Source organism: Elgaria multicarinata, chromosome 11 (assembly GCF_023053635.1).
Source record: "Elgaria multicarinata webbii isolate HBS135686 ecotype San Diego chromosome 11, rElgMul1.1.pri, whole genome shotgun sequence".
Taxonomy (NCBI): Eukaryota; Metazoa; Chordata; class Lepidosauria; order Squamata; family Anguidae; genus Elgaria; species Elgaria multicarinata.
In genome coordinates, this window is record NC_086181.1 from 20561369 (window position 1) to 20633457 (window position 72089).

Sequence of the window (72089 nt, forward strand, 5' to 3'; positions counted from 1 at the left end):
TGGCTTCCAACTCACTCCAGAATCCAATATAAACTTCTCCTGCTGACCTTCAAAGCTCTTCACGGTCTAGCTCCTGCCTATCTCTCCTCTCTCATCTCACACTATCGCCCTGCTCGGGCTCTCCGCTCCTCTGATGCCATGCTTCTCGCCTGCCCAAGGACCTCCACTTCCCTTACTCGGCTTCGTCCTTTTTCTTCTGCTGCCCCTTACGCCTGGAACGCTCTTCCAGAACACTTGAGAACTACAAACTCAATCACTGCTTTTAAAACTCAGCTAAAAACTTTTCTTTTCCCTATAGCCTTCAAATATTGAGTTTGTTCTGACTCTATACTGTTAGCTTCTCCCTACCCGGTGCCTGTTTACACTTCCCTGTGCCTGTTTGCATTCTCCTTCCCTCTTTATTGTTTACTACAACTTATTAGATTGTAAGCCTATGCGGCAGGGTCTTGCTATTTACTGTGTTATCTGTACAGCACCATGTACATTGATGGTGCTATATAAATAAATAATAATAATAATAATAATAATAATAATAAATAATCATTCAAACTGTAGTGCTATGGAAGGGCATGGATGCTTGTCATGCTACTGAGGGGAGACCTACTGATGCTAGCCACTCAACCAAAGGGGCCCATTACCTCTGAAAAGTCATCAAAGTTTCAGCTGTGAATGAGTTTTCCTTGATGAAAAATTACCGAATTCTCTTTGATTTTCATGTTGAAAGGGGAAAATATATGGCAATTTGAAAAGTTCAGAATCTCCTGAGAAATCCTGCTAGACATTAAAGGGCACAGTCTTATGGCTGGATGAGGAATGTTGGAAGTTGTAGTATTTGTTTCTAGGCATAGATAGGATTATGTATTTATTATTTATTTACCACATTCCTTAGCCGCCTTTCAGAGCAAAAGCCCTCGCAAGGTGGCTTACAACAATAAAATGCATAAAAACAGTTAAGATATTAAAAACAATAAAGTCATAAACACAATAAAATAACAATAAAAATGATAAAAGCCAGCAATGAAACCAGCGGCAACTACTATGACAATAGCAGCAAGAGCAGTAGTCATATCACAAGAAGGCTACAGTAAAATAATGTGTTTCTTAAAAGCCTGCAATGACAGAGCATGTCAGACCTTCAATGGGAGTTTCGTCCAAAGGTGTGGGGCCACTGCAGTGAAGGCTCTCTCATGTGTAATCACCCACCTAATTGCTCGTGCGGGTGGGCAAATGAGAAGACCTCTCCTTCTGATCTTGAAGTGCTGTAAAACCCTTTTGGCTTCCTGGGGAATTCCTCAGATATGTCACCTAAGGAGAAACTGCAAAGTTGCTTCAAATTTTCCTTTTATTTTAGCCTACTGCTACTTCTAATGTTCATTAAACCTTTGTAACATATTGTAATGGAAAGGAATACTTCAGCTTTAAGTTGTAGTTGCTACCACAAATGTATTTTCCATCAAGTTAGATTTGTGTGCGTTTGTGTGCATGAGGGAAGTGTTAGTGACTATGGATTGGACATTTGGATTCAAAGTTTGTGCTCCATGGATGGAAGGAGCTCCTGCTTATGGTAGAATTGGACTAACAGAAAAGTGCAAAATGTTTCCCTTTCAGCATCATTTATGAATCAATTTGTCTATGAGCTTGAGAGATTAATCACCATATCCTTGGTAATATGGCCATCTAGACATTATCTTGAATACTCCTATGCTATTTTGGTTAATTAAGCTTTTTCTATTGGCTATCACTCTTCTTCAAAGTTAATTGCCAACATTCCCTCTAGAGATGCCATCAATTGTTTTGAATGTTTAATTATCACCAATGGGAGATCACTTTTTGATAAGGAATGAGACATAAAGCTCCATTTGATAAGTGATTGTACATCCAAGATGACAAGTAAAGGAAGAATACCATTCAGCTTGCTTCCACAGGCCAAGAAATGCTTCAGTTAATTATAGAGGTATTTATCACATGGTCTTGTACATGCTTCCCTGTATGCATGCTTATAAAACAAATATACATGATTATCAGCTATGCATGCGGCATCATGTGCTGCCTCTTAAAAACTTTATGAAGGAGATTTTCATCCCTATAAATAATTACAATGTCCTTTATATGTCTAAAGATTTGATGTTATTATGTTTAGATGAGCTGGATCTAAACTTGTGTGACAACTGTGTAATACGTACACAGTTGTCACACATGAATATACTATATTGTGCAAAAGCAAAATATTGAAAACACATATTGGAAATTGGAAATCTTTGCAGTTCATCTTTGCAAAGTGAAGCACTGAAGAATTAACATACGTAATTCTTCCACAGGAATCTATTCCATCTCTCATTGCTTTACTAATGGCTAAATGCACCATGATCAGCCATATCAGTTGAAATGAACATGTTAACAGCAGGCATGGGGGTATTCTTTTCTTGGAAATGTAGTGCCCAGTGAGGGGAAATTTAACCCTTTCCTCTTCTGCCATGGCCCTGACGAAAATCATCCCCTCAAGCCTGCTATTATCTGTAAGAGGAAATTCTCCAGTGGAAAATTCCATTCTGGTGCTAATAGCAGGTGGTGGTGAAGGAAAGGGTTAAATGTCTGTAACCTGGCACACTGTGTTTCCCCCTCACCCACCCACTTGCTCATGTTGTTAGCTTTTCTTTTTCAACTGTGGTTTCGAGGGACATGTTCAGCATGATGCCTAGATCGACCCTTTCTCTGTAGTATGCAGAGTGTGTGATATATCCTTGTGCAGGCATAGTGTAGGGTGACCATATGAAAAGGAGGACAGGGATCCTGTATCTTTAACAGTTGCATAGAAAATAAATTTCAGCAGGTGTAATTTGTATGCATGCAGTACCTGGTGAAATTCCCTCTTCCTCACAACAGTTAAAACTGCAAGAGCCCTGTCCTCTTTTGTATTTGGTCACTCTAGTACAGCTCCTGCAGCTTTAACTGTTGAGAGGAAGAGGGAATTTCACCAGGTGCTGCATGCATACAAATGACACCTGCTGAAATTCCCTTTTCTATACAATTGTTAAAGATACAGGAACCCTGTCCTCCTTTCCATATGGTCACACTAGCATAGTGCCCATGCACACAGGGATTCAACAGAACTCTTTTTTCCTTACATACATGCAAGGCTTTATAGAGCTCAGGATTTCAGCAAACTGCGCTGGGTAAGAGGGAAGACTGGATGAATATACAGGTATGTATTCAAGCCTCCTGATCCCTGAAATGGCCCATCATGGTACCTATAGACATGCATCATTTGGTATTAGTTTTGTTTTTCAACCATTTTAAATAGACTCTCTCAACCTATATTGGGATTGGTTTTGCCTGCAGTTCTCTTAAACTCACAGAGCAATCTTATACATATCTATTGAGAAGTAAGCCAATTGAATTTAATGGGTCTTATTCCCAGGAAACTGTGTATAGAATTGCAGCATAAAAATGGAATCCTAGGTATAACTACTCAAAGGTAAGTTTCATTGAATTCAATTGGACTTACTCCCAGGTAAGTATGCACAGTCAGTGTAATATACATACTTAGTATACTATATATGCCTCAGTAAACTACATTGGTAGGGAAAACTGGATGGACCTACAGATATATATTCAAGCCTCCTGATCCTTGAAATGACCCTATCCTGTCCCCTGTGGACATGCATCAAAGGGAGGAAGGTGGGTAAGGACTGTATTGAACCATATGGTGATCTCTCAATGTATGGGGTTTAGAGTGTATGCTCAGATGGACACATTTCTAAATTTGTCAATCTCATTTTGAAAAATTAGCTACCCTAAAAAAACTATGGACTTTTTCCCCTTTGTATCCTGCTATCCATTGGCCATGAATCCTTGCTATTAATGTTAGGAAATGTAAGGAGATCCTGTGACCTCTTACAACCCTATTCATTGCTGTCTTATATAAACTTAACAGGCCATAAACCTCATTGATTTCATTGGGACTTCTGAGCAGGCATTTATAGGATTGCACTGCAAATTCCTAGAAATGCTTATTTCAGGCATGATCTACACTACTGCTTATAACGGTTTATAATGGTTATGACAACTGTTCAGGCCCAGGACACATTACAAATACCATTTTCATACCGTTTTTAAAGTGTTATATCCTGCTTGGTGTAGATCTCATTTCCATTTATGGGATGTGGAATTAAGGTCCATAGCAAACACGAGGGCTGATAGTTACATAATGTTTCAAGGGGCAAGGGGCATGGGTTTCCATCATAAAATGTAAGATGACAAGATTAAGCACTTTGACAAACAGAAACACATTGCAAGCCAAGTGCTTAATGTCTAGTTCTGAAAGAAAAGCTACAAGTTTGGTAAAAGTTTCCTGCTTGCATTTTTTTTTAAAAAAAGTATAACATTGTGATGGGCTCCTCTGAAATACAAGCATGTCCCAATAAATAAATAACTTCATTGTCTCATGTTCAAACATTCTTTCAGGGTCTTGTATTCTTTCACTATCTATATTTAACATAGAGAACAAAATGTGGAGAAACCAGAGTGTAGTCACAGAGTTCATTCTTCTGGGATTTGGAGAACTCCATCATCTGCAGATCTTCCTGTTCCTAATTTTTCTGGTGATATATATATTTACCATGGCTGCCAACCTCCTCACTATTCTTCTGGTAGTGGCTGATCAGCATCTTCATACCCCGATGTACTTTTTCCTAGGAAATTTGTCCTGCTTGGAGATTTTCTACAGCTCAACCATCCTCCCCAGGATTCTGGCTAGCCTCTTTACAGGAGACAAAACTATATCAGTCGAAGGATGCATCACACAACTGTATTTCTTTGCCTTCTTGGTCAGTACAGAATGTTATCTCCTCTCTGTGATGTCATATGATAGATATTTAGCGATATGCAAACCTCTACAATATGCAACTGTTATGAATGGTAGGCTCTGTATTCAGTTAGCTCTTGGTTCTTGGTTTAACAGCACTGTGTTTACTTCTATATTTTTGGGGATGGTCCTGAAAATACAATTCTGTGGCCATAATGAAATCGATCATTTCTACTGTGATTCTCTCCCGTTAGTAAAACTCTCCTGCACTCATATCAGCCTTGTGAAACATGTTACAGTAATATTGTCTTTCATATTCACTTTCCCACCTTTTCTTTTGACTCTGACCTCTTATGTATATATTATTGCTGCCATCTTAAAAATCCAATCAATCACTGGGAGACAAAAGGCATTTTCTACCTGTTCTTCTCACCTGAGTGTGGTTTCTATTTTCTATGGGGCATTAATCATTGTATATCTGTTGCCCAAAACTGAATCAATGAGAGACCTCAATAAAATCTTTTCAGTCCTGTACACAATCCTTCCTCCCATGGCCAACCCAGTCATATATAGCCTGCGGAACAAGGATGTCAAAGAAGCACTGAAAAAGGTAGCTTCAAAGGTTTTGGAAAGACAATGTGTGAATCAGACATTCAAGTCTAGGAGGTCTCTTTCATTTTACAAATAAACTTGCAAAAAACGAATGGGTGGATTGTCCACTGTATATTTCATTCTAGTATTTGTTGAGATATATAGGGAACTGTAATTGCAATATCAATAGTGATGGGTAAATCCATTAAGCTGAAGCACATCAAGCTTCTCATTTTTCCATCACCAAGTTCATTCTGTCCCTGTCCTGTATGAGCTTTTTTGCCCTTCTAACAGGAATGTTGTGTATTTCTGTGCACAAATTTCAAATATACACATTTTTGTACACAAGCACCCATTGACTGAAGTGTGTTTGTGTGCATTTTAAAAATGTATACGAAAACCTTTGCACATTTTACAAAGCTTGCACATGTTTTGTTTGTTTATTTCATGAATGGCATCACAAGCTTAGAAATGTACAAACGTCTGACCACAAATTGCACTGAGGTCAGCATTCAATTCTGAGAGGTACAAATGGGTTTAATAATAATAATAAACCAACCCATGGCAGAGGGAACTTCTCACTTATTCCTACACTTGATGGTACATGATTAAGCTAAAATCAAGGGTGTTGTATAGAAGTTTGAAAGGGGTAAGATCAGGATTTATTCCACTGCTAAGCCCCCTTGCATCATTTCATGTATGTGAATTATTGTCAGTGGACTTGGAGATACACATTCAAATATGGTAGCCAGCACCCCATCCCCTTGGCCACAGTAGCGGACAATAAAGAAAGACTTTGTAGGCATTCCGCAACTGAAGACTCGATTATTATGTTCTTAATTGTTTTAATTTTTGTGAACCACCCACAGAGCTTTGGCTATTGGGTGTTATAAAAATGTAATAAATAAATAAATAAATAAATAAAATTATTTATGCCAGAACTATAGGGGTTATGAAAGCAGCCCTAGCTAATTGGAGTAACTCAGGCTTCTTATACCGGATATGCCAGATTCCAAACCGGAATGTGACCTCCTCCCCACCTGAAAGTGTGTGCTCCTCTCTTTCGGTTCTAATGAGACTATCACTGGCCTGATATGCAAAAGTTACGTCAGAGCCTTGTTTGTGCACTTCTTTCTAGTGGGTCCTGAATTCACGTTTCCTGCTACCCAACCCAGTGCACAGTAAGCTATCTATCAAAGACTACTGCAGTATAAGTGCGGTAGTGTCTTCCTTGTTGTGTGGCCTTGCCCCTCCCTTCCTTGGCAGAAGATTCTTTCCCCTCCCTCTATGAATGTGCAAGTCTCCAACCAACTGAGCTATCTTGTTGTAGCTCTATGCTACTTCCTTCACTTGCATTGTGTTGTGCAGGTGAAAGAGCACTTTGAATAGATTTATGCAGGACTTCCCTAAGATTTCCAATGGGTGGGTTGTTGCTGCCTGTGACTCCCAATTTCTGCAGTAGAGGGTACCACTGCTTTTCAACTTGTTCATAAATACAGTGTCGTATAGTGGTTAGAGTGTTGGACTGAGACCTGGGAGAATAGGTTCTAGTCCCCACTCAGCCATGAATCTCACTCAGTGACTTTGGACCACTCACTGACTCTGAGCCTAACCTACCTTGCATGGTTGCTATGAGGATAAATTGGGGGAGGATGCTCATGGTCATGATTCCAATCCCACTTGCCGATATGTGAGGCAATAAAGAAGTCTGCTGTGTAATTCACAAAGCTAAGGGTCCAGCTCTCACTTCCTCTCAAATCTGCCTGCTTGACCCTGTGGTGAACTCTGGGATCTGTCAATCTGAAGTCCTCTCCCCCTCTGACAGAGACTGAGTTCCCAGGAGTGGGAGGAGGATGGACTCTGATTCTTCAGCATCCTGACTGATAAGCTCCTGGGAAGATTCATCCTTTACTCTTGAAGAGTCTTGGAAAATCTCCTGCCCTGCTTCTGGTTTTGGCTGGTATACTTCTGGTCCTGTTCCTTCTTCTCTTTCAGATTCCGAATCCAATTCAGGCCTTGAAACCCCTTTCCCCACACTAGGGAGAATAGGCCTGATCCTGACACCATGTAAGCTGCCTTGGATTCCTTGCAAGAGGAAGATGTGCAGGATAGCATTGTAATAATAACAAATGTAATGATAATAATAGTAATAATAGTAATGATGATAATAAATGACCTTTAACTAGGACTAAGCAATGAGGTGGTCATGTTTGCTGGCAAAAACAAATTATTTAGGGTGATTAAAACAAATGGACTGCAAAGAGCTACAAAAGGATCGCTCCATAGTGGAAGAATGGACATCAAAATGGCAAATGCAGTTCTATGTAAGCAAGGGTAAAATTATGGGGCAAAAAAATCCCAACTTCACTTATATGCTTGTAACTGACCAAGATGCTATTCATAGAAGCACATCTTGATAGTTCCTGTAAAAAAAGCTGGGAAAATGCCAAAACAAAGAGAGGACATCTAAGTCATGTACATTTACCCACATTAACAAACATAGTAGAATAGTTGAAGCACTGAAAATCAGGTCTATTAAAAAAAAAAGAGAGCAAAAGCATAAAGAAATCTAAATACATGTGCATATTAATCAAGATGAAATAAATGGGGTGAAAGGAATGTAGACAACAATAGTATAACTGTGACAGTTTATTGAGTGTTGCTGGCAAACAAAATATGATTTTATTAGTTCAAAAGCAAAACAACCCCTCTCCAAAAGGCCCATCAAAGTATCAAATGTGCTCAGTGGTAGGCAGTATGTAAGTATAAATATTCCTCAGGCGAGAGAAGGAAAATAATTATATGATGTTGACACCATGGGGAAAATCATTGTTCTTTTACTAGACAATCCAGCAGGCCATACTTCTGAGGAAAGATACATAGGATTACACTGTGAATGTTTTAACTGGTGAAATTCTTCTTTCACAGCATTTCTTACTAAAATAGCACCATTTCCTTTATGTCTCATACAGCCAATATGTCAAGTGTGCTTTCACATGCAGTATATTATTTTTGAATAAACAGACTGGTGTATCATAATATAATAAAGTGATATTCAGGCAAACTGTCTGTGCCAGCCCAATCAGCATTTATTTATTTTGTTTGTTTTTATTTTTGTTTATTATTTTTTAATTGTCTGTTCAAAGAGTAATGTCGGATTTAATAAGAAAAAAAGCCTGGTGAAAAATAAATCAGCACATTGTCGATGGATCCCCACTAGTAAAAGCCAATATGCTAATATAAACAAAACTAAAATGTGTTTCTGACAATGGAAGGAAAAATGTTACATTGAAACAGACAACGGAACCAATTAACTAGGGAGGTGATGGGTTTTCCCTTGCTGGTGATCATCAAGCAGAGGATGGACAGCCATCTGTTAGGGATGCTCTAGTTCTGGACTTTTGCATGGAACAGTGGTTTGGAACAGATGGCTTACACGACCCAGTTCTGCTGTATGGGTTCAATCCAGATTTAAGCTGGGTCAACTGCACTGGTGGAATTCACATCCATTGCAGCCCCCTGAAAATGCAACAGGGAGAGTCAAGAGGCCCTGTTATATATGATGTATGGCACAGGTAGTCAGTAGGTAAATCTCCAGATGTTGTGAACTTCAACACCCAGCATTTCTGACATTGGCCATGCTAGCAGGGATTTCTGAGAGTGATAGTCCAAAACACCCAGATATTTACTTACTGTCTATGCCTGGTGTAGTGTAGTGGGAGGGGAGATTCTCAAAATTAAGCAGAGAATCCTTTGATGAGTAGAGTCTTTCCTCTCAAGGAAGGCAGATCCTGGATCTAACCATGTAGTTTTCTAACTCTATGATTCTAGATAAAAAATTACTTCAAAGCAAAGATGTATTATCTTTGGATTCTTATTTATTTATTTATTTATTTATTTATTTATTGCATATCTATACTGCCCAATAGCTGAAGCACTCTGGGCGGTTCACTAGATTAAGACCATTCAAAGTATAAAACAACAGGATACCATATCTCTGGGTGGGCTTGATTACATAACCAAATAATCCTGCCATTTCTTCTAAACATGCATTTGAATTTATTTCTAAGGTAAAGGATAGTATCAGGATTTTGATCTCTGGTTCACAAATTGACCTTCCAAAACCTTCCCAGCAGCCTTCCTCATAGCATCTTTGACATCCTTGTTTCTCAGGCTATAGATGAGGGGGTTGAGTAAGGGGGGCAGAACTGTGTACAACAGAGAAAAGATTTTATTGAAATCTCTCACTGATTCTGTTTTTGGTATCAGGTATACGATAATTATGGCCCCATAGAAAACAGAGACGACAATCAGATGAGAAGAGCAGGTGGAAAAAGCCTTTTGCCTCCCAGTGGTGGATGGGATTCTCAGGATGGCAGCAATAATGTATATATAAGAGACCAAGGTTGATATAAAAGGAGGGAAAGTAATTACAAAAGCCACCGCGAACGTGACCAGCTTCACCAGAAATGTGTCACTGCACGAGAGTTTTACTAATGGCAGAGCTTCACAAAAAAAATGATCTATTTCATTGTGCCCACAGTACCGCAGCTGTAACATCAAGGCCAGGTATACAGAGATGACTGCAATGCTATTGATCCAGGAGCCCCCTGCTAACTGCATACAGACCTTAGCATTCATAAGAGTCGCATAATGTAGGGGCTTGCATATGGCTAAGAACCTATCATAAGACATTACGGAAAGGAGATAACATTCTGTACAAACCAGGAAAGAGCCAAAATAAAACTGTGTGATGCACCCTTTCACAGAGATGGATTTGTCCCCTGTCATGAGAGCAGCTAACATCCTAGGTAGGATAGTTGAACTGTACATCATTTCCAGGCAGGACAAATTCCCCAGGAAGAAGTACATGGGTGTGTGCAAGTGTTCATCACTCAATATCAAAAGGATGGTGAGGAAATTGGTCGCCATGGTCAAAATGTAGATCACCAAAAACAGCAGGAACAGGAATATCTGCAAATGATGGAGGTCTCCAAATCCAAGAAGGATAAACTCAGTGATTTCAGTCTTGTTTCTTTGCACTGTATTCATTATGACACATATGCATAGTCCTGAAATAATATCTGAAGATGAGATACAAAGTGCTGTTATAGTGGCATGGATTTCAGGAGCATTCATTGCACAAATTTCCCAGAAAGAAGTATATGATTAGTGTGTGCAGGTGCTGATCTGTCACTAGCAGGAAAGAGGTGAAGATGTTTACTGTCAGGATCAAAATGTAGATCAGGAGAAATGCTAGGAACAGGAAGACCTGCAGATGATGGAGCTCCTCAAATCCCAAAAAGATATGTTCTCTGGTTACAGTCTGGTTACTCTGCATTGTCTTTCTCATAATATGCACATTGTGAAGATATCCTGAGTCATGGAAGAAAAGTTTGATGATGAGATAGATAAATACTGCTATGGAAGTATAATATCTCAAATGGTACTTCTTTTTCTTTTGCTTAAATCCTCTTATTCCCCCTCCACATGTTTAATTGTTATAATTTAATTGATATATATATATATATATATATATATATATATTTCTTCTCTTGTAAGACACCACCAATTGTAAGATGCACACTAATTACAGTACCACCAACAGAAAAAAAAATCCTAAGATACACCCGCAATTCTAAGACGCACTCCATTTTTAGAGATGTTTATATGGGGAAAAAAGTGTGTCTTAGAATAGAAGAAATAGGGTATATGATATTTTACACAAAGGCCTTAGCTAGACCTAACGTTTATCCCGGGATCATCCCGAGGTCGTCCCTGCCTGCTCCCGGGATCCCCTGTGTGTCCTTTACATGAACAGGGATGACCCTGGGACGATCCCGTGATAAATCTTAGGTCTAGCTAAGGCCATACAAAAAGAACAAGAAACACTCCAGAAGGCAATATATGGTGGAATACCCTGATATCTGTTATTTTAGAACGTTAGATGCCACCCTCTCCCAAATAAACCGTGAGTGTCATCAGATGACTGTTCTATGGCACACTTGTGACTAGCCACACACAGATCTTCGCAAGACATTTTGAAGAAGTTGTGATTTTCCTGAGTGTCTCCTGCGCCTTCTGTCATTTCCCCCTCTTCAAAAAACCACCTGAAAAATCCGATTCTTCTGGCTGTGATGCTAATAGGTGCTGTTTCCTGCCATGTGCAGGAGAGGTTACACCATAAAAATGCCCACTGAATGAGCCATGTGGTCATTGCTTGCTTCCTCTTTCTTCCCCATGTGAAGAAAGAGGAAGCTGCTCATCCCTATTGAGGGACAGAAGCAGAAGGCAAAGCAGCAGTAGGGAAATGAGATTCCCTCTACCCACATCTGATGATCCCCTTTAGCAACTTTTTGTTAAACTGGTTCAGAATAGTTGTTGAATGGTAAAATAAATAAATAAATAAATAAATAAATCATTTTAATTAATGAAATCCTTCCCAATGATGAAATTTGTATTAATACTGAAAAGTTCAGATCATTTCCCACTTCCTCAAATAGTTTATCATAGTTGGACTGTACAGATGATGATGATTTTTTAATTCTTCATTTAAGCATACAAAGTTGGGGGGGGGTTGTATACAGTAATATTTTCTTTGTACATGTCAACATGTCTAAAATACCACCACTACTACTACTACTACTACTGATATACAAGTAGTAAATTTGTCATAGAACACATTGTTTTCAAAATGAAAATAGCAGACTATAAGGAACTGAATATATCCATTTTCATTATAATTGCACTGGATTTTAAATTTGTTTGTTTCACAAAATGACACACTCAGCTACCCCGTGACTATAGTAAATAGCATGTACCTTTGTCAAATTGCTTTAGCAGCAAACAATTGTATATTCTAAGATAAATAAATAAACATTCACACACTCCCCACTGATTTAAAAGAGTTGAAGTACTTACAAATTTACATATGTGCCAGAAGCATGGGGATTACAATTTCAGATTTTATTCTTATTCACTTATTAGATTTCTATAATGCCCTATGGCAGAAGCTCCCTGGGTGGTTCACAACAATTACACCTGGCCTTAACTTCCACACCAGGAAAGCCATAAACACATTCTGTTTTCTCATATTATGTTCATCTACAATTTAGACCCCATGCACTCACATTTCCTCTTGGTCTTTCAGCCCCAATCATCTTTCTCCACAAACTGCAGGAACACTGAAGCTTGTCTTGTGATCCCATTTTGTCAAATTTTAATTAATTATATATCTTTCAATTCTCAATCCTGATAACCAACTTCTTCCACAAGTGATCTTACCCTGCAGAGTGCAATCTTCTTGTACTATGTTTGACTAGTTGTAAAATCAGCAATGAGATTACTCACACTTTCCAAAACATAGAATGTACATATTTTAAAGATTAAGGGTGAAATCCTATCCATGATTAGACAGAAAAAAGTCCTGCAACTGCCAGCATGATCCAGCCAGCCAGCTGTAGGACTGTTTTCTGTCTAAACATGCATAGAATTGCACCTTTAATTTATTTATTTCATGCAGACTTAGCCTGTTGCAAAGGCACATTCTATGAATGTTTACTCATAAATGAAGGACCTACCTCCTTTTCCTTGCTATCTCGTGTTGTATCTCTGTATCCTCCATCTATTAACTGACGTGTCTCCTCTCCATACAGCCTTCTGTTACTAATATATACTATTCTCTCTAACCCAAATAAAAGTGTACAGTCCATGGCCATCAGAGCATTGCCGTCTTCTTGGTGGTGACTGCCCTCATAGTGTCCTGAGCCTTCTCCAACCTGCAGAGGAAGAGGATTGAAGTGGAAGGACCAAATGAAAGTGTGGCTGCATAGAGGCTAAGTAATAAGTGAGCACAATAGGTGAAATAGTAGACAGAATGTACTGTTTATATGGGATAGAAGTTAAGCCCAACTCCCCTAACTTAACATCCCCATGCTTGTTTGCTGCTTGCTTGCTTTTGGCACATGAGAGAATTTCTAAGTACCTTAAGTCTATTCTTATATTTTCAAGCCAAAATGTGCAGTTCCTAAAAGGTGTGTGACCAAGATAAGGTGGCAAATACCTCTATTACGAGTGAACAAGGAACTGATATTAGCAGTCGGTCTGTGCATCTCTCTAGGTACTGGAACCACATTGTATAACATGCTTCCTTGACCAATCCACATGGGACCAGTCACGTAATCCATCAAAGTCCCAGATTGCCCATAATATTTTATCTGGGTTTTTTTCTGTCCTAATTGGCTTGTTTAAGAACACACATTTTACCAAACAACCCTCCCTTTGTTTCTTATTTCCCAACCACAAAAGAAGGTTAATGTCTCAAGAGATTCTGACTAATTTCTAAAGAGGGAATATTGAGCATTACTTATGAATCACTGTGAAAGTTTATGTTAACATCTAAACTAAATCTTATCTATATCTATATCTATATCAAAGCTTTTGTTTGTATGTCCTGATTGACTTGATAACTGTACATCTGATTGTGGGGGATGTGGAGTGTGGGAAATAACGAGGCAGACACAAGACTGGGAATTAAACGAGGCCACATTTATTAATAGATCTGCAGAAAGGGAAAGCGTAAGTGGAGGTCTTCTCTAATCTGGCCTCATGCCATTGTTTTGTCAGGTGAGACATGGCCTGAGAGTGGCGCCTCAATGTTCACCATCTCTCAGGCTTCCCCTTTTAGGGTAGGGAGGCCTTCTGTGTCCCCACCTCTCATGCCATAAAGCTCCAAGTCGGCGAGGAAGGTTGGCCTCAAAGGTAACCCTTATCCCTGCCAGCAGGGCCATAAAACTCGCAGCTGGGGAACCTCAACGGTTCCTAGATTATGCAGCACATCAGCTACTTTTAAGACATTCAAATGGATGCAGAAGTGTGGGGAGGGGAGAAATTGGGACCACACTGGCAGGCTCCAACCCAACCATTTTAATAAGGTTGGGAAAGAACCCCGGAACAAAACAAAAAGAAAACCCTGTTCTTGGACCCCCACTTTTAATGAGGGGAATGGAGTGAGGCTCTAAATATTGCAGCTACTCCACATTTATTTCATGTTCGAGGAGCAATTAATTGATCTGTGAACCACGGACTCTTCAGATGTTTGACCACAAAATTTGAATTATGGATTTCTTGAAGCATCGGATGATCAGGGTGACTGTTTTAGCTTTGGTGCCAGAGTGTCACTCAGTACCAGTTGCTCAGGAGCAACAGTCAGAAAGAGAGAGATTGCTGAAATGTCCTAATTTACAATGATGGGGAGTAGGATGCTAGGCAAGATGGGATTTGGCCTGATCTATCAGAACTCTTCTTATAGGGCTCGTCTACACCAAGCAGGATATTCCACTATGAAAGTGGTATATAAAAGGCAGGAGCCACACTACTGCTTTATGGAAGTATTGAAGTACACTGCAAGATCTACACTACTGCTTGATAGTGGTACTGAAGTGCACTGACAATTGTTGGGGCCCATGAAACATCTCCCCCTTGCAGGATATAACACTATGAAAGTGGTATGAAAGTGGTACATGGTATGTGTGGCTCCTGCCTTTTATGTACTGCTTTCATACCACTTTCATAGTGGAATATCTGCTTGGTGTAGATGAGCCCCTGGTTTTGATTCCTTCCTTGCTTGCTTGCTTCTACTTACCTTTAACATTAGCAAAATTAACTAGCACATTTTGAAATATTCTGAAAATGACTATCCTGTTTTTCAACTTTCTCAAAGCCTCCTTTACCTCCTTGTTTCTCAGGCTATATATGAGGGGATTAACAAGAGGTGGAAGGATTGTGTACAAAAGAGAAACAACTTTGTTCATTGAGGACGATGGTGGCAAGAGATACACAGTCATTAAAGACCCATAGTAAGTAGAAACAACAATGAGATGGGAAGAGCATGTGGAAAAGGCCTTTTGTCTTCCAGCAGTGGATGGGATTCTTAGGATGGCCCTTATAATATATATATATAGGATGTTAGGGTAAGTAGAAATGGAGGCATGGTGTAAATAAATATCAATACGAAATTAACCTGTTCCACCACATCTGTGTCACTGCAGGAAAGTTTTTTAAGTGGAACAGAATCACAGAAGTAGTGGTCAATTTCATTAGGACCACAGTATGTTAACTGCAGCATTGCAACCATTATTATGGAAATGCCTATGAACCCGTTTGTCCAGGACACTGCTGCTAACTGGATACACTGCCTCATGCTCATAATTGTTGCATAACGCAATGGCTTACATATTGCTAAATATCTGTCATAGGACATCACAGACAGCAAATAACATTCTGCACCTACACAGTAGCCAAAGAAAAATAATTGCAAGAAGCAGCCACTGAATGAGATGATCTTTCCATCCATCAAAAGAGTAGACAACAATATGGGCAAAAGGGTTGAGCTGTAGCAGATTTCCAAGCAAGACAGATTACCAAGGAAGAAGTACATGGGGGTGTGAAGATGGTAATCGGTTACCACAACCACAACAAGAAGAATATTTCCTGCCATCGTTACAATATAGATAACAAGGAATCCAAGAAAAAGAAGGATCTGCAGATTCTTTAGATTTCGGAATCCTAGGAGGATAAACTCAGTGACATGAGTTTGATTTTCTCTTTCTTGCTCTTCCATTCATTTGGTTTCCTCTTTCTCATAACTTCATTAATAAAGATGATCATAGAGCTACGGTAGCATAAAACAAAACAAAAATAGTGCTAGGAAAACAAATACAATTAGAATCAAATTGATTTGTTGCACGTTCTCATAGCATATCCATTACAAATCACTTATTCTACTGATGATTGCTTGGGGGGCTGGGGGAGGCTACACAGACATCAGCACTTTGATGACTACAATTCAGCAGTTGTATGTTTCCATGGCATCCAAATAAACATGAACACATGCTCATGTCATCACATGAAGCTGCTAAAAAAGGCATCACTATGTTCCACGATTAAAAAGTTGATGGCCCTAGCCATGGCTTAAATGAAGTTAAGTTATCAATTCATCTAAATTACATCACTGCTCCTACTTGGTTGCTTGATAGACAAAGGGCTCTTCTACACCAAGCAGGATATAACACTATGAAAGTAGTATATGTCAATGGGTCCCAACAGTTTTCAGTGCACTTCAATAAAGCAGTAGTGTGGCTCCTGACTTTTTTGCCCCCTCCACGTATCCCAACGGCAGAGATATCTGGAAAAGATCTTATTAAATTGTCAAGGATCTACGGGGGCAGACACTCTACAGACCCTATTATCTGCAGGGTGGGTGAGTGGGAGGAATGCTTGAAAATGTTTCACTATTTGTCCATTATGTAATGACCTATCAAAGACCGGGAGCTACGCCCAGAGGCATGGTGGAATAGTCAGCAGGGAGATTAGCACTGTCTACTATACTAGCTGGCTGAATTGCACAATGTAAGAGTACTAGTTTGTCTGGAGGATGTCATGATGTTTCGTATGGTTTGTGGTTGTTTTATGCCAATAAAGGTACATTGAATCGAATTGAATTCCTGCCTTTCATACAGCTTTCATAGTGGGATATCCTGCTTGGTGTAGATGAGCCCAAAGAGCCAGTGAGAAATTAGGCAGTGACATCTAGTGCTCCTTCTCCCACCACTGTTGCCTCAGCCAGATGCAAAATCTGGGATTATAATTCAGATGTCTGGGGGGTGTGTGTGTGGAATCAGTCTCAAGTTATTGTTTTGAATAATTTGTGAATGTGTCCCTGCCCATTCAATTAATGGCTTCAATAAGAGATGTTCTTCTCCATGATCAGGTTGAATGACAACCAGGGATTAACAAGCTTCCTCTTTCTTGCTATTTTCTGCTATCATTCACTGCTGACATCAAGGGTAGGTATGGCTGAGCTCCTTCAGAGGGCTGATGACAAGAGTCCTCTGGAGATGCTACCTCTCTTGACCGTTGCTAATGGCTTATTCACCTGTCTAGGGCAGACAATGCTGGTTGTGAGGAGAGTAGATGCCACTGCCTACTTGTTCACTGGCCCTCTGTGAAGAAATCATGTGGTACCAATGATGATAAAGAGGATGAGGAGCAACAGCAGGAGATGACAATGGTGTTGAGAAGGTAGACTTATTATGGAAGGGGGGGCATTGAGGGTGCCTTGTCCAAGGCCCCCCAACAACCTGGAGCTAGCAGTGGTGCCATTGTATATGTGATTAGTGGCATCAGCTCTGAAAGCATGAAGGCATTGTTAAAGAAGCATAAAATAAGAACCTGAACACAACACCCAAAATCAGGTGATCAGCTTTGGGGTAATAGCACTGATAGGTAATTTGTTTGGCAATCAGGTGCACCCAAGTGATAGATGAGTGGGCTATTCCTAAACAGAAACCATATGCTTGATAGAAATTATTGACACAGATAACATTCATTCTGCCTACAGACAGTGCAACCCTCCTGTTTATATAACCTTAGCAGAGATTTAGGGATGCTCAAGACATGGAGAGGGATAGAGCAAGATAACCTGCACTAATTCACTCGTGTTTGACACAAATGCCCCATGCTTTGGTCCTGTAAAGTAACAGTTTATTTCTAAGAGTACAACCTAGGAAGCCCGTATACATTCTATGTCACTGAAGAGCACATAAAACATGTTTTAACTGAACAGTGAGACAATGAATAAAGATTATGATTGTGATCTGTGTCAGGAAATTCTTTTTTCTATTATGGAGGGGGGTTTCCTTAAATTAAGAGGTGATTGAGCAGGAGTCGATTTGCAGCATTTTCTGAAGCAGAAGTAGGGATGAGAGAGAATAACAACTTACAGATTTGCTCTTCCTAAATCAATATACAGATTGGTACACAGTTATCCTTGGGTTTTCACACTTTAGTGATGCAGTTCTCTGAATAAAAAACAGGTACCAAAACATGTATGTTAGGCAAAAGTGTGCACAAAAACACATATATTCATGAAAAAGAAATGCAATATGTTATATCAATGGAAATGACTGCAAAAATGAATATATTGGGCAAAACTGTCCAAAAGTGTGCATATTGTTTATTATATTTGTTTCATGTATCACATTTTTATTATTATTATTTATTTATTTATTTATTTTATTTTATTTATTACATTTCTATACCGCCCAATAGCCGGAGCTCTCTGGGCTTCTTCCACAGGGGAACTCAAAGTGGGTACATGTGGTTTCCAAGTGGTCTCCACTCCAAGCACTGATTAGACCTAGACCGGTTAGCTTCAGCAACCTCCGGCTGCCTCATATGCCTTCAGACCATTCCCTGATAAATGTGCATGTAAATGCATGCATTTGATTTGTTTTAAATGAAGTCACACACATGGATACAGAAATAGCAGAAGTGAACTTAAGATTGGAACAATGAGAAATTGAGAGAAACTTAAATTCATAGATGCTTCCATCCATCAGAAAAAGATCCTGTTTGAATAAATCTGATGCTGTTTTGTACCTTTATGGGATGAGCAGATCCAAGGCCCCTATTGACTCTGATTAATGATGGTCCAGAATGCAAATTCCTTTTTTTTAAAAAATCAAATCTTTATCTCTCTCATGAATTCTGCATTTTCCATAAGATGACTTAGCCGTCTCTCTTCTTGAGCTTTCTGTATAATGTATGAAGTATCTCATAGATACCGTTCATTATTTATCCTGCAAAGAATCAAGAAACACATCCCCAGATAATACTAGATGCTAGATTTGTAGATGTTTAATAGGATGTCTCAGGAGAAAACCTCCAGCAAATGTTAGAATATTGATAGGAACTTTTCTCTCTACATGACCTTAGGGCTGATTGCTTTGGACCAAAAAATAAAATAAAAATAAATAAATAAAAAATGAGAATGAAATCAAGGCATTGAGATCAGTCCATGTAAATTCCTGGTCTAAAATTTTGATGTGTAAAATCCTCTACCTTTTTTTCTTTTCCTTTAAGAATATTTTTATAGTATGTGCTATAGCCAGTGGTTTCTCTTTCAAGAAATTTATCAAGTCCACACTTGCTTCTGAGGGCCCGCTCTGAAACTTCATTTGAATGTCCTCACTAGGAGACATTAGGCTACTAGAAACAGGCTTTTTCTGTGCTTGTGCCTCAACTATGGAATTCTATCCCAACAAATGCTATTCTGTCATGCCCGGCACAGCCTGGGTGCGGGGAGGCCAATTGTAGGTGGGGCGGAACAAGGCAGCGTCAAAGCCAGCGATTGGCTGGCAGAATCACTCCAGAGGAGAAGGGAGGGGACTCAGAGCCTATTTAAGGGCTCATGCCCCTCCTCTCCCCCTCTCTAAGAGAAGAAGCTCCCTCCTTCCCTCCCTGTAGGCAGTACGGGCTTGCTGGTTGCCTATTCAGGGAGCCAAATAGGATTTTTTGGATCATAATCTGAATTGGTTATGAGGTTTTTTGCCTACTTCATACTGCAAGACAGCCCAGGGAGTATTAAATAGGTTAATTGGAATAATTCGGTCACATTTATTGGTGGGTAGGCGGGCATCTGCAGTTGGATAGGGTTGGTGAGCACTCCAAGGCACCAAAATGGTAAAGGGTCATTGCCTGAGGCTCAGCAGCTCCAAGCCCTGCAGCCCAGCTGCTGAAATAAGGGTTACCCTTGAGGCCAACCTTTCCCACCCGCTCAGAGCCTAATGGCAGCAGGAGGGGTGACACGGGAAGGCCTACCACTCCAAACGGAGGAGCCAAGAGGTGTTGATGGTTAGGCTCCACCCTCGTGGCTCAGAATGTCTTGCCCTGATTAACAACGGCTTACACTGTGCAAGATTGATGCCCGCTTAGGTTTCCCCTATGCAGATCCATCAAATCAATGTTGGCCCTTGTTTAAACTCAACTATCTTGTGTCGTCTCTTTATTTCCGCACTACACCTTCCTGCAATGATCTGCATAGTGTTTTCTTTACTATATTTGACTTGCCAGTGTCATATGTACTGTTTGGGGGGAGTAGATTTAATGTATATGAGAAGGCCCTCCTCCTAGTAGCCACTTGTCTCACTTCCTTTGGCAGAACTCACAGAAAAGGACCCCTGAAGATGACCTTAGGGTCTGAGTAGGTACATATGGGATGAGGCGTTCCTTCAAATGGCATAGCCCCAACCTGTTTAGGGCTTTATACGTTAATACCAGCACTTTGAATAGGGCCTGGACCTGGACTGGCAGCCAATGAAGCTGAAAAAGGACTGGCATGACATGGTCTCATTGGCCAGTCCCTGTTAGTAAACATACTGTCCTGTTTTATACCAGTTGAAGTTTCAAGACCATTTCAAAGGCAGCCCCATGTATAACACATTGCAGTAATCCAGACAAGAGGTTATGAGAGCATGGAAAACTATAGCTAGGCTGTCTCTGTCCAGATAAGGGCACAGTTGGTATATCAGCCTAAGCTGATAAAAGGTGCTCTTTGCCACTGAGTTCACCTATGCCTCAAGTGACAGTTCTGAATCCAAGTTTTACACAGTTGGTATTATTTATTCAATTCTCCAAAAAAAACCAAAAAAACAACAACGACAACAACCCAACAACCCAATGGGAATAAGAAAAGATCAGTATTTAAACTAATGGAGTCCATAGTGTTGTTGTTGTTTTACAAATGATGGGCACAAAAGATTGCCAACACATGTTTTCAGGAACTCTTTTGCATGTCTGTGGGTTCCGCCCCTCTCAGTTGGCTCCAATAAACTGCCATTTAAATTCTTTTATTTTTATGAAATGGCAGGCTCTTTATTGAGTGACATTTATGGCGGAATGGAAGCATAAACATTAACCCTTTCAGGGAGTATTTTATTTCAAAAGTATTATGTTAGATCTAGACTTAATCACCCTTAACCACCAAAACAGCTTCATCTACTGGGTGGTATAGAACCGTAATAAATAAATAAATAAATAAATAAATAAATAAAATTGATGGAATTCATCTTAGTCCTATTTATTTTAGTCCCTACAAATTTAAGTAAGTTCTTATCAGGAAATATACTGAACAAAATTCTCACCTCTTCTTTGGGATGCTGAAGATATTTGAGACTGAATGAAATAAGTTTAGATTTCTAAGATTCCAACCTGCAGAATTTGTGGTGTACAGCCTCCCAGACCGCATGGAGTCTGCAGACTTCTGTAGATACTTTCCCAAAATTTACCATAATTTATTCACAGGAAAATATGCAAGTTTCTCCTGTCACATACAAAATGCTCAAGAATATACATGGGGAAAAGTTGAATGGAATGGGGGGCAATACACAAAATGTTAAGTACTAACATAAATTATGCAAATACTTGTGAACTTCCTTAAAGAAAGATTTATGTATTTTTCCACATAATGGGGGATATTGCCCCATCTAGCCATGCTCTCTGTGTGTGTGTGTGTGTGTGTGTGTGTGTGTGTGTGTGTGTGTTGTAGATTATTCTCTTAGGGAGGTTCTATAATTTCTGATGACTTCTTTAGTATAGATCTATGCCTGTGGTGCATGAGGGATGACTACTGTCATCATCCTGCTCAGTTAACTTTCACAAAGCCTCAAATCCCCACTGGCAACTTCTGATTTGTATATAGAGATTGAGAATCCAAAAGCAACACTATTATGAGAATCCAATTATTGTGTAAGATTTAGACAGATATTATTTGTTTAATTTGATTTTAGCTGTGTATATTTATTGTTTTATACTGTATGCTTTTATCTGTACGCTGCCCTGAGATCTTAATGATACAGGGAGGATACGAATGTTTTAAATAAATAAATAAATAATATTTCCCTGATGGCTGAGCAATCAGCTCTCTCTGCCTCTTAAAACCAGCAACCTTGGGGAATTCCCTTTTGGCATCATAGGATATAGTCCTTTGAGGACTGTGTTATTCAAAGTTTATAACCTCTAAAATGTTATACAAAATCTGTTGTGCTGGTTATTAGAAGGGTGGGGAAGTAAATGTTGATTCCCTTTGCTTAAATACATCAGAAAAGACATTGCCATCTTAATAAATAAATTACATAAGATGTGCTAGGTAGGACATCAAAACCTGGACATATTCTTAGACTTGCATAAATTTTGAGTGATATTGAATTACTTGAGGATGAATACATAATATGTTTTCTTCTCACTCAAAAAAGTATAGAATTCATGGACCTCCCTGCAAAATAGCATTTTGTCATCTCTTCAGAACGGTAAATGTGTAATACCCTCTTAACATTCTTCCTATATTTCACTGTCTGTTTTGTCATTTCCTTCTCTTCGTAGAAACAATTTTTTTCAAAAAATGGGACTAGCCTTAAAACATAGGCACTGGGAAATTATTAGAACTTCTTTGAATGGTGTTTGGCATCTTGAAGTTCATTCCTTTATTTGCTCACATTTATAGAAACAGAAGACGCTGTCCTAATTTTGCAAGGTATCAACTGAATCTAACTTACTTATGTTTGAGAAATCTGCTCTGTTGGATTTTTCTTTCTTTTCTCCCCCCCCCTTTTTTTTTGGGGGGGGAAAGAAATATTTTCCCAATCTTCACCACCTAGAAATTAGCCTGGACCCAGCTGTGTTCAAAAAGCTGTGCATTTCAGGATTTGCAATGCATTCTGTGGAACAGGAAAAATGTCCATTGAAATGCACACATTTGAAAAGTGTACTACAAAGTGCGCATTTCAAAAATGTATACAAACACACTTTAGGCGATGTGTGGATGCATACCACAATGCATACATTTTGAAAAAAATGGCCATGTTTTTAAAATACAACAACTCCATGTTTGTTTGTTTGTTTTTTCTATTTATTTATTTTTAAATGGCATGGAACTGGCATGAAATAGGAGGTGGAGAAAAGATGAACTCTGTGGAGTTGGAACTAAAAGATTCTTCAGTCCTACTTATTATTTATACACCAATGCACAGGCTTCACATGGTAGTTTAGTTAATTAAATAATATATTAAATTAAATAATTAAAATCAAGATCAAAATTATTTGACAGCAGCAACACATAACTAAACCATAGAGCAATTTTTTAAAAAAAACCAAGCAAAGCAGCAATATAGTAACTATTAACCATTCTGATTTGCAGTATTAATAGTATTGAAAATTGGTTAAATGTGTTTATGGAAGATTTCAAAATTAAATGAGAGTGAAATGAGGATGCCAGCATGCAGATAGATCTCTATGCTTCTCGGAGGCTGGCATAGTATCCAACTGATATATGAAAATCCCTTTCCATGTCAGATATGTGTCGACTTATTATTTTGTGTAGAGACTGACCACTTTGTCCTATGCAGAATTCAGAAGGGCATTGATGACAAACAATGACACATATCACATTTGAAGATAAGCAAATGAATTAACCCTTTTCTGACTGCAGAATGTTCAAAACTGACCAGAAAGCAAGCATGACGAGTTCCCCCATGACCACAATCAAAGAAGCATTATGCAACTCTTCTTCTACATTACCCCCCCCCAAAAAAAAATTAGGGATGTGTGAATCAGCAAAACTTGAGCTTACTGAATTTCTCAGAATTTCATCTTGGAGCTCATTCCAACTCGATTCCATATTAAATTTTGAGTCAATAGTATTATTACATAAAAATGCCTGTATACACCACCCAAATGCATGTATCAATTGTGTGCATATATTTTTCTCCCACTGTATTTTTCAAAAGTATGCATTTTCTCATGCTTATTTTTCAAAAACGTACATGCTGTCAGAAACATTTTCTTCAGTCCACAAATCACATTGAAATCAGAAATGTTCAGATTTCAACTGTAGATTAAGACCATGTCCATGTTTGGTCTGGAAGGTGAAAACTGGATAAATCCTGATCAAAGGTTGTATGAATTTCTACGCAAAATATGTTAGAAACAGAGATCAAGATTGATGAAATAAGTAAATCACAGAACTGATGCAGGGAGTGTCTTCTAGTTGTCTTGTCTCCCCATCCATGTCCACCATGATGTTCTGAGTCTACATTACCAGAATATGGAAATGTACTGAGGAAGTACTCAGACTAAATCAAATTCCTTGGACCAATGGTTTCTCCAGTACAAATTAATTCAATGGTTTTTAGTCACTTGAAAAAAATAATCATCATGACTATGACAATATCTCTAATGTTCGTATATCTTCTTTTTTTTCAATAGCTCTTAATTATTCTCACTTACACGATGTTGGGAAACCAAACGACTACAACATTCATCCTCCTGGGATTTGGAGAGTTCTATAAATTGCAGATGCTTCTCTTCCTGACATTTCTAGCAATCTACATTGTGACCATCTCTGGAAACATTCTAATTGTTGCACTAGTTGTCTTGAATAAGCATCTTCACACCCCCATGTACTTCTTCCTAGGAAACCTCTCTTTCTTGGAGGCTTGCTACAGCTCCAATATATTTCCAAGGATGCTCTCAGCTCTTATGACTGGGGACAGAACAATTTCATTCAGTAGTTGCTTCACACAATGGTATCTCTTTGGTTCCCTGGAAGCCGCGGAATGTTGTTTGCTCTGTGTGATGTCGTATGACAGGTATCTAGCCATTTGTAAACCATTGCACTATACAATAACGATGAAAACCACGACGTGCATCCAATTAGCAGCTGCATCTTGGATCAATGGATTTATAGTTTTTTTGATATTACTTAATTTGATGTTACAGTTAACATTTTGTGGTCCCAGTGAAATGGATCATTACTTTTGTGACTACTTCCCACTTCTTAAACTCTCTTGCAGTGACACTAGCATGGTGGAAATTATGAGTTTTGTTGTGGCTGCTATATTCACCCTTCCCCCTTTTCTCCTAACTCTTGTATCTTATGTATATATCATTGCTGCCATTGTGAAAATCCCTTCCACCACTGGGAGACAGAAGGCCTTTTCCACCTGCTCATCTCACTTGGTTGTAGTTTCCATTTTTTATGGGTCTCTAATGATAGTATATATGTTACCAAAGACTGAAGTCAAGAAGGAGATGCAAAAAATTTCCTCTCTTTTATACACAACTTTGCCACCTCTAGCCAACCCCTTTATATACAGCCTGAGAAACAAGGAGGTCAAAGAGGCCCTGAGAAATAATATTGGTAGGCTCATACCACACAAATCAAGTCCTAAAAAGATAGTTAATGTGGTTAATTTGTAATAAAATTGATGTGTGTTGTTATTTTTCATAATATTTTCATTTGAGAACCAGGTTATAAAAGACTCTGATAACATGCCAGAATACTGAATTAATTCCTTATTTTTAATGTTTTGTTGAAAACTTTTTTTGTGTGGTGGGGGGATGTTTAGTCCAAAAATGGTCTTAACCTACATTGCCTTGAAATTTTATTCATACTTAAATCCTATATTACCATGCCCCTTTAGTTAGGGTGAGTCACCAACAAATGTTTCCACCATTATGCACCTCAACATTCTACCTACAATAACCAGTATATTGTGCCACAGCCATAAAATTTAGATACCTGAAACTTGGCATGCATAATAAGATGATCCTAAATGTTTGCACTTCAGGGATGTGTGTGTGTGTGTGTGTGTGTGTGTGTACGTGCACAATTATTCATGTTTGAAGTCTGCTTTATCAAATTCAGTTACTAGGGGCATGTCTACACCAGGGGAGGAGGAGTTCCTCCCCCTCAGCCTTCACATGGCACAAAACGTTCCAGGAGGAAGGAGGACATTACACCTGCCATTTCTTTATTGTTATTGGAGATGAGCTCACAAGCACTCCAACGAAAAGGGTTTGTTTGTTTGTTTGTTTGTTTGTTTGTTTGTTTGTTTAAAAAAGATCCCACTCCCCACTCCCATTCCTGATGGACATGGATCTCCTGAAGAGCTCCATGCCCACTTCTCGTGTTTACTTGTGAGGAGCTGGGACAAAGAAGAGACAGCTGCCCACACACCCCACAGTCTCAGGACGATCCTGAGACTGTGGGAAAAACTGGGGTAAAAGCTGTCCTGGTTATCCTGGGGAAAGGGAGGGATCATCCCTCTCTGCCCCTGGGAACCCCTGTGCATCATGTGGATGCACAGGGATGATCCTGGGCCGATCCCCAGGATAAGGCATGGTGTAGACATGCCCTAGGTGGCAAGCTTCCACAGCACATAGCTTTGCAGATTATGTAGTTTGAAGCTAACAGTGTTATTTTATCCCTCCCCCTCCTGAGGAACAGCCTTCCCTCAGGGGCCTATAGGGACTCAATATGGCCAGAAGGCATGGCTTCACTCAGAGAGATCAAGCACAATGTGCCCAATTCTAAAAGCTGCACAAGTTTGCTTCAAGGCTTCACTGTATCACATACTCTATGCCAACCCATTCATAGGTTGATTATAAGAATGACAGACATCAATCCAATTTTGTGAAAAGTTGAATCCATGATCTATGTTGTGAGGTATGTGATTGTGCTAAGTTTTCAAATCAATCTGATAAACATTGCAACAGGCACAGCAAGAGTAAATTGGCACATTAACTGCTTTTACTAGGTACTCCTAAAGCAGGCTAGTACTGAATGGCAGAGGAACTGTTTTCACTCTGGTTTGCCTTCATCCACTGGCTCCACCCCAGCAAGATCCATCCTGTTCCAATGAGGCATAAGACAATCTAGAAGGTGACATGGCTGATCCTATCCAGCAAGGCTGCAGCAACTGTACCACTTTCCTACCTAATATTCCATTTCACCCTCCCCAGTAACCATGGAGGTCATAGCTTAGAATTCCTCAAAACAACAAGATGATTATTTTTTTTTTGCATCCTAGATAGCAGGCCATTCTGCTCTGTTTGCTTCTTATTAAGATCAAAGTCCCAGGAGAGTCTTATCTTTGTAGCCATAGTCTATTTCCTCTTGAGGATGAAAGTTCTATTAATAATATTGGATTTTATGATCTCATGTGTAACTTTGCCATTCTGGTAATTAGGGCAGGGAGGTGGCTGATGTGTGTGTGTGTGTGTGTGTGTGTGTGTGTGTGTGTGTGTGTAATTCACAACATAAGCATTGGTGATTTCTTCTGCATAAATGCAGTGCTGAATGAGGTGCTACACATTGTAAAAATATACTGTCAGAGATCATCAGACCAGTTAACCTTAGGCATAGGTAAGTCATATTATGGGGCTTCAAAATACAACTGAAGGAAATTAGGAAACAAGAAATGTCTTTGAAGTTTGTGTTCCCCCCCCCCCCCGCCCCCGATTAAAAAATACAGACAAAATAGTTATTTGTTGAGATATTTCATTAGGCTAATAATTTATTACATCTCTGTTGTTGTTGTTGTTGTTGTTGTTGTTGTTGTTGTTGTTGTTGTTGTTGTTTTAAAGGAGGGGGAGATTTATTTATTTATTTATTTTTTAAAAGAGATGTGTCTTAAACCGCAGATATTTATAAATTGTTCACCTATGATGTGGGAAGCTTGGCTGTTTAAAGTATCTTATTAGATACTTAGTACTTAGATGGAAATATATATATCTAAGGGTATGTCTACACCATAGGGTGTAGAGGGAGGGAGGGAGGGACAAGCCCAGACTTACTTTCTTCCGGGATCATCACAGGGTGTCAACATGAAAGGGCGGTGTCCCGGAAGGGAAGAGGGATGTCGCCCCCCGCCATTTTTTTTTGAACAGACAGGAGCTGGAGTGCACTTGTACGCCAGCAAAAAAGTAAGTTAAAAAAAATGCCCTGACTCCACCCCCACCCCCACCCCGATGTCCCTGGACTCACCTGGCCTGGCTCCTTCCCTCTGCTAACCCCCACTACTCATAGCCACGAAAACCACAAAAAACATGTCTGCAGATATCTCGGGGAAATGGAGGGATCATCCCTATCTGCTCCTGGGATCCCCTGTGCGGCATGTTGACACACAGGGATGATCCAGGGATGATCCCCAGGAAAAAGAGTGGTGTAGCTCTGCTGCACCTGCTCTAGAATAAAAGGATATTAAAAGGAATAAAAGGAGCTGCCAAGCACACATTTACAGTAATACCTGTTTTAGTCTTCACAAGCAACAAAGAATGTTTTAAAAAAGGTCTTGGTTCACCTTGAAATTGGGTCAGGCATCAGGGGAGGAACAAAAGTCAGTTTTGTAGGTAAAACCATACAGCATCAATGCTTCAACAGGTAGCTGCAATTATTTTAGATGAGAAAAATGATGTCCCACAACCCGGTTTAATGGGTAAACGTGTGGTGTTTTTTACCCACATGCCCTTGTCAAAGCAATATTTCAATATTGCATTCCAGGATGTTAAATAAAATGCTCACCAGCCAATGTGCAATCAGTTTTCCTCAAGTTGTATACTTAAATGTGTTGCTTCTCTTCCTTCCTCCCCCCTTACCCACTGCTTGTTAAAGACATCCTAGTACTTGATGTGTGTTTGTGTGTGATGATGATGATGACGATGATTTTGCATTGCCTTCTGTTTCCCCTTGCATCATTTCAGGAAAGCTGAGGCATGTAGGCTGGAGCCACCGCATATTAATTTGGTACTCTGGCATTCTTTTCCTTCATCCACTACAATGAGAAAAAAGGTCCTGTAGTCCCCCTGTATACATACACATGAGATTGCTGGTGGAGAAAGTGGAACTACAACAGCTTAGCATCGATGAGCTAGCAAATGAACCACTTATACACATGGCCTTAGGGCTGGCTTTGGTATATGTCTTCTCAAACCACTGTGAAGCCGTACTTTTGCATCACCGGATGTGGGGAAGTGGTTCAATGGATGGTTGTCTTATCCACATCACATTATCTCCATAGCAAATGCCTCATTTCTGGGCACAGATGGAAGTATGACCAAATATTGGCAAACTATAGTTTACATGTATTGTAATTTGAATGTAGTTCATAATATTTCATGATCAGACTATTTTCATGATCATCATGTTCAAAAACCAGACAACAGTGACAGAATTCATCCTCCTGGGATTTGGAGAGTTCTACAAAGTGCAGAAGCTTCTTTTCCTGACTTTTCTAATGGTTTATGTTGTGACCATAACTGGAAACATCCTCATTTTTTTGCTAGTTGTCTTTGAACAGCACCTTCACAGCCCCATGTACTTCTTCCTGGCGAACCTCTCCTTCTTGGAGGCTTGCTGCAGCTCCAATATATTTCCAAGGGTGCTTTCAGCTCTCTTGACTGAGGACAGAAGGATTTCTTTCCACAGCTGCTTCTTGCAGTGGTATCTCTTTGCATCCTTGGAAGCTGCAGAATGTTGTTTGCTCTGTGTAATGTCTTATGACAGGTATCTAGCAATATGTAAACCATTGTATTATGTAACACTCATGAAAACCTCAACATGTATCCACTTAGCAGCTGTTTCTTGGATCATTGGATTTGTAACTGTGATTATAATACCTGCTCTCATGTTACAATTAACATTTTGCAGCCACAATGAAATGGATCATTATTTTTGTGACTATTTTCCACTTCTAAAGCTCTCCTGCAGTGATACCCACTTGATGGAAACTGTGGCTTATTTTGTGGCCTTCGTATTCACAGCTCCTCCATTTCTTCTAACTCTTACATCCTATGCATATATTATAGCTGCAATCATGAAAATCCCTTCCACCACTGGGAGGCAAAAGGCCTTTTCCACTTGCTCTTCTCACTTGGTTGTGGTTTCCATGTTCTATGGGTCTCTAATGATTGTGTACATGATACCAAATACGATGGTCAAGAGAAACATGCAAAAGTTTTCCTCCCTCCTGTACACAGTTTTGCCTCCTCTGGCCAATCCTTTTGTATACAGTTTGAGAAACAAGGAAGTCAAGGAAGCTCTGAAAAAAAACATTGGTAGGTTTATTTTCCTTACAAAGTATATTTGATGAAGATGGCTAGTCTAGTTAATGCGTAACAACCCAAATATAACATTTGTGGATTTATAACAAACCAAAAATAATGTTTGTGGATTTACAGCATTTTATATGGATTAACTTTGTAAGTGAAGTGATACACATGACTGTCATAGTAAATGCATTTCATATTATTTATTTATTTATTACATTTCTATACTGCCCAATAACCAGAGCTCTCTGGGCGGTTCACAAGCTCTCTGGGCGGTTCAGGGAGAGCTAATAAATCCTTGGGATTTTGTAGATTAAAATGTTTTTTTATATATATAGTACAGAATTTTCATTTAACTAGCAGGGAATCTCTAATAAATTAAAATAATAATCAAGCTTTAACTATTTAACCCACCGTTGGCTATTTAACCTACCATTGGTTATCGTGTCATCCAAACCCAGTCTTAGAATACCAACTAATCAATCCTGTGAATGATCAAGTTCATATAGTTCCCTTGGCAACAATAGTTTCCTTAAAGCTTTTAAAGATCAGACCCACCTTTCCCAGGAATGAACATCCTCCAGTTTCATGTGTCTTCACTTCTTTCAAAGTAAATTCAAAATAAGTCTACCAGTTTTGAAATACTTCCATTTAAAAAAGGAGATTCCAATAGATGACTTCCACATGAGTTTGTATAAGAAATTATTTCCCAAGATGACACATCAAACCACTCTTTCTCCATTTTAATGGGGGGGGTGTGTGGAATCCACCAAAGTTGCCCCAGCTAGGGGGGAATTGGATTTGTGTTAAACTTCAAGTGTCTGGAGTGTCACTTACCCCATGTCTACAGCCTAAAGGGGAAGATGAAGGAAGGAAGGTCATAAAGACTAGTCTCTTCTGGCAGGCCTAACAATTTTAAGATTTTGTGATGGTTATTTTAATATTGCATCTGTTTGATATGCTCTTTTAACCAGTTTTATGTATTGTATTGTTGCATTTAATATTGTTCACCACCTCAATCCAAAGGGAGAGTTGGGTAAAATTATTATGATTATTATTATTATTATTATTGTTGTTGTTGTTGTTATTATTATTATTATGCTTCAAAAATCTGAGAACCTTGACAGTAAGATATTGCCAGAAAAAAACAGGATTTAGGGACTCTGTCTATTTAGGGATTAGCTAGATGTGTGTACTTGGGATATTTTCTTATCATTTTGATCTTCTGATTTTGGTGTGAGTGTTTTGCAACCATTTGGATGCTAAAACCTTTCTTGTAATTCTAATATCTTCTTAGTAAATTTCTACAATTTTGTCATTTAAAAATGTGTGGCCTCTTTTCTTCTTGGATTATCCACTCAATGCCTTAAAGCCCAACCCCACACTAAAGAAAGGAATTTACCAGAGACCCAGACACTTCACTGTTTGAAGAAGGCAGAAAGGGAAAATTAAATATTTCATCTGGTGGCAGCAGATAAGTCGTTGAAACAGAAGTCAAACAAGAGTGGACACTCTGGCCTTAGCTAGACCTAAGGTTTATCCTGGGATTGTCCCGGGGTCATCCCTGTTCATGTAAATGACACACAGGATATCCCAGGAGCAGGCAGAGATGACCCTGGGATAAACCTTAGGTCTAGCTAAGGCCTCTATTTGTCTTGGTCTCCCTTCAACTGGCAGGCCAAGGTGAAGCTGGTCCCGTGACACACTATTGGGAATCATTCTTGTTCTTTCAGGGAATTACACAATTGGGAGCTAGAAAGAACCATCATGGTTAAGTAACCTAACCAAATGTGTGGTGTAACAGATTAATTTCTCAGTGTGTTTTGGCATGTTCAGTTTCCCAGTCAAATTATAGAAAGATGGATGTGTTTAATAAATTGTCCTAGGAAGTTGAAGCTCTGTTTCTCTTGTGTAAGTAGACCTTACTGGGAACGAAAGCCAATGCATGACACTCATACCTACCAATGCTCTCAAACTGAATATCTTAGTTCTGGTTTGTATAAGAAATTATTTCCTAAAGATGACACATCAAACCACTCTTTCTGCATCTTAATGAAAAAAATGTCCCCAAAGACTCTTATCTGCATGCTCATAAGAATCTATTTTCTCTAGAGGATGGGAGTTCTAGTAATAATCCAGGGTTTAAATGACATATGTGTAACTCTGCAGTTCAGGTTATTGGCAGCAGAGGGAGAAACTTCTTCTGCATAAAAAGCCTAATGAGATAGTTCAGCCTTAATAAAGTGCATAGAGAAAACATGCTAAAACTGGATAACTTTTTAGACATATATGCCACATCATTGACTAATGAAATAAAACTGATGGAGATGATGAGAAAGAAAATGTCAAGTAAAAAGCAAAGATGAAAATGAACCCTGGCATGTGTTCTTGCTAAGAACCTCACTAGAAATATAACTCTTTATTACTTCCCTTCCTGTCTTTATAATCTACCTGGCCAAGTTCCATTTTGAAAGGTGGTATTAAGTTATAAAATAAGAGATAACCTTTAAAATGGTTTTCCCTGTGAAATTACATTTCTGTATTGGATGTTCATCAGTTTGAAATAGTTTATTGAGTTTTACTTAGAGATTAAGGGCTTTTCACATGGAGCATTTCTCCTCCAATTGACATTAGTTATTCACAGAACTTTGTGGGTCTTTTGCATGACATCATCAACCTCCAGTCCCTCTCCTGTGTTTTCGAAGCATTTCCACAGCTTAATTTGAAATTTGAAGTAGCCAGCCAACAAAAAGATCCTCTGTGACTTGTATGTGAAAAGTGAATGTGTCACTATGTAGAGAGTGACTAGATGGCACTGTTGTTCATGAGACATACAGATCCTGCAGATAAATGGGGTGGGAGGGAAGCTACTAAAGGACTGACCTTATCTCACAAAGATTCTGAAAGCAGAAGCCCCGGTAAAATTGCGGGACAAAAAGCCTCAATGTGGAGAAGCCCTAAGAATGTATCACAAGTGGGTCATGCAATGAAATTTATTTATTTATTTATTTACAATATTTATATACTACTCCCCATTCAAAATTTTGGAGCAGTGTACAAGATAAAAACAGAATAGAACACCTTAAAATAGATTTTTTAAAAGCAAAATGAAAGGTGAACTGTGAACTGTGGGTGGTTATTAAGGCTAAGGTTTCCTGGAACAATGACGTTTTCAGGAGCTGGAATACAAAGTTGGTACCTGCCAAAGGAGGTGGAATACAAAGGAATACAAAGTTGGTGCCTGCTGGGGAACCTCAGGAATTACCGATCACCATAATGGTTCCTAGATAATGCAGCACATCAGCTACTTTTAAGACATTCAAATGGATGCAGAAGTGAGGGGAGGAGAGAAATTGGGACCACACTGGCAGGCTCCAACCCAACCATTTTAATAAGGTCGGGAAAGAACCCCGGAACAAAACAAAAAGAAAACCCTGTTCTTGGACCCCCACTTTTAATGAGGGGAATGGAGTGAGGCTCTCAATATTGTAGCTACTCCACATTTATTTCATGTTCGAGGAGCAATTAATTGATCTGTGAACCAAGGACTCTTCAGATGTTTGACCACAAAATTTGAATTATGGATTTCTTGAAGCATCGGATGATCAGGGTGACTGTTTTAGCTTTGGTGCCAGAGTCTCACTCAGTACCAGTTGCTGAGGAAGCACAGTCAGAAAGAGAGAGATTGCTGAAATGTCCTAATTTACAATGATGGGGAGTAGGATGCTAGGCAAGATGGGATTTGGCCTGATCTATCAGAACTCTTCTTATAGGGCTCGTCAGGATCTACACTACTGCTTTATAGTGGTACTGAAGTGCACTGACAATTGTTGGGGCACATGAAACATCTCCCCCTTGCAGGATATAACACTATGAAAGTGGTATGAAAGTGGTACATGGTATGTGTGGCTCCTGCCTTTTATGTACTGCTTTCATACCACTTTCATAGTGGAATATCTGCTTGGTGTAGATGAGCCCCTGGTTTTGATTCCTTCTAGGGGTGTGATCCGCTCCGATTAGGAGCGTAGAAGCAGTAGCGGATTGACCTGCTCCGCCTTACCCAGAGGCGGAGTAGGAGCGGACCGCGGACCCCTAGAAGCAAGGTGAAGAGAAGCGGCCATTTTTGGAGCACTTCTCTTTCCGCAGAGCGCTCCAATCGCCATCTTGAAAACATTTCGCCATAGGATTGCATTGCGGCAAATAATCGCGGATAACTACGTTCTTTTTGAAGCTATCGTTCTGGAAATTCTTGTGCTCAGAGAGTCGTGGATGGGGGTCATTTTGAGACCACTCTCACCTCTCTGCATCATGCGGGTCGCGTGCTATATTTTTTTGAAAATTGGGTCAACCGCGCGGCTCAAACGGCGTTTTCGGCTTTTCGCCCATAGGATTGCATTGCGGGAAAGACTCGGGCATAACTGGGTTGGTTTTTAAGCTATCGTTCTGAAAATTCTTGTGCACAGAGAGTCGTGGATGGTAGTCATTTTGAGACTACTCTCACCTCTCTGCGTCGTGCGGGTCACGCGCTAGAATTTTTTAAAAAATCGGCGGGAAAAATACCTTTTTCAAAGGGCTGAGGGGCAGAGTCAGCTCCCGGTCATGATCACATGATCCCAAAGTTAGAGGAGGGCATAGGCAAAACGGGTAACTTGGGATTCTGGGAAACTTCTCTTTCTTCATCTGAACGGACTTTTCCCAGTGTTTTTTAACACAGTAGCCCCACCAAATGCACAAACACAACCTGAAATCATATACTAAGCCAAGAATAAGAGATAGAAACACAGCACTGCTACCCACCCTAACTTTGGGGAACAACTGAAAAGATGTGGTGCAAGGGGATGAGCTCCCCTAGGGCATCTCATCGTGGACGTGCCCCCACTCTCTCCTGCACTGGAAGGCCATTAGAGCCTTCCAAAGAGAGTAAAATGGTGGAGCAATGCCTATCATGAGTCGAAGTGAGCGTTTACTTCTTAGTGGTGGAGCGATGCCTATTATGAGTTGAAGTGAGCATTTACTTCTCAAGCTCAGAGCTGTTGGTGAAGCAATGGCTGTCTTGAGTTGAACTGGCAGCTACTTCCCCCTCCCCCGGGCACGTCCCCCTATTGCTGGTAAAAGACAGATATAGCCTTTTTAAAAAAATTCTTCTTGCTGTTTATTCAGCAACACTGCTGCTTTTAATTCCACCCCTCCTTTGTTTATTTATTGATTTATTCCATTTTATATGCATTACTGGCTTATCCTTGGCTCACTTCCTTATGCCCCCAGAAATGCCAGCTGCATGCCTGCCTGCCTTCCCTCCCTCCTCCCCTGCCCACCTCGCAGGGATGTTGTGTGTGTGTGGCTTTGACTCAGGGGAGAAGTCCTTCCTGCGCTCACTTGGAGTTTTGGAAGTTCCAAATTTTGCAGGTTTAAGCCCCGCCAAAAAACAGGGGATGATGGGACTGCCTTGAGTCTCGGCGTGCGGCGTATGTATCCCTGGATAAGCTGTCATGGTGGTGAGTTTGAGGGGTTTTTTTAACGTGCAAAATTGATGGAGCTATGGAAAGGGGTGTTGGATTTTCATAAATTCCCCAAAAATCAGGGGATGATGGGACTGCCTTGAGTCTCGGCGTGCGTATGTATCCCTGGATAAGCTTTCATGGTGGCGTGTTTGAGGTTTCTAATGTGCAAATTGACAGAGCTATGGAAAGGGGTGTGAATGGGGTGCCCGATTTTCAAAAATTCCCCAAAAATCAGGGGATGATGGGATTGCTTTGAAACTTGGCGTGCGTGTGTATACCCCCATGAGGTGTCATGGTGCCAAACGTGAGGTTTCTAACTTGAACAGAAAAAAAGTTGTATAATTTTTTAGCTTTCAATGCAAGCCTATGGGGGGGAAAAACGGAGCTCCGATCCGGATCCGGAGCTCCGAGCGGAGCGGAGCAGAAGTGGGCGGAGCGGGGGCGGGGCGGAGCGGCCCGATCCAAAAAATGGCGGATCTGCAAGTGAAGCGGAGCGGGGGGTCCGTGCACACCCCTAATTCCTTCCTTCCTTGCTTGCTTCTACTTACCTTTAACATTAGCAAAATTAACTAGCACATTTTGAAATATTTTGAAAATGACTATCCTGTTTTTCAACTTTCTCAAAGCCCCCTTTACGTCCTTGTTTCTCAGGCTATATATGAGGGGATTAACAAGAGGTGGAAGGATTGTGTACAAAAGAGAAACAACTTTGTTCATTGAGGACGATGGTGGCAAGAGATACACTGTCATTAAAGACCCATAGTAAGTAGAAACAACAATGAGATGGGAAGAGCATGTGGAAAAGGCCTTTTGTCTTCCAGCAGTGGATGGGATTCTTAGGATGGCCCTTATAATATATATATAGGATGTTAGGGTAAGTAGAAATGGAGGCATGGTGTAAATAAATAACAATATTAAATTAACCTGTTCCACCACATCTGTGTCACTGCAGGAAAGTTTTTTAAGTGGAACAGAATCACAGAAGTAGTGATCAATTTCATTAGGACCACAGTATGTTAACTGCAGCATTGCAACCATTATTATGGAAATGCCTATGAACCCGTTTGTCCAGGACACTGCTGCTAACTGGATACACTGCCTCATGCTCATAATTGTTGCATAACGCAATGGCTTGCATATTGCTAAATATCTGTCATAGGACATCACAGACAGCAAATAACATTCTGCACCTAAGCAGTAGCCAAAGAAAAATAATTGCAAGAAGCAGCCACTGAATGAGATGATCTTTCCATCCATCAAAAGAGTAGACAACAATATGGGCAAAAGGGTTGAGCTGTAGCAGATTTCCAAGCAAGACAGATTACCAAGGAAGAAGTACATGGGGGTGTGAAGATGGTAATTGGTCACCACAACCACAACAAGAAGAATATTTCCTGCCATTGTTGCAATATAGATAACAAGGAATCCAAGAAAAAGGAGGATCTGCAGATTCTTTAGATTTCGGAATCCTAGGAGGATAAACTCAGTGACATGAGTTTGATTTTCTCTTTCTTGCTCTTCCATTCATTTGGTTTCCTCTTTCTCATAACTTCATTAATAAAGATGATCATAGAGCTACGGTAGCATAAAACAAAACAAAAAATAGTGCTAGGAAAACAAATTCAATTAGAATCAAATTGTTGCACATTCTCATTGCCTATCCATTACAAATCTCTTATTCTACTGATGATTGCTTGGGGGCAGGGGGTGGCTACAAAGACATCAGCACTTTGATGTCTACAACTCAGCAGTTGTATCTTTCCATGTCATGCAAATAAACATGAACACATGCTCATGTCATCACATGAAGCAGCTATAAAAGGCATCACTATGTTGCACAATTAAAAAGTTGATGGCCCTAGCCATGGCTTAAATGGAGTTAAATTATCAATTCATCTAAATTACATCACTGTTCCTACTTGCTTGCTTGATAGACAAAGGGCTCTTCTACACCAAGCAGGATATTCCACTATGAAAGTGGTATGAAAGTGGTATATAAAAGGCAGAACCAAAATATTGCTTTACAGTGGTTTTGAAGTGCACTGCAGGATCTATGCTACTGCTTTATAGTGGTACTGAAGTGCACCAACAACTGTTGGGGCCCAGGACACATCTATACCAAGAAGGATATAACACTATGAAAGTGGTATATGGTATATGCCAATGGGTCCCAATAGTTTTCAGTGCACTTCAATAAAGCAGTAGTGTGGCTCCTGCCTTTTATATACCACTTTCATACAGCTTTCATACTGTCATTCACTGCTGAAATCAAGGGTAGGTATGGCTGGGCTCCTTCAGATGGCTGACGACAAGAGTCCTCTGGATACTTCTCTTGACCATTGCTAATGGCTTACTCACCTGTCTAGGGCAGACAATACTGGTTGTGAGGAGAGTAGATGCCACTGCCTACTTGTTCACTGGCCCTCTGTGAAGAAATCATGTGGTACCAATGATGATAAAGAGGATGAGGAGCAACAGCAGGAGATGACAATGGTGTTGAGAAGGTAGACTTATTATGGAAGGGGGGGCATTGAGGGTGCCTTGTCCAAGGCCCCCCAACAACCTGGAGCTAGCACTGGTGCCATTGTATATGTGATTAGTGGCATCAGCTCTGAAAGCATGAAGGCATTGTTAAAGAAGCATAAAATAAGAACCCGAACACAGCACCCAAAATCAGGTGATCAGTTTTGGGGTAATAGCACTGATAGGTCATTTGTTTGGCAATAAGGTGCACCCAAGTGATAGATGAGGGGGCTATTCCTAAACAGAAACCATATGCCTGATAGAAATTATTGACACAGATAACATTCATTCTGCCTACAGACAGTGCAACCCTCCTGTTTATATACCCTTAGCAGAGATTTAGGGATGCTCAAGACATGGAGAGGGATAGAGCAAGATAACCTGCACTAATTCACTCATGTTTGACACAAATGCCCCATGCTTTGGTCCTGTAACGTAACAGTTTATTTCTAAGAGTACAACCTAGGAAGCCCATATGCATTCTATGTCACTGAAGAGCACACAAAACATGTTTTAACTGAACAGTGAGTTAATGAATAAAGATTATGATTGTGATCTGTGTCAGGAAATTCTTTTTTTCTATTTTGGAGGGGGGTTTCCTTAAATTAAGAGGTGATTGAGCAGGAGTTGATTTGCAGCATTTTCTGAAGCAGAAGTAGGGATGAGAGAGAATAACAACTTACCAGATTTGCTCTTCCTAAATCAATATACAGATTGGTACACAGTTATCTTTGGGTTTTCACACTTTAGCGATACAGTTCTCTGAATAAAAACATGTAACCAAACATGTATGTTAGGCAAAAGTGTGCACAAAAACACATATATTCATGAAAAAGAAATGCAATATGTTATATCAATGGAAATGACTGCAAAAATGAGTATATTGGGCAAAACTGTCTAAAAGTGTGCATATTATTTATTATATTTGTTTCATGTATCACATTTTTATCCCACCTTCTTCCACAGGGGAACTCAAAGTGGGTACATGTGGTTTCCAAGTGGTCTCCACTCCAAGCACTGATTAGACTCAGACCGGTTAGCTTCGGCAACCTCCGGCTGCCTCATATGCCTTCAGACCATTCCCTGATAAATGTGCATGTAAATGCATGCATTTGATGTGTTTTAAATGAAGTCACACACATGGATACAGAAACAACAGAAGTGAACTTAAGATTGGAACAATGAGCAATTGAGAGAAACCAAAATTCATAGATGCTTCCATCCATCAGAAGAAGATCCTGTTTGAATAAATCTGATGCTGTTTTGTACCTTTATGGGATGAGCAGATCCAAGGCCCCTATTGACTCTGATTAATGATGGTCCAGAATGCAAATTCCTTTTTTTAAAAAAAATCAAATCTCGCTCATGAATTCTGCATTTTCCATAAGATGGCTTAGCCGTCTCTCTTCTTGAGCTTTCTGTATAATGTATGAAGTATCTCATAGATACCGTTCATTATTTATCCTGCAAAGAATCAAGAAACACATCCCCAGATAATACTAGATGCTAGATTTGTAGATGTTTAATAGGATGTCTCAGGAGAAAACCTCCAGCAAATGTTAGAATATTGATAGGAACTTTTCGCTCTACATGACCTCAGGGCTGATTGCCTTGGACCAATAAATAAATAAATAAATAAATAAATAAATAAATAAATAAAAAAGGAGAATGAAATCAAGGCATTGAGATCAGTCCATGTAAATTCCTGATCTGTAAAATTTTGATGTGTAAAATCCTCTACCTTTTTCTTTTCCTTTAAGAATATTTTTAAGTATGTGCTCTTAGCCAGTGGTTTCTCTTTCAAGAAATTTATCAAGTCCACACTTGCTTTTGAGGGCCCACTCTGAAACTTCATTTGAATGTCCTCACTAGGAGACATTAGGCTACTAGAAACAGGCTTTTTCTGTGCTTGTGCCTCAACTATGGAATTCTATCCCAACAAATGCTATTCTGCCATGCCCGGCATAGCCTGGGTTCGGGGAGGCCAATTGCAGGTGGGGCGGAACAAGGCAGCGTCGAAGCCAGCGATTGGCTGGCAGAATCACTCCAGAGGAGAAGGGAGGGGACTCAGAGCCTATTTAAGGGCTCATGCCCCTCCTCTCCCCCTCTCTAAGAGAAGAAGCTCCCTCCCTCCCTCCCTCCCTGTAGGCAGTATGGGCTTGCTGGTTGCCTATTCAGGGAGCCAAATAGGATTTTTTGGATCATAATCTGAATTGGTTATGAGTTTTTTTGCCTGCTTCATACTGCAAGACAGCCCAGGGAGTATTAAATAGGTTAATTGGAATAATTCTGTCACATTTATTGGTGGGTAGGCGGGCATCTGCGGTTGGATAGGGTCGGTGAGCACTCCAAGGCACCAAAATGGTGAAGGGTCATTGCCTGAGTCTCAGCAGCTCCAAGCCCTGCAGCCCAGCTGCTGAAATAAGAGTTACCCTTGAGGCCAACCTTTCTCACACGCTCAGAGCCTAATGGCATCAGGAGGGGTGACACAGGAAGGCCTACCACTCCAAACGGGGGAGCCAGGGGTGTTGATGGTTAGACTCCACCCTCGTGGCTCGGAATGTCTTGCCCTGATTAACAACGGCTTACGCTGTACAAGATTGATGCCCGCTTAGGTTTCCCCTATGCAGATCCATCAAATAAATGTTGCCCCTTGTTTAAATGTTGGCCCAACTATCTTGTGTCGCCTAGGATGACCATATGACCGGGGACAAGATGATGCCCTGTGGTACCCCATAGCTCAATTGCCAAGAGGCTGAAGAGTGGTCACCCAATGTTACTCTCTGAAAACAACCCCATAGATAGGACCGGAACACCACTGTAGCACAGTGCCCATCCCACAGAGTCAATCCAGGAGGATACCCTGGTCAATGGTATCAAAAGCCAATGGGAGGTTGAGCAGGATTAACATAGTAGCAGGATTAACAGGGTTGCAGTATAGAGTGCTATTGCTCAGGATTATCATTCAGGGTAAACAGCACAGTCCCTACGGAGCACCAATGTGCCCCAGACATTTTTGGTCTTCTTCACTGGACTGTTTTGGGGTTTCCATGTCCTTAGTGTGTGTGTTTTTGCCTTAAATACTTCTCTTAAATATTCCTGCAAAAGTTTGGGCTACCCCCAAACCTGCTGATACTGCCCTCTTATGTGAGTGAACAGTACATAAGGACCAGTACTTGGAAAACTGAGATTGCTATAACAAAACTAGCTCAAACGCATATAAGTATCCTAAACAGTTATCTCTGACTGTCTCTAAAAGAACTATTTATAGCATGCTCATCACTGGCCACACACGGGAGTTTCTGGGTAGATTTCGTTATGAGGTAGGACATCTCTGGCCCTATCACTCCCCTATCCAACTGCTAGAAAGCACAGATAAGGTGACCATATGGAAAGGAGGACAGGGTTCCTGTATCCTTAACAGTTGTATAGAAAAGGGAATTTAGTCAGGTGCCATTTGTATGCACGCAGCACCTGGTGAAATTCCCTCTTCATCATCCCTCTTCATTCTGCAATCCTCCCCCAGCATCTTGACAGCTGTGCAACATCCCATTTTTTCCAAATATGAAAAGGAGCACAACTGCTTCCCACCCCTCAGCCCTGATGGGCATGGACTGTGGCCATTTTAAGTGCTCCACAAGAAGGGATGACCTAGGAGCAGTGGCCACACAGCCTGGCATTGTGGAAAACTCATGAAAATTTATTTTATTTTGAAATAATTTTTTTTAAAAAAGGAAGTGCCATGCTGGATCAGACCAAGGGTCCATCTAGTCCAGCATTCTGTGCAAATAATGTCCAACAAGGTGCATGTCTGCACCAGCCCTCTATCCCAGAGAAAGTCTCTGGTCATCCCAGCTTGTGCCCGGGATTGCCTATGCATCATTTGGACACACAGGGCCGATCCAGGGACTACCCTGGGATATAGGGCTGGTGCAGACATGCGCCTTGTTGGCCACTATTTGCACAGAATGCTGGACTAGATGGACCCTTGGTCTGATCCAGCATGGCACTTCCTATTTTTTTTAATATTATTTCAAAATAAATAAATGTTAATGATAAAAAAAAGAAGTGCAATGTTAGATCAGACTAAAAGCCAAACTAGTCCAACACTGTATTCTCACAGTGGACAATTAGATGCCTGTTGGAAACCCAAAAACGGGACATGAATGCAATAGCAACCTCATTCTCATTTTCCCCAGCAACTGGCATACAGGGGCATACTATCTCTGATAGTGGAGGTAATATATGGCCATCCTGATCAAGAGACATTGATATCCTTAATCTCAATGAATTTGTCTAATCCCCTCTTAAAGATATCCAAATTGGTGGCCATCGCCACATCTTGTGACAGTGAATTCAATGGTTTAATTATGCACTGTGTGAAGAAGCACCTCTTTTTATCTGTCTTGACTCTCCCACCATTCAGCTTCACTGGGTTCTAGTTAAAGCTGTACCAAAAAATATCCCCACATTTTTCCCACCTCCGGGGAGTTGGTATAATGTCACTTGGTACTCCAGTTATATCTGTTTGTATATTTTCAGAGCTTAGCAATAAACCTGGTATAATTAAACAAATATCTAATTGGGTGTACCAAGTGATTCTTCAGAATGCTGAAGTAAGAAGATGTGCTCTCAAAGGACCTGAAGGATGGTCCTATGCTCTGTGGGCTTGGAAAGATGCATGACGTTGTGACTTTTTATATATTGAACTCCTCTTAACCCCTATCTAATACATGATTGTTTCTTTTTGGAATACATTATATCCCTGAAGGCTAAAGAGTTTGCCTGCCTGTGCCTCTTATTAAAACCTGGAAGGCTCATATTTTTATCGTATTATCATTTGAAGAGGAGAGCAGTACTATGACAAAAGTGTTTCTAACTTAGCTGTTCTGATAATTAGAAAATAAAATTGGACTACTGGGGCTTCACTATGCTTAAATGCAAAGACAGAACAGAGAATTTCATATTAATAAAATATAAAGTGCAAAACCATCCATCCTATGCAAGACATTATAATTCATAATTGACACACATTCTTAGACATCCATATTCTGCTACAGAGAGATTTAGGCCACAGCTAGACCAAAGGTTTATCCTGGGATCATCCAGGGTTCGCCCCTGCCTGAGCACTGGATCCCCTGTGTGTCACCTAGATGAACAGATTTGACCCCTGGACGATCCAGGGATAAACCTTAGGTCTAGCTATGACCACAGTTACACTGAATGGAATGAGGTGAAGAAAATGATCTGAGAATTGTATATCTCCACACTGAATCCCAGCAGCTGAATGGTAAGTATTTATTACTATATTACTATATAAACTGCCTTCCTTAACACTTTCTTCCTTGTAAATAGGAGCAATGATTTGAAATAAACAAACTACCCTATAAAATAAAGACTCCTCACAAAATGTCCACCACTAGCTATGTTAGTCTACTACAGGAAAACCACACAGAAAGAATCTTGTGGAAACTTGAAGAATAATGTTTTTAATACGGCAGAAGCTTTTATAGGCTACAGCCCACTTATTCAGTGCATTTGAAAATTGTTTTCCATGGCTGAACTCCAGTAAAATAAGTAAGGATGTTTGAAGTGTATCTGAGATCTTTATTCACATCTGGAGAAACAGTAAACATTTACCTTTCTGTATAAGGTATTAATGAAATATTGTATCATTTGGAATGTCAATTATGCTGACTGTTGGACTCTGGTTACATATGTTTGAGGAAGATGAATTTAAAATGTAATAACAGTAACTAGACAAATTAAAGGCATTACTAGTTGATTTGAGGAAAAGATGTTAACAGATTGATGTCCTTTTAGGGTAGTATAAATGAGGGCCATGTTTGTTCATCGTATGCTGAACCAGAGAAGAAATTCGTTTCAAACTTGATATGTCAGTGACCAAGCCAGAATCATTGTTCATATCTCTGATCAACTATAAGGGATGATGAACAAGTATATGATTGTATTCCATTGATACTGGATAGGCAGCATAGTGTAGAAGTCTGCATCCAGAGAAGCTTTCTCTTTTGGAAGAAACCTCTCTGAATCCTTCTCATAGTGCTGTACTGAGGTCATACTACCTTGCTAGTATGAAGCTCATTGGGTTCTCTTGGATGAGTCATACTCACAACCTAATCTGACTTTCAGGTTTGTTGTGAGAAAAGGAAGAACCTACCTCTTTGAGCTTTCTCAGCCTGGGGCAAGTTTGTCATGTACATTTTCCTGTTCAGTGATAAGGAGAACATCTCCACAAGTACAAATGTGTATGAAATATTGATTGAATGGATGGTAAAACAGTTGACTGCAGCCAACATTGTATTATTGTGTCTTAGATGAAGGACGAAGTTAAAATGTGATTGACAAATAAATTAATTAGACAGATTAATAGAGCAGAATCATAATTTCCACATAATGGATGTAACCTATCCTTATTAAACTTAGGAAGCAGATCCATACACATTTTCTTAATTTAAAGCTGTACAAACCTGTATTAATATCCATTGAAAAGATGGACAGTAGGAGAGAAAAAGAGAGTCACATTCTTTTCCAATTTTAATTGGTTACACTTATGAAGAATAATTTATTATTTTTAATCTGCTACTCAGTTGGAACAAGGAAGGTTTTTTCCTTCATCCTAATATCTTGTGATACATTTTCCCCTCCCCTGCCCCGTGCACCAGAAGTTAATATAACTAGGCAGGATATATATTCAAGCCACATTCTAGGTTTTGTACATAAACGTATTATATATTTTGCTAAAAAGTGTCTGAGTGGATCCAGTGCTTTCTTCCATTGTCTTATTATGTCTATAAAGCCATTAAACCACCACTCACTGCAAGATCATTCTACATCACGTGAAATACATTGTGAAATCCACCATAGATTAACCTACCCAATTAATTCCAAATATTATACCAGGAGAAGCAAATGAAACTCCAAAGCAAAATGACTTCCAGCTACTTACTTTCCCCCATATCACTCATTATGGGATTCTTTGTCTGCATATGGAATACCACTACATATAGCATGACTTCAGAAAATCACTGGAAATTTATCACACTTTGAAGTTTCTTATCACATTTTCCACATAGAGAGTTAAGCTGCTGTAATGGCCAGGAAGGATGTGTGAGGTCCTGCAGGCTGACATCGTAATCTAAAGGACCTGCAAATACCCCAGGAGTGACCAATCATGAGTGCAGAATGAAAGCCTTGTGCAGAAATCCACACAGAGGCCATAGCTAGACCTAAGTTTATCCCAGGATCATCCCGGGTTCATCCCTGCCTGAGCGCTGGATGCCCTGTGTGGCACTTAGATGAACAGGTTTGACCCCAGGACAATCTTGTGATAAACCTTAGGTCTAGCTATGGCCAGAATCATACATAGCCAGAGAAGGGTCAATATACTGTTGTTTTATACTTTGAATGTTTTTAATTTTTGTGAACTGCCCAGAGAGCTCCGGCTATTGGGCGGTATAGAAATGTAATAAATAAATAAATAAATAAATAAATAAATAAATAAATAAACCTGTGAATTTCTAATTTCAATAGGATATCACTGTGACAATGCATTATTTTTTGTATCTCTCTTTTCAGTAGGACTTGTCTCCTTTACATGATGTTAGAAAACCAAACGAAGATTGCAGAATTCATTCTCCAAGGATTTCAGGAATTCTATGAAGTACAGACACTTCTTTTCCTAATTTTTCTAGTGATTTATGTTGTGGCCGTAACTGGAAACATCCTCATTGTTGCACTAGTTGTCTTTGACCAGCACCTTCACACACCCATGTACTTTTTCCTGGGGAACCTTTCATTCCTGGAAGCTTGTTATAGCTCCAATGTATTTCCAAGAATGCTTTCAGCTCTCCTGACTGGAAACAGAACAATTTCCTTCAGCAGATGTTTTATGCAATGGTATCTCTGTAGTTCCTTGGTAGCAGCAGAATGCTGTTTACTCTGTGTGATGTCTTACGACAGATATCTAGCAATCTGTAAACCACTGCATTACTTAACAATCATGAATTCTCAGACTTGTATCCAATTAGCAGCTGCATCATGGATCAATGGATTTGCTGTATTTTCAATATTACTCACTTTGATGTTACAGAAATTATTTTTTTGTGGCCCTAAGGAAATCAACCATTATTTTTGTGATTATTTTCCACTTCTAAACATCTCCTGCAGTGACACAAGCTTGTTGGAAATTATGAGTTTCATCGTGGCCGCCATAATTGCACTCCCTCCTTTTCTCCTGACTCTTGTATCGTATGTATATATCATTGCTGCCATCTTGAAAATCCCTTCCACCACTGGGAGGCGAAAGGCCTTTTCTACCTGCTCCTCTCACTTGATTGTGGTTTCCATTTTCTATGGCTCTCTAATGATTGTGTATATGATACCTAGTACTAAAGCGAAGAGAGATACACAAAAATTTTCCTCTCTCCTATACATAGCTTTGCCCCCTCTGGCCAATCCATTCATATACAGCTTGAGAAATAAAGAGGTGAAACAGGCCCTGAGAAATAGTATTGCCAGGCTTGTTCCGTATCAAGCAAGATGCCTTAAAGTGAATTAGTGTGGTTGCTTTCTATATAACAAAACAGTGTATTGCATGAGTGGAAAACAGCATTGCATAATCCCCCCCCCACACACACACACCCCTCTTGCAGATCACTGTAATCTATTGAACACTGGGAGCTCTGTCTCCCCCAAAACTGAGCAGAGGAATCTTTCACCAGTCACACATGGTTCCTGCTTTCAGGTATTTATTTCCTTCAAGGGCAGCTCTACAAGAGGCTTCTGGGGGAGTACTGGGTTGCTGGGAGAGGAAGGGAAGATTAGCGAGTAATGCTGCCTTCGGCTAATGCAACAATGAATACTACCCCCTGCTTTGTTACAAACCAACCACATCAATTTGCTTTATGGTCACCTTGAAAAGGTTTTATGTTTAAAGGTGGTCTAAAAATGAATACTACTGTCAAAAGCAAAATGATTGAATGAATTAATACCACTGGCAAAAGCAAAAACAACCCAAACACTGAATATATTAGCCCTATAGAGTGTGACAATTAGAAAATACCGATGGCCAACAAAAATATAAGCCTAATGCAGTCTGGCTGTGGGTGTGGAATCCATATAGATGTCCACACTGAACAACATAATCTGTTTCTCCCTGATCCTTCACTCATCATATGACTACTTGAGTGTGCAAGTCACCAGGATAAAAAGTCATTACATGGAATAGAATGTTAGATTCATTTAAGCTTTCAATCCTTAGCTTTTAAAATCTGAACTTGAATCAGTGGGTTCGGGGGTAAAATAAGCCATTGTGGCTTCTCCCTTCACCCCCACATGTATGTACATGATTTCTATAATTACCCCCAATACAGCATGGATTGCCATGTTGACAACAAAGCCATAAGTCCTACTACAAGCCACTGGTTGTGGCATGGGTAAGAAGTCACCCCTGCCATGCACCACACTGGGTTCAGACAATACAGCAACCCATTCTGCATCATGGGAAATTTTGCAAATCATGGTCACACGTGTAGCACATGTCGGGGCAGAGGGAGAAGCCAGAATGGCTTCTTTTGCACCTGTGATAGTTTAAACTTAGTCCATGTGTATTCCGCCATGTTTGTGGTGCTTTTGTCACTTTTCTGATAATTTCTTCATATTTAATAGCTACTATATGTCAGGCAGGTCCAATATGATCCTCTCCATACTGGGAACAGATGTACCTGTTTTGTTCAGCTGGTGTAGATGGGTGAGAATTTTGAGTTGGTTATAAGAAATTACCAAAATTCACAATTTATTCTTATTTGAGATGGAAAGAACTTGAGTCGTTTTGTTTTGTTTTGTATTTTGCAGGAGAAAATAAAAGTTATCACCAGGTTGTCCACGTCCATTTCCTTCCTGTCAATGGAGCAGGGATAGGCATACAGGCAAAATTTAGCTTGTGAACGTTTTCCAAATTCCATCTCAAAGCCCATCTGATTCAGACTGTGAACTTTGCTTCTTCTTTTTTCACATGAAAATCTGGGCATATTTCCCCTAATGTATGCATGAGTTGTGCACATTCTTCTCCCTTTGATTAAAGTGTAATTGTGCATGCATTTTTCAAATATGCACATGCTGCTGGATGCATATTTTGGGGGTCCACCTATCGTATTGCAAGCTCATGAATGTACAGACTTTGACTACAGCTTGCACCCAAATCAATGTTCAGTCCAGGAGGTGCAAACTGGCCAAATCCTGAGCAACAATGATCTGAAATGAGTGTCTCATGCATGCCAGCACAACATATCCAATTCAGATGTATATTACTATAAAATGAGTGTTATAGATATGGGGCTGGATTCTAAGTTGCCTATGGTTTAGGCCCATTGAAATGAACGGGATGAATTAGTCATTACTAACTCCTTTTATATTGTATTTTATATCATGTTTTTATACTGTTGTTTTATACTTTGAATGGTTTTAATTTTTGTGAACCACCCAGAGAGCTTCGGCTATTGGGCGGTATAGAAATTAAATAAATAAATAACTGCAGTCCTATTGATTTCAGCTTGACTAAAAGTGAATAATGTAATCTGCATCCAACCCATGGAAAACAATTGCCCTTTCAAGTTCAAAGAAGACTGAATGAATATGCATAGGGGTCCAAGAAGCATCATTGCAATAGCCTCCCTCTCTATGGATGCTCATTATAAGGAATGTAGGGATGTCCTGAACATGCAGCTCTATGTGTGGGACTCCCTATACATCAAGGGTGGAGAACCCCAGATGACGATGCTCCTTTTTGCCCAGCCACCAATTGTTTGGTACTGTTCTGGCTCCCCCTCCCCAGTTTTTCACCCCATTCTAAAAAAAAAACTTGAATTGCCTCTCCTTAGTTAATAACACTGAGAACTATGCCCATTCTGCAGTTCCAGGCAAAGCCTAGGCTACGGGGAGGAATTTGTGGCGGCGCAAGGGGGAGACTGACCATCCTGCATTGGGCAGGAACTCACGCCACTTTGGACTGGGAGGGGACTTGACCAGATATAAGCTGGTCACTTACCCCTGGGAGACCCTCTTCCTCACTTTCGCGGCTCCCTCCCTCCCTCCCTGTAGACAGTGTGAGCTTGCTGGTCGCCATTAGGGGGCCGAGTAGGAATTTTTTGCTCACGTTCTGAATTGGACGTGAGTTGTTTTGCCTACTCCACACTGTAAGACAGTCTGGGAGCATAAATAGGTGAATCTGGCTGCGATCTAATTTGGTCACATCTAATTCATGGCAGGTAGGGACGGGCATCCAGAAGGAACTGAATGGCGAGCATTCATAGGCACTGTTACAGGATAGGTGTTTCCCGAGGGCTCCCAGTGTTGAGCCTTGAGGCCGGGCTGGGGGATAAGGACCATCTATGAGGCCGACCTCTCTCACCCACCTTGAGCCAGGGGGGCATGGGTTGGGGGTGACAAGGGAAGGTCTCCCTACCCCATCAGGGGATGGACAGCAGGGCGGCGAGAAATAGAGCGCCACCCGCTGGGCCAAGAAAGCTCGCCCCTCCGCACAGATGGTCTGCTTGCAGGCTTGACTGGATGCCCGATAGGAACCCTTTGCAGATCTTGAATAAAAGTGGCCCAGTTTAAATCCAATCTGTGGTGTCATCTCTTATTTCTTGTCTCTGCCCCACAATAAGTTAAACTATACTGGGGTGTGTGTGTGAGTCTGTGTGTTTCTGTTTGTATTTGTAATTTATTTATTTATTTATTTATTTATTTATTTATTTATTTATTACATTTATATACCACCCCATAGCTGAAGCCCTCTGGGCGGTTTACAAAGCTCTCTGGGCAGTTTGCCCCTTCCCCCTTTGTCTTTGATCCTGCTACCTATAAAGATTCACCGAGTCCTGTGTAAATGTCTAAAAAGGGCTGAACTACTTTAAGCATGTGCCACATACCAGTTTAACATGACCAATTGACCACACCCAGTCAAGACATTGATAAGAACGACTTGTCTTGTTTTGTTTTCAGAGAACTTTGTTTATGGGGGTTTGAGATAAATGCACATTTTGACCTGTTAAGCTGTTGAAGTGAAGTCTTCCCCTAGACCCCATAATCCAAATGGAACTGTATTATCTTCATAAACCATTCCCATGAATAATTCTTGGTCTTTCAGATAAACATACTGTAGAATTATGCACTAGAAAGAACCACCATGACTAATTAGTCTGATTACATGTGAAGTGTGTGTGTAAACATTACGGCCATAGCTAGACCTAAGGTTTATCCCAGGATCATCCCGGGTTCATCCCTGCCTCAGTGCTGGATGCCCTGTGTGACAATCCTGGGATAAACCTTAGGTCTAGCTATGGCCATAGTCTCATATAGTCTTAATGTGCATTACACTGTTCAGTATAATGACGAGTTCAATAAAGGTCGCTCTGCAGACAAAATTTGGATTTTCTCCTGTATGTAAAAATATAATATGAATTTCAGAGAAATGTAAAACCACCACTCTCCCTATTCAGTCCTCAGACATCTTTTGGAATATTTCTCCTAAGTTATGCTAAATCCTCCTAAAATACACTAGAGCAGCACCAGAGCAGCCAAATCTTGACTCTAATCTGCCTAAATGTGTTCTGTCCTAGACCCAGTCCATTGTGATCAGGTGAGGAATGGGACAACAAAGGTGTTGTGTCTGGTTGCTGACCCCATCTATAGTGGTAAACAATCACACCACCCTTCCACCTGATCTTCCGCTACCACTTCCCTCACCCAATCACCCATGCTGGGTTCAAGTTAACCTTCATCCAGAGCACAAAAATGTTTGCATCCCAGATGGCAGCTCACTCTGCTGCATTTGCTAAGCTCCTTATTAAGACCCAAAACCCAGGAGGCTGATATTTGTGTAGTCATGATCTATTTTTTCCCTTAATGCTGGAAGTTCTATTAACAATACTGCTTATTAATGATGATGTATGTTTACTGTTGCTATTTGAGTAACTGGGGGAAATAAACATTGGTGATTTCTTCTGCATAAATGTGAAGTCCTGTGAGATGGTGCCACCTTAAAATAATGTCTAGTGAGCAAAACATGTTATCAGATCAGTCAACCTTCTTAGGGTTAGGTAAGTCATTTTATGGAACTGTAAAATAAAGTTGAAGGTGATGAGAAGAACTAAGAATGTGATGAAAGTTCTTGGTGAGTCAGTTTTGCATGTGTTTATTCTTAAGTCCACTCCATTCTATGGCCTTCTTCACAAGTGGCTTTTATTGTGCACTCATGGTCGGTAATGCATGGTAGTCTGCATGTTATTTTCATAATGTCATCAACCTCAGGTGCCTTTCCTTTTTTTTTTAAGCTTCATTCTGCATTTTTTTAAAAATGGCAAAAATTCATAAATATAAACCACCATCAAACAGGTGGGTGTATTTCTAAAATCGCCCAATACCACAGTGCCATCTATTAGCTGTATAAATGAAACACATGGAACTTGCCCACAAAGGAAATAGACAAAAGAGGGGGTGCCTTGTGCCGATTCTAATCCTGCAAAGACTCTGGAAGAAGAAGCCTCAATAAGGCTGCAGCATTTTTGCTTCATGTAGAGATGTTCTATGTCTGCAATAACTGGCAATTTAATATATTGAGAGTTGTATGTCAGCAGTGGGTGGGGCCAAAGCCAGCAGGGTCTGAGCCAAAAGTGGATGTGTAACCCCTTCTCTCTTTCTGCCACACACCATTCTCTCTCTCTCTCTCTCTCCCCCTCTCTCTCTAACCCGTGGGCTGCCAATGGAAGAGGCAGATAGCTCTTGCCAGAGGTCTGAATTGATCACTTTTCATATGGCAGAAAATTATATGGAATTAAACTGAGGACCTAATTGCTGAGTTGACCACCACTGCCTTAAACTGTATACATATTTGAGTTGCTCCTCTTTAGGGTGACCGTATGGAAAGGAGGATAGGGCTGCTGTACCTTTAACAGTTGCATAGAAAAGGGAATTTCAGCAGGTGTCATTTGTATATATGCAGAAACTGGTGGAACTCCCTCTTCACCGCAACAGTTAAAGCTGCAGGAGACCTGGGCCTAATCTACACCAAGCAGATTATTGCATTATTTAAGTGATATGAAAGTGGGATATAAAAGGCAGGAGCCACACCAAGCAGGATATAGTGGTTTGAAAGCAGTGTATGGTATGTGTCAATGGGACCCAACTGTTTTCAGTGCACTTCAGTACTGCTATAAAGCAGCAGTGTTGCTCCTGCCTTTTATATACCTCTTTCATACCACTTTCATATTGGAATATCCTGCTTGATGTAGATGAGGCCCTGATCTCTTTTCTATCTGGTTAAGAAGGCAGGGCTCCTGCAGCTTTAACTGTTGCGATGAAGAGGGAGTTCCACCAGTTTCTGCATATATGCAAATGTCACCTGCTGAAATTCCCTTTTCTATGCAACTGTTAAAGGTACAGCAGCCCTGTCCTCTTTTTCATATTGTCACCCTAACTCCCCTTGATTCCTCCACCTTCTCCCTTCTTCGTTAAATAAACCTTAGTGCCTGTTGTTTTTTGCTCTATTAGGTTGCCCACTGGTTTCAGAAAATGTGGAGGCACCCCATCCTATTTTGGGATAGGACCATTTCCCCATTAATAGAACACACTTCTGAGAACTAGAGTGGTCCAGTGTTCAAGTTTATAGAGGACAGTCCTTTATATGAGGCTGTCATTTATTTGAAAAGCTTTCCAATTCTGGTAGGGCCCTTGGACATTGTCCATCAATACCAGTTAGCACTGGGCAACAGACTAATTAGCCACACAGGTCACCTGGTCACCATCTTCCACACTACAGTAAGATGGAGTGCATTTCTATTCAAATTATACTAGTTATTTCTAAATTTGGATCTGTGCATATAAATTAGGATATGCATTTTGGGGGGCAACCTGGGCATCTTTTGACCCTCCTTTTTTTGTTGGCAATTTGTAACTGCCCATCCTAGGAAGAACCCATATGCTGTTTCCCATTCCCTCCTCCACCAAATAAGGGACTGCTGTTGGGGAAAGTGAAGCTACATAGGCAACAATGCAATGTGTCAGAATCAGAGGTAAAGAACGAACAAGCGAACAAAGCATTTAAATAAGAGGCCTTAGGACAGGCACTATATGTTTTTCCTGGTCACTGTGGAGCTATATTGCTGCATAATCAGAGCTGGAGGAAGTGGTTGGGTCATTGTCCTACACATACCAAGTTCTCTCCATAAGATACGTAATCCCCTTCCTGGCCAAAGCACATGCCAAGTTCTCTCCATAAAATGTGTAATCCCCTTCCTGGCCAAAACAATTTCTTTTGGCCAGGAAGGGGATTACATATCACCATATAGTAATATATGGTATCACCATATAGCAATATATCAAATTTTACATTTATTTTCTTCATACTATTTCAGGAGTTGACTATTTCCATATAGGTCATGATCAGAAACAAGACAACGGTGACAGAATTCATCCTCCTGGGATTTGGAGAGTTCCATAAATCACAGATGCTTCTCTTCCTGACATTTCTAACCATCTACATTGTGACCATCTCTGGAAACATTCTCATTGTTGCACTAGTTGTCTTTGATCAGCATCTTCGTACTCCGATGTACTTCTTCCTGGGAAATCTCTCCTTCTTGGAGGCTTGCTACAGCTCCAATCTATTTCCAAGGATGCTTTCAGCCCTCCTAACTGGGGACAGACTGATTTTGTTCAGCAGTTGCTTTACACAATTGTATCTATTTGGCTCCATGGTGTCTACTGAATGTTGTTTGCTCTGTGCAATGTCGTATGATAGATATCTAGCAATCTGTAAACCATTGCATTATACAACAATCATGAAAACCTGGACTTGTATCCAGCTTGCAGCTGTGTCTTGGATCAGTGGATTTGTAGCTTTGATGATATTACTCACATTGATGTTGCAGCAGTTAAATTTTTGTGGCTCCAATGAAATTGATCATTATTTTTGTGAATACTTCCCACTGCTAAAACTTTCATGCAGTGACACCAGTGTGATACAAATCATGAGTTTCATGGTGGCTGCCATATTCACATTCCCTACTTTTCTTCTAACTCTTACATCATATACATATATTATAGTTGCTGTCATGAAAATCCCTTCTACCACTGGGAGGCAAAAGGCCTTTTCCACCTGCTCCTCTCACTTGGTTGTGGTTTCCATTTTCTATGGCTCTCTAATGATTGTGTATATGATGCCACGGGCTAACGTCAAGAAAGACATGCTAAAATTTTCATCTCTCTTGTACGCGGTTTTGCCCCCTCTGGTCAATCCCTTTATATACAGTCTGAGAAATAAGGAGGTCCAAGATGCCCTTAGAAATAATATCCACAGGATTTTTTTCCTTGCAAAGCAAATCAGATGTAGCTAATGTACAATCTCTCTCCAAAATACATTATTGACCTGATTGTCGTAGTGCACTTCATTTAGGTTTGCCAAAGTTCTCCAAATTCTATCTTGAAGCTTGTTCTAACTAGAGTCCTTATAAGATTGCAAGTTTCCCCCCTTTTTGCATGAAATTCTGCTGTATTTTTGTGCATATTTTCCCCATCAGCAGTTCGCATCTTCAAAAAGTGTGCATCCATCCATTTTCCAAATTTATTCATGCTGTGGAACACAATTCTTTTGATCCATGAATCACATTGGATGCTTTGAAATTTATATAGTTCAACCACGGTTTGTGTCTGAGTCTGTATTCACTCCAAAAGGTGAGAACTGGGTAGATACTGATCAAAAATGAATTGGAACAAATTTCCAATTCCTTATTTCATTTCATTACTCGGGTGGTGTTTGTGCCATGAATCTTTCCAACCTTCTGACATTAGTTGGATAGATAGGATAGGGAGACAGAAAAACAGAGAGAATATCTGCAAAAAATTAAAAAGAAGGATGTATTGGAATAGATTGTTACATACAATCTTAATTTGGATTAATATTTTAACAAAACAATCCATGTATTTTGGACTGAGTTCAATGGGACTTAATTCCCAATTAACTGAGCATAGGATTGCAGCCTTATGGAACAAACCTATGCATGTTTAATCAAAAATAAATCCCATTATGTTCAAGTCTGCAGAGACTCAGATAATTGTAAAGAGCTGATGTTTATAATAGAGGGAGGAATATGTTTTCTCTCCCAGCTTTCTCCACACCACCACCAATGTTAAATATCTCTATCACATATTCTAATCTTTTTTCTTTTTTATTATGAATATCAACAAACAAAACAGAAAATACATAATGAAAATGGTGTGTGTGGGGGAAACCCATAGATTGTGTATATAGAATTATCATCATTTACATTGTATGAACTGTTAAAAAAGTGGGGGAGAGAATTATACAAAGGTTTCAAGAAAAACAGACCAAATAGCCGTATATTTATCCTCTTGCAAGTTGCGTCTATATAACACTCATTCAAAAGTTGATAATGTTATTAGGTCCTCGATCCATTGCATTATAGGAGGTGTGAATTTGTCCTTCCAATGTGATAATATAAGTCTTTTCAGTGTCATAATCTTTTTTGATTTTTCTTGGGTGCTCCTGTCTAGGTTGAGAAGCCACCTGACGCATCAACTTGTGCAAGTCATTGACTGCACTTTTACTGTCGGCCTATCCTGTTCTCCTGCCTCACCGGGAGGTAGACTACAGTGGCACAGTCCACTGTTTCCCCTTTTGAGGGTTCTGATGTGTCCTCAAGGGCACTGGGAAGTGGGCATTGGGAATGTCCACTTTCCAACATTGGGCATGCCATACAGGACATCACCCACTTTTCTACCACTGCTGTACAGCGCAAGATTATCCAGTTTTCCACCAAGGCTACTGTGGTTACCTTGCAGTGCTGTGTTGCCTATCTGTTATTTTACTTTGTATATTATTTAAAATATTGGTTAGTGGGTTACTTTAATAGAGCAACATAAGGTTGTGTGAGTTTGCTCAGGCTACTGCTTCGCTAATCCACTCCTCACTGACCGAAGTCTTACCCAAAGACAAAGAAAGAAAAGTGTCTCTGTGTGCCTCTGGCTTAGTCAATTACAAGATGATTTACATGGGGTGACCACTCAGCATGATTGGGAGATGAAGCTGTCTATCAACACTGAAAAAAGCTTATTTCCCCCTCGCACTTTTACCCATTAAATAAAAATTCATTGCAACCCAACCGCTGAATGGATATTTCTGAAAATCTACACAAATGACCCCCCAATGAGTAATCTCTAAGCTCAGTAATTTTCAGGGCTTATCTTTAAAAATAAAGAAGTTATAGGGATTTTTTTGCCCAATACAATTCAATACAAAAAAATGTTCCAAATGGCGTCTCTAGGCAAAGCGATCCGAAGTGAAGCAAACCACTTTGCTTCAATCTGGAGCTCCCTAGACCCAATCTGGATCTGAATTTAGCGGGTCTGGATCAGGTCACTCCCCTCCGGATTCAGGGATCTGAAACGGAGCAGAGCACAGCCCTACTAGGAAGGTAGTGAGCTCTCCCACACTAGAGACATTCAAGTTGCAGCTGGACAGCCATCTGTCAAGTATGCTTTAATGTGGATTTCTGAATTGAGAAGGGGTTGCATTTGACAGCCTTATAGGCCCCTTCCAACTTGACTATTCTATGATTCTATGAACCCTATGAGGTAGGTAGGGCTGAGTATGTGATTGGCCCTAAGTCACCAAGTGAGCTTCCATGGCCAAGTGGGGACTAGAACCTGGATCTCCCAACTCCCAGTTCAACACTCTAACGTGCTGACATTATGTTGATTGCATGGAAGTTAGAGATGGGCTAGTTTAGCATTGGGATTAGTGTGACTTCAATTACTCTGGGAATGGAGCCAGTGCATGCAGCCAACTCAACCTTCACACACCTGTGGAGATAACACCTGGGTAACACCTTACCCAGTTTATTTAGAACAAAATGTATCAGATGGTTTACCTGGGAGTCAATCATCTGTGAGTTTCACTTGTTGGTGCATTCTGGTCGGTTAGAGCCAATTAGGCAAGATTAGGTAGCTACTTTGCTGGTCAGAGTTAATAATGCTTCATTCACAGAAGATAGAGTGTCTATGTCTGTGCAGCTCTACTCTAAATGTAGATTCTTTAAACAAATTCATGGGAAAGGTTCTTTAGTAAGAGCTGGCTTCAGACACACTGGGATACTACCAGTTTTTTTTTAGATCCTTGCTAATCTGATTATTGGGCTGGATATAAAACAAATATTGTTCTTATGGCTTAGATTGATGATCGCTACTTGAGCTCTGTATTATGGTTTCAGCATGGCATTAGCAATGATCAATTTGCCATTTTTATTTTTGTATCTTACTATACCATTAGAATTAAGCTTTATATTACCACTATATTAAGTTCTTCTATCAAGTTAATAAACAAATAAATATGGATGGATGATGATGATGATGATGCATTTTAATCACTGTTCCAAACAAGTTTGAGTAGCTCAGGGTTATAAGGGTCATTGAGTAGCTCAGGGTCATAATGGTCCCTGACCGGCTGGCCATGGTATCAACAGAGCGCTGAATTAGATGGACCCTCGGGTCTGATCCAGCATGACACTTCTTATGTTTGTATGTTTTTATTTGCTTTTGAAGGAATACTCCTATTTGTATGAATGGGAGCTTTCCTTCCAATGCAAATAGGAGGCACAGGGAAATGTAGTGGGTGGCAAAGAGTGAAAAAAAATCCACCTCCTACTAGGGTATGCAAAGTTATTAATGAAACACACACACACACACACACACACACACACACACACACATCACCACCACCACCACCAGCAACAACAATGAAAAGCATTCCTACAATTGCTAGTTGTGTGAATGGTTTCACATCTATTTTGGCCCTCAGATGAGCTGGAACAGGAGGTTATAATAGATAAATGATTTACAAATAAACTACATTGATCTGAAAGGCTAATTAACAGAAATATCAAGGGAGATATTCTCCTTTGATTCTGAACAGGAGCAATAGAACATTCCCTTGGGGTAAGTCATGCCCTACAAAAAGTCTTGGACAGAATGCCACTTCTGAAGTATCTTGTCAGGAATACCAAAACCTCTTCATTGCAAAGAAAGTGCATCTTGATAAAGTGAGGGTGAGAAGACAGAAAGTGTGCCACATTCACAAAAGAGTCTTCTTGATCTCATATCACAGAGGTAAGCAAATCACTATCTCATTAAACTTTCTAAAAAGCTCTCATTGGATCAATTCAAACAATGGGGATCTAAATTGAAACATATTCCTATTTGTGAACCTCAAGAATCATGAGGTTCATGAGGCCTGTAAATGTATGGTGGGGGTTAATTACCTGTCTTGAATTCAGTATTTTAAGATTCAAGGTTTCTTTGTTGGTGTATAAAGCCCTAAAGAACTTGGGATTGGGCTGAGAGAGTGCCTTCTCCTTTACCAGTCTGCCCAATCACTGATGTCATCAGATGAGATACTCCTGGTTGGTCCACATTTGAACTCCACTCAGAGTTGAGCCTTCAATGTACTGGCTGTCCCTCTGACGACATTTTTAATTTTAAGAAGGCTTTCCAAATTAGTTTTTTTGGCATTATTTTTTATTCTGTAGTTTGACTCTTTTCTCCCTCTTTTTATTGTCCACCATACAGAAAACTTGTTAGATAAAGAGTGATATATAAATTCTCTAAAACAACAATAATTTGATGGTGTATTAAATTAATTAAGATAAGATTGACATGTTGCAGGAGCACCTGATGCTCCTGCTGAATATCAGCACTGCGGAGCACTGCTGAGTCTTGGTAGATGTGGACTTGAGCGACCTCTTTGATGGGATCCCAAAGTAAAAAACAGGATACATGTGTGAGAAAAAAGCTAACGAATAAACATTTGGCACAATGGAGTTTCCCACAGGTGCAGCATCCATACATAGGGTTCAACACAGTACTCCATCTGCACAGTCCCATCTTGATTTGCAAGAGTCTAAGCAAACAATGCTGAGACATTATGGTGATTCAGAGGTCTGCACTCATATCCCCATCTATTTTGTGCAAGTTACTGGATTTCTCTAATTTTAAATGATTACATCTCAAAAGAAATAGTTTTAAGTAGTAGGAAATAAAGAATTTCATATCCTCCTAGGCATTTTTTTTAAGTGACTCGTTTATAAATCTCTGTCACCATTTTGTGTTGCAAATGGAGACACTCAACAATGAGAGAACCTGATCTCTAGTTGCAATATTTTTAACAGTGTACTGAACTGATTTCTTAGAAATAGCTAAGTGAAGTAGATGTCATCACCAAGTCTGGACTGCAGTGGGCAGGGAAGATGGTCAGTTGAGCAGACTTATTTAATTTAGTATTTGGTTGCACTATGGAAGAAGATAGTGAATTTGCAGAATCCACGTTGAAACTTTCAGAATTATGAGACCCATCATGGAAGAATTACTAGATTTGATCACCTATTTAACCATCATGTTTCTCTCCCCCACTCTTTTCTCAACCAGGGCCAGATCTACACCAAACAGAATATGACACTTTGAAAATGGTTTGAAAACTGTATATGGAGCATGTCCTGGGCCCCAACAATTATCACTACTGTTATAAATCATTTAAAGCAGCAGTGTAGATCCTGCCCAGGTAATGCAAGATCCATTTGGTCTCCAATGAATGCATTGTGTAAACCATGGAGCAAACTGAATGAGGAAATCAGATGAATATCACAGAATTTATCCTCTTGGGTTTTGGAAAATCCAGTCAATGGCAAAATATATTCTTCTTTGTTTTCCTAGTGATCTATATTGTAGCCATGGCTGGGAATGTTCTCATTGTAATTTTAGTTGTAGTTGATCAGCATCTTCATACACCCATGTATTTCTTCCTGGGAAACTTGTCATGTCTAGAGACTTGCTATATTTCAAATATCGTACCCAAAATGATAGATGGCTTGTTGACAGATGAAATGGCAATTTCATTTAATGGCTGCTTTGTACAGTTCTTTTTCTTTGGCTATTTAATGGCAACTGAATGTTATCTCCTCTCAGTAATGTCATATGATCGGTATTTAGCTATATGCAAACCATTGCACTATGCAACAAGCATGAATGTACAAATCTGCATCCAACTTGCAGCTGCCTCATGGACAAATGGGCTTATAGCCACTTTAATCCTGTTGATTTTCATGCTACAGTTAACATACTGTGGCCCAAATATAATTAATCATTATTTCTGTGATTCTGTTCCACTTATAAAACTTTCTTGTAGTGACACCAGCCTAGTAGAACTTATGAGTTTGATCCTGGCATTTGTATTCACCCTGCCACCTTTTCTCCTCACCTTGACGTCCTACATATACATAATAACTACTATCTTGGGGATTCCTTCTACAACGGGAAAGAAAAAGGCTTTTTCCACTTGTTCCTCTCATCTTATTGTAGTTTCTACCTTTTATGGAGCCATCATGATTGTATATATGTTACCAAAGAATGAAGCACTCAGTGATCTCAACAAAGTTTTGTCTCTCTTGTATACAGTCTTGCCCCCTGTTGCAAATCCTCTTATATACAGCTTGAGAAATAAAGAGGTAAGGGATGCCATAGTGAAAATATTTCAAAGGTTTCTTATTTTTCCAAGAAGTCAGAGACAGTTGTTGCAATGATTAATAAAAGAGGGGTGATGAGGCAACATCAGAATTATGATTTCAGCAGTGACTAGTTCCTTGGACTATTCTATCATTAATTGATTTTTAATGGAGAATACCAAAATATGTGCAATTTGACCTTGTTGAACTGAAATGGGCTCATCTACATCATGCAGGATATTACACCATGAAAGTATATAAAAGGCAGGAGCCACACCAAGCAGGATACAGCGGTATGAAAGCGGTATGTGATATATGTCAATGGGCCCCAACAGTTGTCAGTGCACTTCAATACCGTTATAAAGCAGTAGTGTAGCTCCTGCCTTTTATATACCACTTTCATAGTGCAATGTCCTGCATGGTGTAGATGAGCCCTAGGATACACACAGCTCATCAAAACCTGATGTGCTTGTTTGACGCACACTTATTGTGGTTGTTGTTGTTTTCCCGAACACATAGTATATTGTAAACATGGAAATGTTATTTTTCATTATTAATGTGTGTGTGTGTGTGTGTGTGTGTGTTAAAAAACGTTGATACTTAGAATAAGCACCCTTTTGTTATTTAGATATCTTGATACTTAACTTTCTGAATAGGATATAGAACCTTGCTTGCTGCTCATTATTCCAAGGCTTCATCTTGACAAGCATGGGAGGAAAGCACATTGTCCTTATTCTCTGCAATATGATGAAATCGGCTCTGCTCCATCAGTGTTATACAGCAGATCTCGCTGTCCCTAACACCTGTATTTTCAGTTCCAGGAAAAAACATCCTTCCTGGTGTGGGGAGGTGGGAGCAATAGCTCCCACCCCTCCCTTCATTATTCCCACTGTTCTGAGAAGAAACAAAAAAACCCAAGTTAGCCAGGGCAGGATCTGAAGGGAGGATCTGCACATTTGTGGAGGAAACTTTCATCCTTTACATTGCTGATGCATCTCCAGTTTATAAATATAGAGATCTGCTTGTTTGTTTAAAAAAAGAAAGAAAAAAATTCAGAATTAATAATTTTCTTCGTATTTAGGAAAGAAAAGAACTTGAGATTTTAAAAATTCACATACGGGAAAAAGGAAAACTGATATATCTGTGTATGAGCTTCTCCATATTTAGCAAAAATCCTGAAGCCTTATCAGGGCTTTGTCTTCTGGAGTCTTTGCAGGTTTAATGATCAGCACAACACACACTCACAAACACAAACATTTTTGCCTTGTCTTTCCCATATGTTTCTATTGTACTGCCAGCAGATGGCAGTGTTTTATCACACAATTTCAATTTATAACAGAATTTTATGAAATGCAAGATTCACATTTGAAAAAGATGGGAGAGCATCAGAGGTTGACCATGTCATGAAAAGGACCTGCAAACTTCTGTGAGTGACCAATCACGAGCATGCAATAAATCACCTCTGTGGAGAAGCTCCATCCCTAGTTAAAAAGCTCATATTAGCTGGTAACTTGCTTTCCTATGGGGAACACAACACAGGAGCCCAATTATGAACTCTAATGTTTTATCATCATGTGTTTTACTATATATTACTTAAAGTCATGGTGGGTCTGTTCCAGATTCAGTTCCTGCATAAGGATATTCCACTGTGGCTTGAAAGTGGGCATTTTGTGCATTGTTTTAAATGAGCATTGATGCATTTTTGCAAGTTCTTGTATATTACAACTGTGGACTTCTCACTGTGTGGATATCTCACCTGAAAGGTAAAACCATATTATAGTGGGGAGGGGGGGATGTAAATGCTCTCTCTCTCTCTCTCTCTCTCTCTCTCTCCCTCTCCCTCTCCTCCCAAGCTTATTTTCATTTTATCACTTTTATTAATTTAGCACTCTTTAAAAGAAAACCAAAGCACTTTATTTTCTGTGAAAAATGATTAAATAAGTAGTATTAGTTTATTTCACAACACAAACCTTCCCTGATTTGGATGGCTTAGGATATGAAGTAGGAAATAGTTGATTTAGAAAGTGTGGGTAGAGCAAGCAACAGATGTATCATGAATCCACTGTGGTCCAAAAACCCTGTAAGACCCAGTATGGTTAAGCTTGGGTAGTCAAACAATAATAAAAGATCTATCAGAATGAAAGAAGAATGTATTAATTCATTTGTCATTCTTTTAGACTGTCAAATATCTAGTTATCCGGGTGGTGTACACTATATTAAAAGCATAACATGCAAACAATATACTTCCAGGTGTTTCTATGTAAATATAACTGCGGTTTAGTTAAAACGCCATTTCAGCAGTATTTGGTGTTGTTTGTTTTTAGCAGAGGAGTTCAAGAAATGTTTAATCGAACGGCTGTGGGTGAGTTTCTACTTCTAGAATTTTCTACCATGCGGGAGCTGCAGCTGCTACATTTTGCCATATTCCTTCTCATTTATTTGGCAACTCTTATAGGAAATCTTCTCATCATTACAACCGTGTCCCTTGATCGCCACCTCCACTCCCCTATGTATTTCTTCCTTGCAAACCTTTCCTTTCTCGACATCTCTTACATCTCTGTCACCATTCCCAAATCCATGGTGAATGCCTTGACCAACTCCAGGCAGATCTCTTTCTCAGGATGCGTTGCCCAGGTCTACTTGGTCATCACTTTTGCAGATGCAGAATTGTTCTTACTCACAGCAATGGCTTATGATCGCTATGCTGCAATCTGCCACCCTTTGCATTACAGGGTGATCATGAACTGGAGTATGTGTGGTGAAATGGCAGCTGGGTGCTGGATTGGTAGCATGCTCTATTCCATTGTTCATACCACTAATACCTTCAGGTTATCCTTCTGTCAATCCAATAAAATCGACCAGTTTTTCTGTGATGTCCCACAGCTACTGAAGATCTCCTGTTCAGATACACGTGTCAATGATATCTTAATGTTTGTCCTGGGTTATTCATTAGCTTCTCTGTGCATATCTATAATATTTGTTTCATATGTTTATATCTTTTCCACTGTGCTAAAGATACCTTCTATCCATGGAAGATACAAAGCTTTCTCAACCTGCCTTCCACACTTGGTCATTGTCTGTTTATTTATGGGCACTGGAGCCTTTACATATACAAGGCCAAGATCAGCATCCTCAGTTGGTCGAGACATTGCAGCTGCTGTCCTCTATTCTGTGGTGCCTCCATTGATAAATCCAATCATTTATAGCCTAAGGAACAAACAACTAAAAGGGTCCCTGAAAAAATTAATGAAAAAGCTAAAATTCCCTACAACAAAATTTATTCTTTTATAGTGCTCTACCTGTCCCTCTCCCTTAATTTTCCAAAAACCCTTTCCCAATGAAACTATCCACTTCATCTATCAACTAAAGAAACAGGAGAAGAAGACTCATGTGATGCTGGAACAGGGGATGGCCGGTTGTAACCTAAATAAAAGTTTGTATGGTACTTCTTGTAGAGGGGCGAGACCTGTTTGACTGATGGTGCTATATAAATAAATAATAATAATAATAATTTATATGTAATACAAATAAAAGCTACAGAGGCAAATGAGTTTACTTGTGGGTTCATCAGGTTGTATACACAGAATAGCCAATGACAGTTTACCCACAGTCTATGGGCAAGAGTTCTTACATATGAAAAGATTAAAGTCCAGATTGTATTGAAAGGAAAGGATCAGACACAAAAAATATGGATATACATAATGTGTGGGGAAATATCTATGCATCAAACCATATATATATATATATATATATATATATATATATATATATATATTCATTCCATTAAACAAAAAACCTACAATATTAAGGCTCTAGAGCTTTCAACCAAGCACCAAAAATCAGGGAAATTTGGAGTAAAGGCTCACAAGCCTTAATGCCACATCCTCCCGAAGGAGGCAGAAAATGCTAGTGAAATTCTTATTCTCCCAAAGCAGATAAACCATGAGGACAGGATGGAGAATATGATATGCAGAGGTGACTGTTGGGTTGTGGAAAACTATTGATGAACAACTTAGGGCCACCTACTTCTTTTTTTATGTTCAGAGCAGCCCTTTCCCAACCTGGTGCCCTCCAAAAGTGTTGAACTGCAACTCCCATCATTGCAAGTCAGTATGTACCATGGTCAGGAATGCTGGGACTTGTAATCTCAGACATCTGGAGGGCACCAGGTTGGGGAACACTCTTCTGTATTCACAGATCTAAAAACAGGCACTTTGCATTTTTGGTCAATATCCTGTCCTTCAAAGTTTTTTTCTTCTTAAAATGTTGTTGTTATTGTTGTTGTTGTTATATAGTACTTTATTACACAGCGCTGTACATAAAATAATGTAAACCAGCAGTTTACAATACAATAAATACAAATAAACTGCTTTGAGGTCTAACTGGAGCACACATTCAAAGTAATGGGGCTTGAGAGGGTGATGGATTGGGAGGGCTTTCCTCAACCAGAACCTGGCTGGCTGGCTGTAGTCAGAATATATTCTACTTGTGCCTAGAACAGAATTGCACGAGGTCACCAGGAAAACCATGTCTAATTATTTCTTGCCAGTAAGTTTGTCCTGTTGTAGATAAATAAATAAATAAAAATAAAGTAATACATTAAATAAAGTTGTGGTCTTCATTCACCCAATACCTGTGTCTCACCTCTTTTTTCCAGCCAGGTGATAGATGTACATAGGCGCCACAGAGATAAGAACAGCTAGGCATTAATGCGTAATTAAGATATTACATATTAATAATACGTCAAGAAGATTCAGTAGGCAGTAGAAGCTAAGTAACGAAGTGAGGTCAGCTAAAGAAAATGAACAGCAGCCATATTTTCTCTTCTTGAAACCCAACTGATAATGTTCCATAGTATCCTAATGGAAGGAACCATTATTATTATTATTATTATTATTATTATTATTATTTATTTATTTATTTATATAGCACCATCAATGTACATGGTGCTGTACAGAGTAAAACAGTAAATAGCAAGGCCCTGCCGCATAGGCTTACAATCTAATAAAGTCATAGTAAAACAATAAGGAGGGGAAGAGAATGCCAACAGGCACAGGGTAGGGTAAGCAGGCACAGGGTAGGGTAGAACTAACAGTATAAAGTCCGCACAACATCAAGTTTTAAAAGCTTTAGGAAAAAGAAAAGTTTTTAGTTGAGCTTTAAAAGCTGCGATTGAACTTGTAGTTCTCAAATGTTCTGGAAGAGCATTCCAGGCGTAAGGGGCAGCAGAAGAAAATGGACGAAGCCGAGCAATTGTGAACTATTTAATGATTCTTCAATTTAAAACACACACACCAAAAACATGTAACTATTTTAACATTTAACTTTTATTATATGACTCATGTCAGGAAAGAAATAAACCTACATGTGAGCCTGAACAATTACCAGTCTGTAAACAGGATTGAACACCAAACTGTTTTGAATTAATAGTAGACCAGCTACTCTGCATAACAGACACAAGAGGGTGGCAGAGGACAACGTATAGCAATGGCTGAATCTCCTGCTCTGCAACATTCAGAAGTGTGCAGCGAAGAGTGAAAGATGGCATGACTGCTTGCCTGTTCTTTATAATGGACACCAGGATGCAGAAAGTCATATACTGCTGTGAAAATATGTATCCACTTCATCCAGGCATATAGAATTGTAAGTGAAATTTTGAGCCTGCCTGGGGGTTTCTTACAGTTTAATTGCTCTAAGCATGTTGAGGAAAGCCAAAAAAGGTTTAGGAAAAAGTAGCAAAATTTGATGGCTGCGAAATAATTCAACACATCCCTAGGTTATCAATAGATAATGCCTAAAATGAGATTCAAAAGAGAATGTGGATATTTGCAGGAGTGGAAGGCGGAATAACGAGATGAGACAAAAGTTGGATTTAAATAAGGCCACATTTATTAACTTTCTGAGAAGGGAGATGGAGGCCTAAAGTCTTGGCCATAATATTTATTTATTTATTTATTTATTTATTTATTTATTGCATTTTTATACCGCCCAATAGCCAAAGCACTCTGGGCGGTTCACAAAAATTAAAACCATGAAGAGCATAAAAACAACCAACAATTTAAAAACATGAATACAAAATACAATATAAAAAGTACAACCAGGAATAAAACCACACAGCAAAAAATTGATATAGCTTAAAATATGGAATTAAAACAGCAAAGTTTAAATTTCAGTTAAATTAAGTGTTAAAATACTGAGGGGAGGAAAAAGGTCTTCAGCTGGTGACGAAAGGAGTACACTGTAGGCGCCAAGCGAACCTCTCTGGGGAGCTCATTCCACAGCTGGGGCACCACAGCAGAGAAAGCCCTCCTCCTAGTAGCCACCTGCCCCACTTTCTTTGGCAGGGGCTCACTGAGAAGGACCCCTGTGGATGATCTTAAGGTCCAGGCTAGGGTGAACATATTTTGGAAACCAAAAAGGACAACATGGTCGGCCCCCAAGGGGGCGTGTCCAGCACCAAGGGGGCGTGCCCACCCGAACATAGCCTTGGTCACATGTCTGATTTTACAGCACACATTTAAGACAAATCTGTTCTACATAGCATCTTAATGTTAAAATCACTGAAATAAAGAACAAGTGAGAGATTCAATGTATCTGAAATTAACTTCACTCACTCCTACTTTTGTAGGTTTTGCTGTACTTTGAAGCTTTTGCTATGCTTTGTGTGATACAGTCTCCCCTTCCCTCAAATATCTTTTCTGACTGTAACTTCACTCATTGCAAGCTGCTGTTGTTGTTAATAGGGTTTGCTACTGGCCGGCCAGCTGGCTGGCTTTTTTCATTTCAATTTTTTTTAAAAGCTTGTGTATAATTGTCACAAGTTTCTCTACTCTAACATTAGGGTGGGTGTTGTGGCAATTTACCTAAAGACTGGAGATCCCCTTAATGCCAAGGGCTGAAACTGCCCAATATGCAAAACCCCAAAGAGGAGGTTTGGCAACCTGAGTTTGAAGGATATGGCTCCAGCAGTTTTAAAACACAATAATTTTAAAACTTTGAACTTTAAAAAAAATCCTTAAAAAACAATGGATGAACAGATCTGATTCAAACCTGGCATGGCTAAATCTCTGCTTAAGAGCTATCATGGTGCCAACTTTTAGCCCTTTATCTTTTAAAAATGTAATTTTTAAAAAATAATTTTAAAACCTCAAACATTAAAAAAAATCCTAAAACTTAATGGATTGACAGATCTGTTTCAAACTTAGCATAGCTAAAGTCATTGTTAAGAGCAATCATGGTGCCAAGTTTCATCTCTTTATCTTTAAAAGTAATATTTTTTTTTAAAAAAAATAAATCCTCAAATTTTAAAAAATTCCTAAAAATCAATGAATGAACAGATCTATTTCAAATTTGGTATAGCTAAAGCTCTACCTAAAAGCTATCGTGGTGCCAACTTTCAGCTCTTTAACTTTAAAAATTATGGTTTAAAAATAATAATTTAAAAACCTCAATTTAAAAAAAAAGTCCTAAAAAATCAATGGATGAACAGATCTGTTTCAAATTTGGTGTGGCTAAATCTGTACCTAAATCCTATCATGGTGTGAAGTTTCATCTCTTTATCTTTAAAAATGACGATTTTAAAAATAATAATTTTAAAACCTAAATTTAAAAAAAAAAATCCTAAAAAATCAATGCATGAGCAGATCTGTTTCAAAATTAGCATGACTAAAGCCCTTCCTAAGACCTACCATCGTGCTAAGTTTCATGCCTTTATCTTAAAAAGTGACGGAGTTATAAGCACTTTTGTTAATTCCCATTAGAGCTGCTCTTTGGAAAAATCCGGATTTCCCCTCCCCCCTCCCGGATTTGTCATCAAAAACCCGGACAAATCCAGACAAATCCGGTCATATGGTTACCCTAGTCCAGGCGGGCACACATGGGAGGAGGCGTTCCTTCAACCAACCTGGGCCCAAGCCGTTTAGGGCTTTGAATGTTAGTACCAGGGTGAGCCATTCGTATCCTGATAGGTGACACATGTATGTCGTCACCCACCAGGATTCCCTTTTTGGGGTAGATAGGCCTTCTGATGTCACTCCCCCTCATGTTGCAAAACTCTTGAGTGAGTAAGGTTGGCCTCAGAGGTAACCCTTATTGTTGAGGTACAAAATTTATCCACAGATTAGTTACAGCCCTGGTGGACTTGGACTTGGGCATAAAGCCATAACAGGTGCTGGTGACTCATGAAGAATCTGGAAAGGTCACAGATAAGAAGTGAAGATTTAGCTAATTGAATAATTGGACAATTGCATGAGTCATGTAGATATGAAAATGTATATAAAGAGTTGTAATTTTAATCATGTCTGAACTCGGAGATGTCCGTGTCGTGATATGCTGTGTTGTGTATGAAGAAACTGAATACTGGAAAACACTGTTTTATATCTCAGTAAAGTTCTGTACTGAAGTGAGACTCTGATGTGAGTATTTCTTTGAACAATTTTTTTTTCTAAACTCTGCTAAGTTGAGATTCCCAACACTTACCACATCATCTGGTGCCACAAGACTCCCAGTGAGGGCCTCAGGTCTTACCAATTACCACAATGGTGCCTAGGAATGCTCACCAAGCCTTATCCTTGCTCCCGATGCCCACACACCTGCCCCAAATTAAATGTGACCAGATTCGACCAATTAGCCTTCTTAATTCTCCCTCATTGTCTTACAGTGTGAAGTATTAAGACTCTTATGATGTAGTAATATTAAATTTTCATCTTGAATCCCAATTGCCAAGAGCAGACCATTTTTTTGTGTTTTTATAACTCTATTTCCCCCCATATTCCTCTTCCTATCTGACTTTTTTTGCTGCTATGCTGAAATAGCCAACATAAGGATAGACAAATCTGTCAATTTCAATTTATCTTCATTTCACATTTTTCCCAATCTTAATTTTGGTAATCTTGAAGTTTGCAAATGTTTCCAGTCTTAAATCTGCATCATCTCAAACTTTGAGAATTATCTTTAAAGTTTGCATGAAAATTCATAAGTATTTTTGTGCTCATTCCTCTTAATATATACATTTTGTATGAATTTCTTGCCTAATGTACACATTTTTTAAAAGCAGTTACCCTAATATAATACACATTTGTACATTTCTCCCCTTAACATACACATGTTTGTATGCAATTTTGATTGGGGAACTCCATTGCAAATATATTAAATTACACATTTTGAATTATAACTGAGTTTTGATTTGCATTATGATTTACAATGTGGAATTAATTTTTTATTAAAATGTGTACTGAATAAATTTCTCTCCCACTATGCACTGCAGCCATTTCAGAATTCTCCACCAGTATGCATGTGTGTGGGGGGGTTGTTATTGGGTTTTTTGGGGGGAGTGTTACCATTGGCACCCATACTTTGTCCTCAGCAAGGAGCAGGCAAAATGATTTTTTTTTATTATTGAGAAAGAGGAAATAATTTTACTGAGTTCTATCTTGCACCTTTAGCCCACAATATAAGAGAAAAGCAATAAGATCGGAGGAGGAAACAATAGTAACAGAATAAAACAACCAATTAAAAGCATGGCAAATATTCCCAGACATGAATATGTGCAAATCAGAGCTTGTGGGAGCCAAGGTGGCATAGTGGCTAAAGTGTTGGACTGGGAGTCGGGAAATCTGGGTTCTAGTCCCCACTCGGCCATGAAAACCCAGTGGGTGACTTTGGGCCAGTCACAGACTCTCAGCCCAACCTACCTCACAGGGTTGTTTTGTGAGGATAACATGGACAGGAGAAGGATTATGTACGCAGCCTTGGGTTCCTTGGAGGAAAAAAGGTGGGATATAAATGTACTAAAAAAAAAAAAAAGGGAAGACTCACCACCTTTCATGTGGTGGCTAGCCTTGCGTTTATGCCAGGGTCAGGCAACCAGCGGGAGTCTGACAAGCAGAGTATTATTTATTTATTAATTGCATTTCTATACTGCCCAATAGCCAAAGCTCCCTGGGCGGTTTACAAAATTAAGACAATTCAATTATAAAACAACAGTATAAAACCATAATATAAAATACAATATAAAAGCACAACCAAGATAAAAACAGCAGCAATGCAAAAATACAAATTTAAAATACAAATTTAAAAGAGCAAGTTCAAATTAATTTATAGACTGTTAAAATACTGGGAGAATAAAAAGGTCTATTATGGGAAATAGCTGCAAAATGCTTAGCACTATGGTATCAAACATTTCTCTTATCTAATTAGTCCAGACCATAATATCCTACATTCTAATGACATCGAATGAAGACATGTGGGGTACAGGGGAAGAGTGGCATCACAACAGTAGGCTCTGCTCCCAATCTATACACATTCATTTGTATGTTAGAAGCCAAACTTGCTTCGAACTAAGGGCTCATCTACACCAAGCAGGATTTTCCACTATGAAAGTGGTATATAAAAGGCAGAAGCCACACTACTGCTTTATAGCAGTATTGAAGTGCACCGACAACTGTTGGGCTCCATTGACATATACTATACACCACTTTCATACTGTTATATGCTGCTTGGTGTGGCTCCTTCCTTTTATATACCTCTTTCATAGTGGAATATTCTGCTTGGTGTAGATGAGCCCTAAGTAAGTCCAAACTAAATTAGTTTCACTTAGATCCAACAGAAATCAATGGGACAAGTCAGTCATGACTTAAGTCAGGCTGGACCCAACCCACAGTTCAGGCAGAGCTAAAGTTGGAAGATCTCTCTAGACCCTTTCACAACATAATTATGTGAAGGGGGCAACATGTATAGGAAAGGCCTTTGGGACTGTGCCTATAGCCCTGCCACCAACCACATGATTCCTCCCAGACCATAAAAGGATGATATTGGCCTCATCTACACCAAGCAGGATATTACACTATGAAAGTGGTATGAAAGCAGCATATCAAAGGCAGGAGCCACACTACTTCTTTATAGCAATATTGAAGTGCACCGACAACTGTTGGGCTCCATTGACATATACCATACACCATTTTAATACTGCCATATCCTGTTTGGTGTGGCTCCTGCCTTTTATATACCACTTTCTTACAGCTTTCATAGTGCAATATCCTTCTTGGTGTAGATGAGGCCTGAGACAGGGAAGTCTGTATGCATAGATCTCTTTCATATATCCTTCCCTGGGGCCTGGAAACCTGGCTGTGCAAAGTTCTAAGACCTGGGTGAGGTTATACATGTAGAGATCTCTGTGGGGAGGCTTTTCTGCCTCAGATGTCCACAGTAATGCATGAACTCCCAGTCTGGGGCTGGGGCGAGCCAAGTTTTGTTGGAGCAGGGCATTGCCCCTTTCTACATGTTTGCCCCATCATGTGAGAACAAATGAAGGAAGCTAGTAAAATTCTCACCCATATATGGAAATATAGGCCTTTA

The 72089-nt window shown here is 39.7% G+C and overlaps 9 protein-coding genes and 1 pseudogene across 9 annotated transcripts; 7 read left to right on the plus strand and 3 right to left on the minus strand.

The window, feature by feature from the left end:
- The first annotated feature begins 4481 nt into the window (after positions 1-4481).
- LOC134405287 (olfactory receptor 10AG1-like) lies at positions 4482-5492 on the plus strand. Its single transcript, XM_063136527.1, has one exon. The coding sequence runs from the start codon at positions 4509-4511 to the stop codon at positions 5490-5492; it is 984 nt and encodes a 327-aa protein (XP_062992597.1). The 5' UTR covers positions 4482-4508.
- Positions 5493-9478: 3986 nt separating this feature from the next.
- On the minus strand, positions 9479-10447 carry LOC134405288 (olfactory receptor 5B21-like). The gene has a single exon (XM_063136528.1). The coding sequence runs from the start codon at positions 10445-10447 to the stop codon at positions 9479-9481; it is 969 nt and encodes a 322-aa protein (XP_062992598.1).
- A 3259-nt stretch (positions 10448-13706) lies between these two features.
- Positions 13707-16016, minus strand: LOC134405289 (olfactory receptor 10A7-like; annotated as a pseudogene).
- Positions 16017-24520: 8504 nt separating this feature from the next.
- On the plus strand, positions 24521-25489 carry LOC134405290 (olfactory receptor 2AP1-like). Its single transcript, XM_063136529.1, has one exon. It carries the CDS (start codon positions 24521-24523, stop codon positions 25487-25489), a length of 969 nt encoding a protein of 322 aa, XP_062992599.1.
- A 3725-nt stretch (positions 25490-29214) lies between these two features.
- On the plus strand, positions 29215-30159 carry LOC134405292 (olfactory receptor 2AP1-like). Its single transcript, XM_063136530.1, has one exon. The coding sequence runs from the start codon at positions 29215-29217 to the stop codon at positions 30157-30159; it is 945 nt and encodes a 314-aa protein (XP_062992600.1).
- Positions 30160-36159: 6000 nt separating this feature from the next.
- On the minus strand, positions 36160-37143 carry LOC134405293 (olfactory receptor 10A7-like). Its single transcript, XM_063136531.1, has one exon. It carries the CDS (start codon positions 37141-37143, stop codon positions 36160-36162), a length of 984 nt encoding a protein of 327 aa, XP_062992601.1.
- Positions 37144-41460: 4317 nt separating this feature from the next.
- LOC134405294 (olfactory receptor 2AP1-like) lies at positions 41461-46723 on the plus strand. The gene is made up of 2 exons (XM_063136532.1): positions 41461-41465; positions 45742-46723. The coding sequence occupies exons 1-2, from the start codon at positions 41461-41463 to the stop codon at positions 46721-46723; spliced, it is 987 nt and encodes a 328-aa protein (XP_062992602.1).
- Positions 46724-53603: 6880 nt separating this feature from the next.
- On the plus strand, positions 53604-54560 carry LOC134405295 (olfactory receptor 2AP1-like). The gene has a single exon (XM_063136534.1). It carries the CDS (start codon positions 53604-53606, stop codon positions 54558-54560), a length of 957 nt encoding a protein of 318 aa, XP_062992604.1.
- A 5280-nt stretch (positions 54561-59840) lies between these two features.
- On the plus strand, positions 59841-60812 carry LOC134405296 (olfactory receptor 6B1-like). Its single transcript, XM_063136535.1, is given in 1 exon segment — positions 59841-60812. A coding segment is annotated over 1 exon segment (972 nt).
- A 2259-nt stretch (positions 60813-63071) lies between these two features.
- Positions 63072-64025, plus strand: LOC134405297 (olfactory receptor 14A16-like). The gene has a single exon (XM_063136536.1). It carries the CDS (start codon positions 63075-63077, stop codon positions 64023-64025), a length of 951 nt encoding a protein of 316 aa, XP_062992606.1. The 5' UTR covers positions 63072-63074.
- Positions 64026-72089: the final 8064 nt, after the last annotated feature.

Bases quoted from the DNA above. Each gene is read 5' to 3' on its own strand.
- LOC134405287 (XM_063136527.1), top strand. From the start codon at position 4,509: ATGTGGAGAAACCAGAGTGTAGTCACAGAGTTCATTCTTCTGGGATTT.
- LOC134405288 (XM_063136528.1), bottom strand. From the start codon at position 10,447: ATGAATACAGTGCAAAGAAACAAGACTGAAATCACTGAGTTTATCCTT.
- LOC134405290 (XM_063136529.1), top strand. From the start codon at position 24,521: ATGTTGGGAAACCAAACGACTACAACATTCATCCTCCTGGGATTTGGA.
- LOC134405292 (XM_063136530.1), top strand. From the start codon at position 29,215: ATGTTCAAAAACCAGACAACAGTGACAGAATTCATCCTCCTGGGATTT.
- LOC134405293 (XM_063136531.1), bottom strand. From the start codon at position 37,143: ATGGAAGAGCAAGAAAGAGAAAATCAAACTCATGTCACTGAGTTTATC.
- LOC134405295 (XM_063136534.1), top strand. From the start codon at position 53,604: ATGATCAGAAACAAGACAACGGTGACAGAATTCATCCTCCTGGGATTT.
- LOC134405297 (XM_063136536.1), top strand. From the start codon at position 63,075: ATGTTTAATCGAACGGCTGTGGGTGAGTTTCTACTTCTAGAATTTTCT.